Genomic DNA, 69,980 nt, shown 5'->3' with positions numbered 1-69,980 from the left:
TTTTCTTTCCTTGTTCGGTCTTTCCTTTCCTCCTTCCACAGTCGCAGCCGCACCCTCCATTCTCACCACCGTCACCATCTCACCAATCTATTCATCTCACTTCCATCACCATTATTTTCTTGTTCACATCAGGGTTGAGTCCCCTAACAAAAACCAACTCACTGTAGGCAGTTGGTTGCTCAATTCGACCAATTTTTGCTCAGTCCCAACAGAAACCATCTCACCGCCATAATTGAATCTCCTTCTCATGAATCTGTGAGCAGCGCCATACGGAGTTATCTCAGTAGAGCCAGGGGCCTCTACCATATCCCAATTCGCTGCATTCTGGTAATCATTTCTTCTCAATTTTTGCAATTTATTTTGGTTTTTAGAGGCTGTGTTGGTTTCCTTAGAATATTTTTTTGGTTTTTGTAATTTTTGCAATTCATTAGTAGATATTGCATTTGTTGGTCATTTAGGTAATTTCCTTAGAATCTTTTTACGCGACTTTTGTTCTAGAGCTTCATCCAACATATGAAAGTCCACCATGTGCATTTTTTATGTTGAAGATGTACAAATTAAGTTGTTTTAAATCTCTTCAGGTTAAATTTAGGCCCTAATCTTTCTTTCTTTTCTTTTTTTTGTGCTAATTCCCTTTTTCTTGCTTGTGTTGCGTCACATTATGCTGAATATTGCAATGTAGACTTGAATGAGTATTGGGTGAATGAATATTGCAAAAATGGTCATCATGCGTTTAATGAAGTTGCAAATTACTACTAGTTGCTAGTCCTTTTGTTTTGTAACTGAAAAACTGACATGGGAAAAGCAAAAGCTTGATTAACTAGTTTAATCTTAGCTTAGTGGGCTAAATGGAAACTATCAACTTTTGATGGACTGGGTCGAAACTGTGTATTGTTGTTTCCCAGTTTGGCTTTATAAAAAGAGCAAATCAAGAGTCGTTTAAATGCTGGAAGTTGGAAGTGCATATTTTGTTTCTTTCTTATAGCACTTTATTTACATTTGTGGTCCTATTCCTATAGCACTTAACTTAGGATATAACATTTTAATCATAGGTTAGGTTCTGATATTCTAGCAATACTAGTTATACTTTTGGTTCTACGCTAAAATAATGGTCACTTATGGTGTCGGTTGGGAATATAGTTAGCCTGCTACATCCATTTATTGAAACCAGCCAATGTAAAGTAGAATTTTGATACTCAATGACAATAATTATTTGGAGATGCTGATCAGTCAGCTAAGTCCCACCCAAACAAAATTTGTTATCTAACATGAACGATGGCTTATTGGTTATTACCATGTGACTGAATACCTCATTTCTTAATGTCACAGATATGCTAGTCCTCAGATTCACAACTATAAGCATAGGCTATTCCCAAAAATCTTGATGACTAATAATAGGATGAACATTTGGAATCCAAATTCAGCTAAGGATTGGTTGGATCTGACAAGTTGGATGGTTGTTAAACCAAGTTTCTTCTAGTACATGGTTTTAATCATATCATATGCTGGTCTGTCATAAGACATACTCCCTTCCCTGCATTATGCATGACAATATTTGAGTTGCCTTAATGCTTTAGAAAGTTGAGAATATAACTACTGTAAAACAAAATCTAGATAACATTTGGGCAGGCATTACTGCATTTTTTGCCTTATTACACAGTACTAGTTATTGATCTACAGTATAATGTATAAACTCTCGAAACTAGCTTCCAAATAAGAAAACTGTTAAATAATTCATGACATCTCAAAATAGGAAACTTGGCTTGAAGTGGGCATTATTTCTTGGAATCTGTTTTATTACTTTTGTACCATATTCTTAGAAATGTTATTCTAAATTTCTGTTTTGGCTAATCAGAATCTGTATTGGTTATTAAATGAGTTTTGATTAAGGAATGTACAGCTCTTCATTCAACTGATTTCAAGGTTCATCATCAAATCCTGTGATGGAGCAAAATAATGAAGACTTGGAACAATTGAACTACAACAAAGAAAGAGCTGATGAAATGAGTGAAAAAGAGATAGAAATAATAGAAGATAATAACAATGAAGGAGGACAGCAAGTAGATGGAGATGGAAGAGCTAGTCCTTTTGAGAAAAAATAAAGGAAGAAGAAATTTAGCATATGGGATGAAATGAGTAAAGTAATGCTAGATAATGGGACGGTCAAAGTGAAGTGCAACCATTGCAAGGAATTTTTTTACCAAAAATGCAATCGGAGCCACATCTCAGCACAAGAGACACTTGAATTCTTGCCTATAAAGAAAGATGGCCATTGGGGAGCAAAGCAAACAAAAGCAACAAGTGCTGTCATTCACCGAAGGCCCAAGTGATGGTATCACTTCCATTACAAATTTCTCGTATGATCATGCCAAGGTAAGAGAGCTTGCATCATATATGATTCTTGCGCATGAGTACCCTTTTTCTATGATGGAGCATGTGATTTTCAACAAATTCATGAAAGCGGTTTCTCCATTTTATAAAAAGATTAATCGACAGACTGTTAAGGAAGATTGTATCAGTACTTATATAATTAAAAAAAGGAAGATGAAATCATTGTTGAAAGGTGCTAGTAAGATTAGCATTACCACAAATTTGTGAAAATTTGGTCAAAAAATTCAATATATGGTTATGACTGGTCATTTTATTGATTCTGATTGGGTGCTACAAAAACGTGTGTTAAATTTTTGCAATGTTCCTCCTCCCCATACTAGAGTTATTATAGCTGATGCTCTGAGTAAGTGCTTTATTGTTTGGAGAATTGAGAATAAGGTTTCTAGCGTAACTGTTGATAATACTTCATACAATGATGTGTGCATTAGGAGACTTTGCTCTAAGAAAGAGATTAAGTATTGGAGAAAAAAATTTTCATATTAGATATTGTGCATATATACTTAATCTCTTAGTGCAAGATAGTCTTGGTCAACTTGGTGATATGATTGATGTTGTTAGAGAAGGGATAAAGTACTTGAACAATTCTGAATATAGGCTTCTTGAATTTGCCAAAAATAAAAAACAGCTTCAGTTGCCTCTAGAAAGCTAATTTTGGATTGTCCAACAAGGTGGAATAACACCTATTTGATGTTAGTTTCGAGTTTAGAGTTTAAGGATGTCTTTCCAAGATATGCAGACATTGACCCCGAATTTCACTATATTCCTACTAATTTTGAGTGGATGAAAGTGGAAGAAGTGTGCAAATTTCTAGGAATATTTCATGAAATCACTGATATGATTTCCGGGTCCGAGTATCCAACAGCTAACATTTTTCTTGTGGAGCTCTATAGGATTAAAGAGCTTTCAAATGGAAAAGCTCTTAATCCTTTTGAGCATATTCGAGTTATGGCTGGAAGTATATCTGTTAAATTTGATAAGTATTGGGGGGAAAGTAATGTGCTGCTATCTTTGAGTGCAATTTTGGATCCGAGATACAAATGTTTCTTATTAATCATGCTTTTCTGGTGATTTATAATGAGGATACAACTCCTAGATTCGTGGTTGAGATTAGAGACATTCTTTATGAGCTTTACAATGAATATGTTTATTGTCACATTGTTTCCCATTCTGAACAACAACAGAGGCATGTTGTAAAAAGAAGACAAAATGAAGGTTCTAGTTCTTCTAGTAAGAAACAGAAAATGACTGGACCCGCCATTTTAATTGGTAAAGAAAAGTTTCACATGCATGTGAGTGAAATTGATAGGACTCCACAAAAAAAATCAGATTTAGATGTTTATTTAGAGGCGAGTAGGTCTGTTTGTGATGCAAATGCAAATCTAAATGTTTTGGGTTAGTGGAAAGGGGAAAGATTGAGATTTCCTATCTTGTCAAGGATCGCTGCCGATATACTCTCCGTTCCTATTACAACTGTGGCTTCAGAATCTACCTTCAACGCCGGAAGTAGAGTAATTAATGATCGACGAGCTTCTATGTCAGTTGAGACGGTGCAAATGTTGCTTTGCGGCAACGATTGGATCCGCAATCTTCATGGCCTAAAGAATAAGTCTCGCGTAAGTAACTAATTGGATGTTGTTGTTGTTGTTACAGTTTCCTTATATCTGATTTTGAAGAATTTTATAACTTTTATACTTTTGTTTTGTAGGAATCACTTGGTGCGGCCGAATCAATCACATTTGAGGAAGTTGAACTTCCTGAATAATTCACAACCTGATTTGGTGGCTGTTGATGTTGCTTAGTAGCTGTTGATGTAATTTTTCATGTTGTAATCTGATCTGGTTTGGACATTTTGGTTTGGACATGTTGTAATCTGATCTAATTTGGACATTTTGGTTTGGACATGTTGTTATCTGATTTGCTTTGGACATTTTGGTTCGGACATGTTGTAATCTGATCTAATTTGGACATTTTGGTTTGGACATGTTGTTATCTGATCTGCTTTAGACATTTTGATTTGGACATGTTGTAATCTGATCTGGTTTGGACATTGTAATCCGAGTTTGGACATTTTATTCCTCCATTTGATGGTTTTTGCTGCAGTTTTAACTTCTTTTTGACTCCATAATTATTAGGTTTTGGCTTTTTATATTCGAGCTTGTTGCAGTATTAGACTCTGCCTTGTATTGTTATTTGACATGGCTTGTCGAATTGAAGATGATATATCAGGGAATGTGTATCTTCTTTGTTCAGGCTAAATATGAGTGTAACAAAAGCTGATATGCTGTTTCCCGTAAACGAGCTCGAGCTCGAAAAGCTCGGCTCGATTTGGTACTCGAGTTCTAGATCGAGCTCGAGTTTTCTATCCAGTCCATCGAGTCAATCTCGAACGCCTTGTGAAGCTCGAATTATTAATCGAGCTAGCTCGAATTATTAATCGAGCTAGCTCAATTAGAGGTTCGAGTCGAGCTCGATTGTCATATGTTCGAGCTCGACTCGGATCGTTTAACAGCTCTACTTGTACCCACTGCTCCAATGACACGAAACTTCAAATGCGATTGCATTCCCAAAGTATCCATAACCTTAAACACAGTAGTAGCGTACTTCCTCTGGCCCATAAAATTTACTATCATTTCGTCACTTCTTTTCTCCCAAACTAATTGTCATTTTATAAAAGCCAATTCACATTTTTAAATGAATTTTTATCTTTACCCTTTGATATGGCCCATCACTTATTTTTCACAATTATCAATACATTAAATAAAAGATGGTTCGCCAATAATGGTATAAGAGGAAAGTAAAAATTCCCTTTCTTACAAATATCACTATACATAAGTTACACATTCTCCTAAAAACAACAAAATTTATGGGACAGAGGGAGTATTTAAATGAATACAAGGGCATTTAAGTAAACATAGGGAAACACACGCAAGCATACGTCGTACCTCAAGCTCTAACTACACTCCAAACACTCTCATATTTCCAAAACATCCCTACCCTCGTTTTTGAAATTCAAACCTAAGTTTTGACCAAAAGTCATTCATATATAGTATAAGGATTCTTCTCCACCCCACTCTAATTCCATTTATTTTTTGATAAAATACACATAACCCCCTCTTATTCCTTATATTGCTACATGACTCTTCTAAGGTTTCCAAATAGCCACATAATGCTGCTATTGTTTTGTATAAAGTAAAAATGGGTGGAAAAATCTAATAGTTACAACAATTGAATATGATGCGTTTTAAAAATGCATGTGATGGAATTATAATATCTACTTAGCTCTCTTATCATGATTTGAATGAATATCCATTTTATTTTTCCATATTTTTTTGTAGTTATTCACGTAATCTCTCTAAAGTTCTTTATAAGGTGGTCGGGCCATTGCTCAATTTAGTGCTTAAATAAAGACAATGCTGATATTTCAACTTATGAGGCTTTCTTCATCAAATTTTCACTTTAAATAAAAACATAGGGGGTTATATGGATATTTTGTAATGTTAGAGGGTCATGTGATGATCTATGAATCTACGTGGGGGTTATATGCAATTTACCTTTTACTTTTTGTGACATTACAAGAAATCTTGAGTGATATAATCAACAATGTGACCTAGAAATGGCAAGAATGTTTACAACTCAATGACACAAATAAGCCTACGAAAGAAATACTTATGAGGGTTACGTAGTTTTAACAAAAAAAAATGTTGGACTTGGTGTATTAATTAATTAAAATGTCAATAGTAGATAGTGAGAAAATATAGGTCAATTTTATTTTTATTTTTGTTTTCATTTTCATTTTTGTAAAGATTATGTCTAGAGGAAAGGTGTGTAGAATTTAAAAATTCCAATTAAGGAAAATGAATGTTATTTGAAACAAACTATTAAGGTATAAAAAATGTTACTTAGGGTGGAGGGAGTGTTAGTGGGATGTGAAGAATATATGGACAATTTCCTCATCAAAGAATACTACACTTATTTCTTTTTCTTTATTATCATTTTTTAAGGCAATAGCAAATGGGGAAGTGGATTGCTGATTGTTTACTTCAACGTCAAATTTATTCTGAGGGAAAGATGTTTGGTGGAATTCTTGCAATTAGGCATAAACATCAAATCAAATGTCATTAGTTCTATTATATTGGTTGTTAGCTTTTGTAGCCAAACTAAATGTATTGAAGCAATTACAATGCAGCCAAAGAGTGTCTTTATTTATAAAGTACTTGTCTAATTATGTAAGGGGGAAGAAAATAAATAATACTATGCATGATATCATGGACTTGTACTTGAAATAATCTTACTTCTATCTAAAATTTCAAACCTAGTCACACATTTTAGCGGCTACCTAAAATTGGAGTTTCTCTATTTGAAAAAGTGAATTTAAAGCTACTAGTTTGAATAATGAATTTAACATTGCCCCTTGAGATGGTGATTTTTTTTTTTAAATAGTGTAAGTATGAAGTCTTGACCCGAGATCTATCACTTACACTCTCTTCCTTCATGCCACTCAACTCATCCATTTCCTCTGTCCCTGAGATGGTGATTTTAACTCCCATTTAAACTGTTGATAACTTTTTTTATGTAAAGTAATTCACCCAAAAAAGAAAAAGAAAAAGAAAAAGATAGAGAAAAAGAAAGAAAGACAAAGAAAAGAAAAAAAAAAAGTTTTCCATCTTAAAAATTTTTCTTACAACTTTTACAGTAAACTATAGCAAAATTCTAGGTTGACACCCAAAAAACTCATTTACCAAATGGAGCCTTATGCTCGGTGAGCTTTTTTCGGACTGAATGGGTCGAGTTCGGGCTGATCCGACCCTATTGATAGTTTTGTTCAAATTCAGAATCTCTCGCTTACACTCTCTCTCTCCCTACCATCCAATCCATCCTTCACCCCTATCCTTGAGATGGTATTTTAACTCCCTTTTAAATTTGCAAATAACTTTTTTTATGTAAAATAATTCACCAGAATTATTTAAGCCATGTTATATTCCAATTCGGTGTTAAATTTCATCCATCATTTTTACTTAAAAGCTTTTGCGACACACATATTTCCATTCTCAATATTTTAAGTCACTTTGTTTTGTTTTTATGGCTCAGTGAAATGAATGTATGCAAAAGGTGATAAATATCTCCAACCATATTTGGAGAATTCACTTCTTTCTCACAAAGCTATTGAAAAATCCCAAGTTGCACTTTTATTTTTGGGACTTCTTCTTTTGTGTGCCCTTACATATGTAATAGAGTTCACCTACAAATAATGACCCTAAAAATATGATACGTCTAAACCATAGATACAAAATATAGGACTCCTAAAATTTGCCATAGATCAAAACATGGGCCTCCTAACTAAAAACTAGGATACAAACATGGGACTTCTAAAAATTAGGACATACTTCTAAAAATTGAAATTGTCGATGGATACAAATATAAGACTCCTAAAATTAGGATATACATCATAAGTTTGTGTCCATAAGGCCTAAGTGGACAATTATCCTATGCCTCCCTAAATCCTAGTCAATATCTTTTTTTTTCTTTTAATGGAAGGTATTAAATTTGGGGTTAATTACATTGACCTCCCTTCAGGTCAAGCCAAATTACCAATCAAGCCTCAAATTTTGAGTAAATAATAGTCTAACCCTTTGAATGACCAAACGTTTAACAAAAAGCCCCCTAGCATCTATAGACGTTAGATAATCTGTCGATGTCAGCAATGAATTATTTGAGAGCCCAAAAATGCCCTTTCCTAACAAATTAGAAAATAAAAAAAAAGCTTAAATTAGAAATTTTAACAAAATTGAAAATATAGCTGAAATTAAAAAAATACTTGGAACAAATTATAAAGAAAAAAACTCAACTTCTTATATCAAACATAAAAGGAAAGCAAAAACATAATCAAATATCAAGCACGTTGTCTTCTAATCATATTAGAAGATCAAAACCAAAAAGCACTTGTTCTTTTGCTTGAACATATCCAGTAATTTCATTGTATCAAAAGAAACACTAATACTAAAAAGAAAACAGCGGCAAAACTGAACCAAAACGGAGCGACCAATCGAGTCCACTACAATCACCTTCTTCTACCGTTCCTACTTCCCTTTCTGGCTCACCAGCCCACCTGCTCCAACCACAACCACCATCTCCATTTTTTTGCTTCTCGGTCTTCTTCACTGTCAAAAGTAATGTCCAAATTCATGCATCAGTCAAATGCTAGGAGTACGGGTACCTGCACTCATAGATAAATAAAATTAAATCCATACAACTCAAATCCAATTAAAAGTTATAGGCATCCAAAAGGTAAGAAAGGAATCATCTCTTTTGGTGGAGTTCTCTTTATTTGTAAAGATCATGGAGTTATGTGGTAATTTTTGTAATTTCAAATCTCATGGGAGATAGATTTTTCATATAGATTGCAATTTTAAATTCCAAAAACGCCTATAATGCTGCCGAATGAGCCTAAATGAAGAGTAAATCATCTAAGACCAAAATCTACAAACTATATACCAAAGTTATTCACATGAAACTCAGAATACAAAAAACCAAGAAAAAAAACCCCACAAACAACAAGTCTTGAGTGTGAACTTTGCTAAAACCCGTCATCGTACTACTGTAGCCGGCAACAGCGGGCTGCAAGGCTTCTTAACTAGGCTCATTTGGCAGCATCGTGGGCATTTTGGATTCTAGAATTGCAACCTATATAACACAAAATCTAATATCCAAGCTTGAGTGCAAGCTTCGCTAAATCCGTTCTTCATACAATGGTGGCCGGCAACCACGAGCTGCGAATCATAGTGTCAATTTTGCGAGGAAGGAGATGACATAAGAAATGGATAAAAAAAATAACTTGACAAGAAATAGAAAATAAAATAAAAAGAGGTATATCCGTGTATATGCTGCTTTCTTGTAACCAGGTAGTTTAAACTTATGGGCATTTGGTCTTTTCACAGGCTCTATTTTAACTTATTTAATGAAAGTTATGTATAAGGGGATATTTGTTATTTGGTTAAACCTTGAGGTTTGATTGGTAGTTTGGTCAAATCTCGATGGAGGTTAATGTAATTAATCCTTATATTTAAGATCTCCTTCTTCTTACATTACGATCTAGCGCAACCCTCCCCCACTAGACTAATCAATATCTAATCATTGTGTTAAGCAATAAAAGAAATGATCAAAATCTAAACTTATCGTAAGCATGCTAGATTAGTAATTTGGATTTAGCTCCTATCTTCAGCTCATCAGCATGCTGCAATTTCTACTTTCTTCCAAATGACAATGAAGCTTCGCATAAAGTATAAACAATATATTGGCCATTGTTTTTTTCCTGATATTCACAAGCGGCTACAGCTCAATCGGCAAACATTTGTGAACTTTTTATTGGCTGATTTCATAACCAACTTTGTTGGCTTATGGACGGTCAAAATTTGGCAAAGATTTGGCTGCAATTAGCCCAATAATTTGTGATTGATCCTCCTCAGTTTCAAAGATTCGCAACCGAATCTTCACAAAATTAATTGTCACAAAGATGTTTTGAAAATCACAGTGGTGAGTTGTCACGCATTGTAGAGGAATCAGATGTTTATTTTTATTAAAATATTTAAAATCCTATACAAATAAGATGAAATTTTCTATTCTTTAATAAAACCAATTCTCTATCACATTCACATTTCGTAAACATATACGTTTCTGGTATATGTCCTTCTTAAAGCCCGATTAGATTTCTTTAGAGTGAATTGCACAGCCGGTCCCTCAACTGTTACATGGTACACACTTTTGACCCCTAAGGCTATATTTTGTATTGTTTAAGTCCTTAAATAAATTAATATGTAAGCTTCTGACCCTTCTGTCAATTTCTGTCGTTTGACCAAATCGAATGGTGGGACAAAATTGTCCTTCCACAAAAAAATAAACAATGAGAAGATGAGCAAAGAGATTACACCATCATATTTCTTATCATTCTTGCTGAATATCATAAAAATTGGGGCTACAGGATGGGAAAATTCACGAGGAAAAAAAGAAAAAATAGCCAAAAACTCATCATCCTTTGTTTTTCATTTTTTTTGTTAAGGGACTATTTTGGCACTTCATTCCATTAGCTCAAACAACGGGGATTGATACAAGGGCTAAAATCTTACACATTAATTTGTTTAAAAGTTCAACCACTACGTAGTACAATTTAGAGGTCAAAAGTATACAAAAGTAATAGTTTAAGGGCCGGCTGGACATTTCTCTGCACAAAAGGGTAACAAAGGAGAAATTCAGACGGTAACCTCAGGGCTACTCCAATGTTTGAGTCATCAGTAGACTCAGCATCAAAGGGTTTCCGGTAACATCTAAAAATCCCATCTGTATTGTATTCACGATGAAATTTTCAGTTGTTTCCACAACTCTTAAGACGTTTGGTACATAATTAGGAGTCTATTCGTACAATGCTCTAGTTTTCTGTTTCTGGATTCTTGGGAAGATAAACTATGCAAATGATTTCGGGCTATCTCGCATTTTCCAAGTTTTTGTTAATCAAGCAATAAGTCATGTACGTGTTTTATACGTAAATATATTTCTCAAGATATAACATTTCTTTGCAAAATTTTTTATTCTTTAACATAATGTTATCACGATGAAACAAAATTTAGCAATTTCTTGTCATACAAAATATTTTTTGCCTATTAAATGTTAAACAAATATTACATAAAAAAACTCTAAAGATGGAATGGAAGGTTAGCTAAGTAACTGTATGTTTTTATCAAAGTTACAACCGCAAGAAGATGAAATTTTGTAAGACTTCATCAAACCAGGGCATGAAACCAAACTTAGCAAAGTATTTGCTAAAACATGCTCGTTTACAACTATTGTGAAAGAGATTCTGGGCAACAATTTAAAGATCTCTTAGACTAAATTCGTATATTTGCATAGAAAATTAGGTAGGGCTAAAATAATACCTTAACATTCTCCAAGAGTAGTTTCAAGTATATGCAAGCTGAAATTCTGAATCCAAACTTCCTTTTCTTTACCAACACAATCAATTTCTAATTCCAATCCAACCATATTTGCCCACTTCATAATTTAACCTTCTTTCTCGTGCAACTTGAAAAAGTCTTTTTGTAGATTCCTCACTAAATCTTGGTTTAAGCTATTTCATGTGGCATGAATGGCTCAATTAATGATTAATCCAACCAGTTTATTACCCCATTTTCCATTGAAGAGTTGCAGGAATAGTGTGAACTAATTGATGGTTTTAGATTAGTACATTATATTAAAGGGTTTTTTTTTTTAGACCATAAGACTATCGCCTTCCTAAGTTTTGTGCATATATAAGCAAGTTTTCAGCCTCACAGAAATAAAATTTCATCAATGAAAATTAGGCAATGATCCATTCTTTGCCACCGACACATTCCTTAAAAGACTAATTGCTAAATCAAAATTTTGAAAGAAACTTTCCAAGCAATATTTTGATGACTTCTTCTAGTCCAAGACTTTAAGAAGTTGGGATAATAGGAGAAAAGATACATTAATAAAAGCACAAATTTAAAAGGTAAATTGCAAATTAAAAATATGGATACAATAAATGTTTATCAGTTTCAGTACTTGTAAACCTTTTGCCTTAGTATTTTGTAATTATTATTGCCATTCTGCCTTTTTTTTTTTTTTGCCATAATATGGTGAAGAAAAGGTACATTAATATAAGCACAAATTTGAAAGGCAAATTGCAAATTAAAAATTTGGATACAATAAATGTTATTCAGTTTCAGTACTTGTAATCCTTTTGTCTTAGTATTTTGTATTATTCTTGCCATTCTGCTCTTTTTATGCTATACTATGATGAATTTAATTGTCAATTTAACTTTTTATCTTCTTATTGATGATTAACAGTTCTAAAAAGAACATGGATGATATTGTGACTTTTAATCATCATTAAATAAGAAGGACACAATATGAAACTTCAATCATCAATTAATAAGGACATAATGGAAATAAGAAAAACTAAGACCACAATATTACTTACGCTTAAAACACCAAGATTTATGGTTCCTTTATAATGGTAATGGATAGATAACTAAACTCTTTTGGTTCTTATGAGGATCAAACCATCTTCCGTGCAATTTTTTTTCTTTGGCTCTTTGGATGATCCATGGTGTATGATCATTCACATATGATTACGGATTTGAAGAATATTTAATACAATATTAAGCTCTTTGTCCCATCTCATCATCATTTTAATTACCAAGTTCTGCATATATATGAAGCTGGAGTAATCAAATGCTAATCTTCCAGCTATACCATTTCCATTCGAGTGTGAAGTACTAATACCTGAGAAATGGAGAACAAGCACTGCAGTCAATTAATGACTGAGGAAACTTGCTTGGATGGAAGCACAGTTAACTACCAAAACACTTCACTGAAAGCGTCAGGCAATCAAGAAAATCCAGATAATGGTCGAAAAGAAAAGGAAATGGCCGATAAAGTTCCATTCTACAAGCTGTTCTCCTTTGCCGATCCTGCTGACTATGTCCTAATGGTTGTTGGTACAGTCGCAGCAACTGGAGCAGGGATTTGTCTGTTCCTTACGACTGGGACACTGGGAGAGATGTTAAATTCGTTTGGTGAAACACTGGACAGAAAGCAAGTTGTACATGAAGTGTCAAAGGTATATATATTAAGCACTCCAGTTTAGCACTAATTCTCAGTATTATCGCAGTTTTCCTTTTAAGAAATTAGAAAATATCTTCAACTTAACTTCTCTACTTCCATTCAGAAGTTGTCTCAAAGCTAAGCTAACTACATATGTGGTATACGGTAAATGCAAGTGTAAGTGCAGTATATTGTGAAGTCCTGACTATGTAACCAGCAAAATGATCTTCAGGTATCTTCAAAGTATGTGTACTTGGCTCTGGGATTTGGAGTCGCATCGTTCTCTCGTAAGTTAATTTGATTACCTGAACTGTAATTTGCTCAACAGAACCGCGGTCTTTTTACAAGAGGAACTTAACAATGCACCTTCTTGGCAGAGGTAGCTTGCTGGACACTCACAGGACAGAGGCAGGCTGTTCGGATAAGAAGTTTATACCTGCAATCTTTATTAACCCAAGAAATTGCATTTTTTGATAAAGAAACTAGTACAGGAGACATTATTGAGAGGATATCAGTTGATACATTTACTATCCAAGATGCCATTGGTGAAAAGGTGTCAGTGCTCAAATACTGAACAAGAAGTTTTTAGCATCACTGAAGCATAATATGTTACTTCCTTTTTTATGCAAATAACAGGTCGGAAGATTCATACAGTTGTCAGCTTCTGTTGTTGGAGGCTTTGCCTCAGCTTTTAACAAGGGTTGGTTGCTCTCCTTGGTCTTGTTATCTTCAATTCCGCCACTCATCCTTACGTCCTCTGTAACGATCATCCAACCAGCGAAACAAGCATCCCGCGGACAAGCAGCCTATTCAGTAGCAGCAACAGTGGTTGAACAGACTCTTATCTCAATTAGAACGGTAAGAATAATTTAAGAATAGTTCTGCAATGGAATTTGTTTAAGCCTATTGTTTTCCTGACTATTGAACTTGCTTTTGGAATTTAGGTTGCATCTTTTACAGGGGAGAAGCAAGCAATTGCCAAATATGGCAAATCCCTAAATAAAGCTTACAATTCAGGAGTGCAAGAGGGGTTGGCAGCTGGTTTCGGTTTTGGTCTTTTCATGTTCTTTTACTACTGTATTTATGCCTTAGCCGTATGGTTTGGATCCAAAATGATTGCCGAGAAACAATATTCCGGAGGAGATGTCCTGAATGTAACGCTTTCTGTGCTAACTGGATCCTTGTAAGTAATATTTTTCTTTTTGTCTATGCGTGTTTAGATGCCATACCTGAAGAGGTTGCATTTTTTGGAGTTGATGGCATGATGTTGGTTAACGTGATCGTACGAGTCCTTAATTGCTAACAAATTTCTGATCATTTTGATTTTCTGCCAGTTTTGTTGGGCAAGCATCCCCTTGCTTGAGTGCATTTGCATCAGGACAATCTGTAGGTTTTAAAATATTTCAGATAATGAAGAGAAAGCCAGACATCAGTCCTTCCAATTCAGATGGACTGAAATTAGATAATATGACCGGCACTATAGAATTGAAGGATATCTATTTCAGTTATCCAGCAAGGCTACATGAACAGATATTTAGTGGATTTTCTCTCTTCATACGAAGTGGAACAACTACAGCATTGGTTGGACAAAGTGGACAAGAAAAATCAACCGTTCTCAGCCTTATCGAGAGGTTTTATGATCCTCAAGCAGGTGAAGTTCTGATAGATGATATTAATATCAAAGAATTTCAGCTCAAGTGGATCAGAAGCAAAATTGGTCTTGTCAGCCAGGAACCTGTATTGTTTGCCCAGAGCATTAGGGATAATATTGCATATGGAAAGGATAACGCAAGTCTCGAAGAAATACAAGCTGCTGCTGAACATGCCAATGCTGCTAAGTTCATTGACAAATTACCTCAGGTTTAGCTTTGAGACCCTTACCTGGATGGCAAGAACTTATGTTTGTAGAGGTGTACTCTTTCAAAACTGTTACAAAAAAAAAAAAAATCACGGTCGAAGTCTTGGCACGTAATGTAGGCTTTTCTTTAGCTGCATGATGTTAAACCCTGCACCAACAGGTAAAATTAAAGACAATACTAAGAACTTGCAGTAGTAAGACATAAAAAAAATTCTCTCTCACAGACTTCTCCAAAATGAGTTCTTTTGAACTGGCCCAGATACCGACAACAAAAATTCAGCAGTAGAATCCACAGAAGTTTTTTTCAACTTAAACCTTGCATTCTCATAATTTCCTTTTTGTTCAATTGTGCTTTAACAGCTTCTCTTTTGACATTTTTAAGCGTACTTATATGCTCAGGGACTAGACACGATGGTTGGTTCGCATGGAATTCAGATGTCAGGGGGACAAAAGCAGAGAATTGCCATAGCTAGAGCAATTTTGAAAGACCCCAGAATTCTACTATTGGATGAAGCCACAAGTGCTCCTGATGCAGAATCTGAGAGGACTTTGCAAGAAGCTCTGGATGGGGTTATGGTCAACCGAACAACTGTCATTGTGGCACATCGTTTGAGCACTGTGAAGAATGCAGATGAAATTGCTGTTATTGATCAAGGGAAGATCGTTGAAAAAGGTTGGTGCTTCTGTAGTATACTACCTCAATTATTTGCTAATAGGTAAAAATGACGGTTTGGAACAAACTATGGAGAGCTAAAATGTTTCGTAGATAGCTAAGTCTCATGTTTTGATAGTATTAGTTCACTAGTAGACATATTTCGCATCCTCCATCACTTGCTTCTCTAGGACACTCTCTTGCAAACCCTTCATATTGCTTTGGGTTTGGATGGTTAATACCATCACAATGCTAATGTAACTTATAATTATCTGTCTTAAAAGGCTTGTGCACTGAAATTCACTAACTGAAATTAGTGACTAGTCAAGTTTTTCAAATTGAAGGATGTCCCGCAGCTTTCAAAAACTTAACGTAGGTGTTTGGTATCTTTTCTGAGTCTATCAAGAAAGGGTTCTCACATTGCCAGATATTACCTGAAGAATAATCATACTTTAGACCTTTTCTGCAGCTAAAATTACTTGTTTCTCGGTCCATTAGGCCGGTAAAAATGCTTATACCTGATTCAATCCTTTTGAGCTTTCAGGTTCGCATATTGAGCTACTACAAGATCCTGAAGGAGCATATTCCCAGCTCATACGGCAACAACAGCTTAATAAAGGACCAGATGATGGCGTTGTCGATAATCATGATAAATCAGAGATCAAAGTAGATTCTGGAAGACATTTGAACCAGAGAATTTCCTTTCTGGAATCCACAAGTCAGTGCTCATCTGTAGTAGGTAGCAGCAGCCGTCACTCATTCTCCATTTCAATTGATATGCCAGAAACAGCAGTGGGAGAATCAAAAAAATCAGTTTCCTTGCCATTAAAAATGGAACAACAAGTTCCACTTTACCGCTTGGCCTATCTTAACAAACCAGAAATTCCAGAACTATTGCTTGGTTCCATGGCAGCAGTTATTACTGGTTCAATGTTGCCAATTCTTGGGGTAATTCTATCAAGAGGAATCAAGACATTCTATGACCCTGCTCATGAACTTCATAAGAATTCAAGATTCTGGGCATTAATGTTAGTAGTTCTTGGGGTGGCTTCCTTGTTGGCAACACCATTAAAAGCATACTATTTTGCTGTGGCAGGATGTAAGCTAATCAAACGTATTCGATTGAAGTGCTTTGAGAAAATAGTTCATATGGACATAAGTTGGTTTGACCGGGAGGAGAATTCAAGTGGTAGAATTAGCTCCCAGCTTTCAATTGATGCAACATCTGTGGGAAGTCTAGTCGGTGAATCACTTTCCATGCTTGTTCAGAACAGTGCAACAGGTTTTGCAGGCCTACTTATTGGTTTTGCAGCAAGCTGGCGGTTATCTCTGATAGTAATATCCATGTTACCATTGATTGGCTTCAATGGGTATATGTACTCGAAAGCCTTGAGTGGATATAGTGCTAATGCAAAGGTTTGTCCAAAACTTGATTTTTGTAGACAGAATTCTTAAGCAAATTGCTTGGAAAGAGTATTGGTGTTGACTTTTGACTTGGTTAAAGGAAATCTCGTGTTTGCTTTCAAGATTACTAGCATAGACACTAAACAAACTTATTTTTAATTCTGAAGAACCAGAGGATATCTACTATGAATCATATGTTATGACTAGGTATATACTTTGTTTCTGCCATAAATTGATATAGTCCTTCAATTTGGAGAAATTTGATTAACTATCTATAGGAAGAAGCATTAGTTTATCGTTTATGGTTGAGCAGAAACTAGTTATGCTTTCACAAATGAAATAGTCCTACAACTAGTATGTGCTGATAATTTCCAGAGTTAGTAAGCAGTAGGGAAAATGTAAAACAATATGAGATAAGTTTCAAAGCTGGTTGGGTATGTTCAGATAAAGGGAGTCAAGTATTTGATTATGGATTAGAGGATCGTGCAATAGAAGTTGAAATTCCATTCTGTTTGCAGAAGTTATACGAGGAAGCCACTCAAGTAGCCATTGATGCAGTCGGAAGTATTAGGACAGTTGCATCCTTTTCTGCAGAGGATAAGGTGATATCCTTGTATGAGAAGAAATGTAACGGCCCTGCCACAACAGGAATAAAACGAGGATTGTATGGTGCTGTAGGATACGGTTTGTCCATGTTCCTCCTGTATTCTATCTATGCAACCATTTTCTATGCTGGAGCTCAATTTGTTGAGGCTGGCAAGATAACCTTTAGTGACGTTTTCCAGGTAAGATACGCAATGGCATTTTCTTTTATCATTTTTCTAAATAATACAGTGATTTATATCTTTTCTGTTGCAATTGATCATCTTCCAATTCACGTAATTGGTAGGTTTTTTATGGCTTGACCATGGCTGCCATTGCTATATCTCAATCAAGTAAACTTAGTCCAGACTCTAGCAAAGCAAGAAGTGGTGCTGCTTCCATCTTTGCACTGCTTGACCTGAATTCACCTATAGACTCGAGCAAAACCTCAGGAATTACATTAGACAATGTGAAGGGAGAAATACTATTTCAGCATGTCAGCTTCAAATATCCAAATAGACCTGATGTTCAGATTCTTAAAGATCTTTGTTTGGCTATTGAGTCTTGCCAGGTAAATTTTCGTGAGTGGATTTCAGTTGCTGAAGTTTTTAAATGTACTTGGTTGCATCCTTTGCCGTGCATTTTTCTGGCAAAAGAAGCTGGTTTCTCATCACCTCTCTAATCCGAAAGAGAAACATGAAGTGAAATTAACAATCTTCATCTCAATGTTTAGACACTTGCTCTGGTCGGAGATAGTGGAAGTGGAAAATCTAGTGTCATTTCACTACTGCAAAGATTTTATGATCCTGATTCAGGTGAAATCACACTAGATGGAATGGAACTAAGAACACTGAATTTGAAATGGTTAAGGCAGCAGATGGGATTAGTAAGTCAGGAACCTGTTTTATTTAATGGCACAATCCGTGCTAACATTGCATATGGCAAAGAAGGTAGTGCCGCAGAAGCTGAAATCATATCTGCAGCAGAAAAAGCAAATGCTCACAATTTTATCAGCAGTTTACAACAGGTCTGAGCACTACTCTCACTTGTTGAGCTTGTGTTAACATTCAAGCAAATCCATCTATCTCAATTCAGTAAAAAAAAAAAAAAATTGATTAGTTATGTTTTCTGATTATGGATCACTATTATTAGAAAGGTCCAAGACACTTTAAATTCCTTGGACCAATGCAAAAAACAGTTTCCCTTAATTAACTTCACACTCTTTGTTTTCAACGTCTCATAGTCTTGCTGTCCAATACTATACCTTCCTTGTTTAGTTGAAAGAGCTACGTTGATTCACTACAAAAAGGCAAAAAAAAAAAAAAATTTTCAGGGCTACGACACAATAATAGGTGAAAGAGGGAAACAATTATCAGGTGGCCAGAAGCAAAGAGTGGCCATTGCCCGAGCAATTATTAAGTCCCCCAAGATTTTACTTCTCGATGATGCCACTAGTTCTCTTGATGCTGAATCTGAAAATGTAGCTCAAGATGCATTGGTTCAAGCTATGGAGGGTAAAACCACAATATTGGTGACACACAGGCTCTCCACAATTAAGGGCGCAGACTTGATTGCAGTTGTTAAAAATGGTGTGATTCAGGAGAAAGGGAACCATGAAAGCTTGATTAGTATAGCAGATGGCATCTATGCTTCTCTTGTAGAACAATATGCCTGTGCTCCATCTACATGAAGCTACGATATGAGAAGGTTCCACAGTCAGTGTTTTGTGGTTCTTGCCCAATTTTCTATGTTTTAACCCTTAGTTTTGATGCCTTATTGTAACCTGCAATGATTTTCCTTCCTTTTAGGATTTCCTATGTAACAGTGACTGAACTGCCAGCAATTTGTACATATATATATATATCCATGTTCACTGTATTGGTATTCATATTCCAGTCCATCTAATGAATTAGACTGTATTATCATATGGGTTAATTACACTTTGCCCCTGAACTTGAGGGTGTATAACATTTTGCCCTCCTGAAATCAAGATATATACACTTTACCCCCTTAGGATGACAGGGTTTTAATGTATCCAAATAGTTGTGTAACGATATTTACTTATTTTTGGTGTAAAATTTGATTGAAAATGAGTTTACCTTCTTCATAGGATCGAAAGGAGAATTAATCAAAGATTACATATGTTATTTTTATGTACAATTCTTCTATTCGCATTCATGAAAGTACATTAAGGATTTATGAACAAGAAAAAAAAATCTATAATCAAACACATACATCGAAAAAAAGGGGTACATGATTGAGGGGATAGAGAACAAAGGCTTCCAATATTGGTAGTAGAAGGAAAACAAATCAATATTGCCACTTAATTTTTTTGGACTTTAATGTTTAATCGTATATTGATGATAGAGGATAAAAAGAGAGCATGATATGAATTTCAATTTCAATTTTAGGCTTACAATTATTTTAGACGCGTCTAAAAATTATCATTGTTTAGAACACAATATTTAGATGGTTCCCTTGATAACCAAATTCAGCAATCAAATACTAATCAATGTTTTGGATGGACGCCAGATTCTTTAACCGAAGAATAAAAGACTCCATTTGTTAGAGCTATTGGATAAAACCACAATGTTAGAGCTATTGGATAACCCTTTAGTTTGAGTGTTTGGTTGATGGATATGCCTCGCCTCAATATAGCTGTACAACTTGTCAAAGTTCCACGACATATTTGTTGAAGTTTGCTACAAGAGTTTAGACATGTGAGTAGTTATCTTTTGGGATAATTTCATAAACCTCCCCTGAGGTTTCTGACAATTGCAGCCACCTCCCTTGAGATTTAAAAAACTATACTTGCCTCCCTTAGTGTTACGAAAAGACTATATATAATAGCCTTAACAACTCTACAAATTCTAAATGAAAAGTGAGTGTAAAGGAAAAAGAAATCTGCATTTTGCAAATATTTTTTATCCAACAGCTCTAACCTCATATACATTATATTCAATTTCTAGATCATTTAAATAGATCTCTTGCTTAGTTTTATAAATAACCTACTGATAGAGATGCATTTGTTAAAAACAGTTTTTTCACAACTTACTTAGCAAAGGGAAAAGGAAAAAAAAGGGAAGTCCAAACATTAAAAAAATGATGTCTTGAAATATGGCCTAAATTTTGTTAGAAAGAACTACCTTAAATTTTTTTTACTTGGTAAGTAATGCTGATATTTGATTTCTTTTGTCATTTAATTTGTTTTACAAATCAAATAGGGGCAACATAGGATATTCATTAGACTTTTTGTGCTTACATCACCATTTGTTATTAAAACATATTTTTAGGGGAGGTTTCTCTAATTTTGCAAACCTTAAGACAGGTGGCTGCAATCATTACAAACCTTAGGGAGGTTTCTGAAATTATCCCTTATTTTTCTTACAACCCGTTAAAGTTTCACGAAATTTTTGTTGAAATTTGTTAGGAGAGTTTGGATGTGAGTAATTACCAAAAAAAAAATTTGGCGGGCAGCATATATTTTACGTTACCCCTACATGACTTCTTTCATTTGTTTTATGGTCCAAACTTTTGGGTAGATCACAGAGCAGACATATAAATATATAATTTGGTTTCAGCTTCCACTCAACTGAAAAAAAAAAATGTTTATGATTTGGCATAAATTTTGCTGGGAGGGGCGATGGTCTTATTTCAAGAATGCAACACCTAGTAGTTATGCCTTGTTTTGCAGACAAATTTTTTGCCAAGTTTGTCTGCTACAAGTTTTTTAAAAACTTTAGCTACAGTAATCTCAAAAAACTTCTAAAAATTTTTAAACTATACACTTCAAAATATTCAAAAAAAAAAAAACACACTTCAAAAATTTTTTAAAAAACCTCTACAGTAAGCTACAGTAAAGTTTTAGATAAACATCTAAAAAACTTACTTGCCAAACAGGGATTTAAATCGACAAAAAAGAGCTAAGAAATCTTGAAAGGAGGTCGCACTTTAGAACTGTGACCTTCTTTGCCATACTAAAAAGAAAAAAAATGCAAAAATACTATTACTTAATATACTTCTTAAACCACTTAGATATCAGTTAATATATTGTATTATCAAACACTATGGATACTCCTTATTAATAGACATCAAACTTTATATTGTTAAAGTTAGATGCAATGTGCTAAGAGTGGCCACGGTTCCAAAACTGTCAGTTTCAATTCAAAATCGTAAATTTTCCTTTTCTAAAAAAATGTGGAACTAGAACCGGTCCTTATAAGGATGGTTACAGTTACAACTCTAGAACCTCTAGCTCCGATTCCTTCCGTTACTGTTTCAATTCATTTTGGTTACTATTCCAGTTGTTTCTAATTACTATTTAATCACTAATGGTTACAAAATTAAAATGTGTTTAATCACTAATGGTTACAAAATTTAATATAAAACAATATAGCAATGTGTTTAGAATAAGAAGAAATTAAAGAACATGAATTTAGAAGAAAAAACACTTTTATTAGATTATTAGCTGACTGGAAAAAGAAAATGATACAATTTAATGAGAAAATACTTCATATCTATTGAACATTTTAACTAAAACAAAAGACAAATAATTTTCTTATTGGAATTAAAATAGAATAGGAAAAATATCTCAATTTTCTCATTAAATTAGTACATGCATATGTTTGCCCCCAAAAAAAAAAATATTCTTATAATAGACGGTTCCGGTTCCAAAAACTTACTAATTCTAATTTTGATTCTAATTTTTATGAATCTGAACCATACTTTTAGTCACGATTTCGGTGCCCTAGAGCTGGTTTCGATTCTGGTTCAACAAATTGCCAAATCCAATTTCAATTTAATTCCGATTCAAATCTAAACCATGACCATGTCTACCACGCACGCGCAAGTACTCCCAGACCAGTTAATTCTTCCAATACCATTTTTTTCCGGGCTTTCTAATAAATTTTTGGGCAAAAGTACTACCGGGAATAGGGACGTTACTAGAGATTGCGGATTGTAGAGGACCAAATTTCAGAGTGGAGATACTTAGAATAAAGCTTCTAGGCACTTATTCTTTGACTAGGAGGGGATCACCGCGCGATGCGCGGTGGTAATTTCATGTTGCCCAGAAAATGCCCAGATTTTCAAATGGAAATATCATAAAGCGTATGAATTGTATCTGAGTAATTTAGCTATAAAGGAAAAATCGAGGCGAGTAAAATTGAAAGGATTGGTATGGTTTTGCTTCGTGTAGAGATGGGACGAAGTGTCAGTGGAAGTAAATGCAATATTTAAAAACAGTAAGTGTTCAGGAAAGGTTATTCATTATGCTATTTTCCTGTGGAAGATTGATTATTGTTGCTGTTTTTAAATTTACAATAAACATTGACTTTGATGTTTAATTGTGTCCTAATCGGAGTTTATTGTTACTTCTCAGTGAATGGAAATATCTCCTAAATGAAGCGTATTGTTTGGAGAATGAATTAAGCAGCCGATGAATAGAAAGGTGGAATTGTTAGTGTACATGAGTTCATGTTAGAATAAATTAAATTAATTACTGATTATGTGAAGAAAATTAGCGGCAATAATAACTGTTAGGTATTTGTAATGCACTTATTGGATGTATGATTGCATACGACTATCCGTTAAAGTTAGCAAGATTGCATAGTGCGTTCCAGCGGGAAAAAAATTCGGTCATGTCTGGTGTAAAGGTTCAACAGAGAAGCGAATCTATTTTTTATAGAGAAAGACATACTACAGAAGCTAGGCAGAAGCAGGACAATTAGAATAAATGCTGAAGATGGAAGACCATGGAAAGACTTTCTCGACTCCATTATCATCAAATATTAAAACTGTGAAGGTAGTTGCTGATTCTGGAACGAAGACAAGGACTTCATTGTGCTGCAACTGATGCTGGAGAACGAAGTGCCTCCAATTTTTTTTTAGCTTTCTCCCTTTTACACCGATCTCTGTAAGTTTCTCTCCTGTTCTAATAAGAAGCGTTGGAGTTCTCTGTTCATTAACGAAGTGATCGACGAATCGCGGGATTTTCTAATAGAAATGAATGAAAGTTAGATTGGAGAATATAATATATAGATTTGGTTTAAAGAAATGCAGTAAGAAGAAGAGAAAGGAAATAGTGCAAGTATAGGTCACTGACAGGTGCCGAACCTGTGCAATAATAATTACTAAAAAGTCCTAATTACCACCTCAATTAAATAATTATAGAACAAATCCAAGTACTGGAGCAGGGACCCTAGGTGTGCAATGGGTTACTTGATTCACCCTGTTCCCGAAGAGTTTGCTTGATCCGATATACCGGATTTGTCTATAAAAATACTGATTTTAAGTACAATGGCAAGTAGGGTCGATTCCACAGGGAGCAGGTAGGAAATTATTTCTTTCCAAATTAGTAGAACGAGATTGGGGGATTTTCAATGAGAGGCAAATAAAAATAAAATAAAATAAAACAAATAAAATTCAAAACTAACTCACAAAGCACAATTCACTAAAAATAGCAATTAATAAAAGTTCTACCCAAAGGATCAACTGCTCAGGCACGGTCCAAATAAATGTTCATCGATGCAAAGATATTTCATCCATTCATCACTAGGTTGGTTATAGTTATCAATAAGCTCTGACAACCAGTTCTTCCTTACCTTTTCGGCAGTCAAGGTACGACCATTGACTGTTTCCCTAACCAGATAACAACCCTAGGTACGACAGTAGGAATTTAATTACCCAATTGCATTAAAACTAGAAGAACCCAACCCTAACCAATAAACACGCTAAGAGGGTTTATTTAAATTAGATCTTGCGTTTCCCCAACATAAAACCAATTATGGTGGTTGCCACGAGGTGTCAATTAAATGAACAATTACGGATTCTATTTAATTAACGTGGCAGTAGGCTATTAAATTAAATCAAATACCCGGCCGTTGATATTCAATTAATAAAATACCCATGAACAATTAATTCAGGAAACGCACGAATAATAACAAATTGGAAGAAATAATGAAAGCTTGGTTAGATCTCACAGATATTATGGACCGCGCCGTCGCGTCAACCTTTGGGTAGAGGAGAAAATTAGCCGCTCCTCATCATGTCAATTCCACGTGGTTTAATTGACTTCATTCAATTATTTGCCAAGGAATTGGGAAAGGGAAATTAACTGCAATAACAACCGAAAAGGCCCTGCCTTCGTCCCTACTTCGGAGTCTCAATTACGAAGCCAAAGTGTTTTTGATTCAATGTCAATCTAGCTATCTAATTTGCTGCCGAAGTAAAAGCCAAAAAGAAACGACGGAAAGCGTCTGACAAAAAGTAGAAAAAGTAAAATTCACAACTTAGGTCTTGATCCTTGTGAATCCTCCTTTATAGCCGCCGCCCACAATAAGTCAAAAGAAGAAACGTCTGGAGCAATTCCTTTTGCAAAAGCTATCTCCTTTGGAGTTTTTATCCTACGCTTCGGGTTCACGTGGACCACGGTCCGGCTTTCGGTTTCGTCCACCTTCTAAGGCGTGGCCACGCCCTGAAATGAGAAGTCTTCTGGAAATTCACCTCAAGATATCATTTTTAATGCTAGCCACCTATATTTCACACAAATATCAAATATGAGTTAAATTCCAATTCTTAGTACCGTGAATAGCCAAAATTAGGACAAAATAGCAGTGCAAAATACGCCAAATAACCGTTCTATCAGTCACCAATGTGTCTGGGGTTGCTGTATTAAAGGTTTGATAGAAGGAAACCGAATCAGTGAGGTTTTGGGTTAAATTCGGGTTCATCGATGAGGCAACCAACTGTTGAACTCTCATAGATTCTGCACTATTAGAAGGTATTTAGCAGATAATAAACGAGAGAGAATTTTGCTACAAGTAACTGCATGATATAAAGTGAGGTATAAACTGACCTTGTGCATGATTGACACAGGGCTGCAATAAATTTGGCAATGGAACTGTCCAACATAGGTAAACTTGTTTTTGCAGCTCGGAAAAATGGATTACATCGAAGATGAGATCGCCGCTATGGCGTAGAAGCAACATATCATGCCTGTTAGAGATATTTTCATGGCAATATTGATCCCAACCTTCTTCAAATGAACGATCACCGACCGCAACAGACCATTTATAAGTTCCATGTCTGAGAATGATTGTATTGCTCTGGTGCTGATTGAGTAATAGTTTCAATTCAGCAGGTAGAATCTGTGTTTTAGGAGATTAGGAAAGGAAATGGTAAATGAACATGTATAATTGTACTAACCATCGTTAACACGTATTTTTTTATGGAATGAAAGGAAAAAATAGACCTCTCCTCTGTGATTGCATTTTAGCAAAAAACAACAGGTCATTGAGCCGGTGATTGTTAATCCATAGGTAGATGGTCCTCCTGCCATTGATCTGGTGAGGGAAGCTGATAAAAATAAAGTGTGAAAGATGTAATGATATGCAAGCAAAGTAAAGTGGCAAACGTTAGGGATAACTCGGTGAAAGTAGGAAAGTTAGCCTACTGCAGCGTTTTACGTGGGATGCATGTTCTGTTAAAGTAGCAGCTATATATAAAGAAACGATGGCCGATAGTTTTTTTGGTAATAACATTTTTTATATTTAGGCTGGTTCTCATTTTTTACAGGTAAGTGGTTTAATGATTTGAGATATCTGCCTCCTATAAATTTATTGAACCTGAACAAAGGAAAAAGTTGGCTTGCTTACATTTATTGCAGAGTGAACAACTACACATTTTAAGGATAATAAGTCTTCGAGCCTGAGCTGGTCAATAGAGTAAGTGCAGGTCATAACAGTAGGTGTGTTATTTAATAAGATGGTTATGTGTAGGGGAAGACTTGAATAGGTTCTGAGAAACGAATTGTGAAAAAGTGATGTATAACAATTACTACATCTACCAAGATGTCAGTTAATGAACTGAATGCAGTCGAAGGCGAATTGAAAAGCTACTGAAACAAGTACATAACAGTTGGAAGGCATCAATTTAGATACATAGTGGTTGCTGATTCCAGTTTATCAGTAAACGTAGAAGGTGCTAGACCAAAAGGAGTTTAAAGGGTATTTCATGGACAAAAAACACATCTTCGATTAATACATCAATCAGCCTTCTAAGGATGCATAACAACCCTTGCAAAAATATACGATAGCATGTTAGGCAATATCCAAGAGTCAGGTGAATGCAAAACTGAACAGGCACAAGCTAGTTGAGTTTCTGCTTTTTGCTAGAGCTGCACTCTGCATTTTCATCCACATTTGGTTCAATGTTCTGGGGTTCATCAAATCTCTCAGAAAGGCGAACACAAATCTTTGACCGATCACCGTTACCTCCTGTGATAACAAATTGTTTATCATGCCATGCTGTTCATTTGCCGTAAAAGATAAGCATAGGACAGAAACCAGGTATTTGATATTTACCTGGAGTCCCGAGCTGTACAGTCTCAGTTTCCTTGCAAGGGAAAGGAGAGTCATCTTCTGTTTGACTTGTTAACTGGACAGAAGCGGCAGGATCATCAATTTCAGAGAAGAATATAATTGTGTAACGTTGCCTTGCATCTGCCAGCTGTGCTTGGACAGGTTTGATGTGTAGCAGAAACGTTTTTTATTTAAGTTCCTTGTGGACAAACTCGAGTGGAAGTTCAACATTCTGTTAAGGAAAGAAAAAAACAAGAGTAAAAATTATATACCATATTTAGTATTAGGATCTAGCACATAAGAACCTGATCAAAATGCTGCATTGCTTCTAGGCCATTAAATGTTAATAGTTTCTCTGCTAATTCGCCAAATACTGAAGCTGGGACCACACCAGTGCTATCAGTCAAATCGACATCAAAGCGGCATCTGAAAATGGGTACACAATATGCAGGAAGCTATTTAGTGACAGCCACAGTATTAGATAACAACGAACAGAAATGAACGTAGGGAAGGCATACTATTCAGCACCTAGGCACTGCAGGATGTTTCTCTTTGCATGAGTTACAGGTAAACACCATTTCATAGTCAGCTGCTGTAGCTCGGCAGCAGTTTTTGCAACTCATGTACCAATATTTCTGGAAGATGTGCTCAAAAGATATTTGTGCCTTTACCCACACAATCTAAATGACCAGCAAGCATGAATATAAAAATATGATCATAAATGAGAAAATGTATGAAAGGAGGCTAACACTATCCAGTTACAAACCTTTTGTGATGAAGTTATGTTACAAATCCAAGTTGTTTTCTGGTCTGACTTTAACGACAGCTGTGGATTATATTTAATATAGTCTTTTTTTTCAACAATCTCTTTAATCAGTTTAGTGTTCCTCAATGCCCTGGGTGAAAGGACACACACAAATTATTAGAACTGGTAGACAAGACAACATTTAGATTGAAGCTGTGTATAGAATGATGACTGAAAATACACTGTACCAGTTCTTGAGTTCTCTTGCTTCTTGTATAGGGGGATCAACCAGAATGGCTGAATCAAACCAAGTACCAAGTGCGACTCCTTTACACCGTGAAAAAATGGAGAAAGACTTACAGGTGTTGTAGACGAGAATAAAAGGCAAAGCGCTAAAAATGGAAAAAATAGAAGGGGGAACAAACCATTATAGTTATTCACTTTGACCCTGCGAGCAATGATCACAGGATAGGTGTGGAGTTTAGATAGCATTTCCACTCCTTCATTAGCTAGAAAGCTATCCCATAGAGATAATAGGACCGTCTGTGATCTGCATTTGCGGTAAGAGGTAACAGTTACAGATCGGAAAAAATGACTGTAGAGGAAAAGGAGAGGCAGCTTGAAATTTAATATAAATAGAAGATTAAAGTTCTCACTCTTCATTAAGCAGGACAAATTTCTGAACATCTGATTGCCTTGAGTTTTTGGTAATCGTTCTCCTCTCGAGTGCACTAACCACGACTCCCAGCACGTCTATGAATAACACAGAGAAGGGGATTATAAAAAGTTTGGTTCACAATGTAAAGACAGTAAGTGTAAAGCGTTGAAAGGCTCACCGACTGATTTAGTTTTGTCATCCATGTACTGAACTAAATCAGTAAACTTTGAATAGCAGAATTTGACAGCCATGACTGCATCATCATCAGGAATTTCATCAATGACAGTCCTGCTACTGATGACCCATTGAACGGTAAGTTCAGGTGTCTGGAACTTCAGTGGTATAGGCCTGACCTCAGCATTGGAGATTTTATACTTTTTATAAACCTACAAAATCTGACTCATTCTAGAAATGTCATCATTGAAGACGATTCCTTCGACCCTCGATCCCTATTTAAAGAGGTGAAATTAACACAGGATATAGAAAGCAAAAAAGTAGCGTATTTAAATAATCACATCTAAAACAGAGCACCAGGTTTGACTAACTTCTGAATCGCAGAAAACAAACTTCTGTTTTCTTGTAGGTGTTCCCAGTGAGTTTGTGACCTGTTGCTTTTCCTGAACGGTGATAATGCAGCTCCAATTCTTCATGTGAGGCATAACATCTCGCATCGGCAGCAAGTTAGCCATCCTATAAACACATAAGTTGTTGCATAAATGAACAACAATTTAAAGATCCAACAACATTGTAATCTAAGAAAAAAGGATCTGCATAGCACCTCTAGTTAGCATAATTCAAGCAGAAAATAGGCTACTGGTTTGTTAATCTAAAAATTTCAGGAAAGACTACGTTCCGAGTTTTGCAGTCTACTTTTGTGCCATCAAATGTCCCAGGAACAAGAAGAATTTTAACTTTAGCTGCAGTCCTAGCTCTGGACAGAGCAACATACAACTGTCCATGGGAAAAAACTGGTTCTCGTAGATAGATGCCGACGTAGTCAAGAGTTTGACCCTGTGATTTGTTGATGGTGAGAGCAAAGCAAAGTCGGACAGGAAACTGTGTTCGGACGAATGGAATCCCATTTTTGTCATTGTCGGGTGACTGAAGAGGTATCCTTGGAATAAAAACTCTTTTTCCTCGGTGATGACCAAAAACAATCTCAGCAGAAATTGTGTGTTGCCTGAGATCTCTACATATTAACCTTGTTCCATTGCATAGACCCTCAGCTGGGTTTAAATTCCTTAGAAGCATTAGCGGGCAGTTTTCCTTCAATAGCAACTTATGAGGAGGGAGACCTTTAGGATTTTGAGAATTGAGGAAGTCCTCATAATCACTTTGGTGCCGCTGATCAACAGTTTTGTCCGAGCTAATATAAGTTTGAAGGCTTCCAGGAAACCTCCTAATCATTATTTCATTCAGCTCATCGACCGAGCTATTTTTAGGAGCAAGAATGCACCTATTTATCAGGCTATAGGGATCCTGTGTATACAGGTTCAAATCTGGAAACACGCTTTCTATTAACCTGTGTATAAGAAGATTCGTTTATAATGGAAGTCAAATGAATAACTATAAAAAACGAGCAGAATTTGAGGGCACGTAACCAGCTAACCTGTTCAAAGAGTCCTCTTTATCTAGATAAGGAATAACTATATTTGGCGATAAAGTTATTTCGCCCTGGTCATCAACAGGTTCCCTCCCCTCTCCCACACTCAAAAGAAACCGTGAAAAGCCTGGATCAAACATAGCTCGCATGTTTTCCGTGAGCCTGATTTTGTGTAGTTTAGACCACAGGGGAGAAACAGGGAAGGTTGATTCTATGAGTACTTCTTTAGTTGCTTGCTCAATGACAGGTAGAGTCTGCCGAAAATCGCCTCCAAAAACTACCACCTTTCCGCCAAAAGGCAAATCTGAATCCATTAAATCCTTCAGCAATTCATCAAATGCGTCAATTGTTTCCCGCTTAGCCATTGAAGCTTCATCCCACAAAATAAGAGCAGATTCAGAAAGGAGTTTCGCAGCGGAGCTCTGCTTACTAAGCTGGCAACTCTTAGTTTTTGAGAAATCAAGCGGTATCTTGAATCTTGAGTGAGCTGTCCTCCCACCAGGAAGGATTGACGCTGCAATTCCAGATGTTGCCACTGCAAGTGCAACATGGTTCTGCGAGCGCAAGGTGGCGAGAAGCGCCCGGTACAGGAATGTTTTACCTGTGCCACCGGGGCCATCGACGAAAAAAGCTTGTCCTTCCAAGGAAAAACATGCGTTTAGGATCGTATCATAGGCATGTTTTTGCTCGAAATTCAACTTTTGAGACAATAACAGATCTTCAGGTGCCACAGCTAAGTTTTTTTCACTCTCAATCTCCTTTGTTAATCTTCCAGCGTAACTACATGCAAAGTTATCGGAGACAAAGTGGAAATCAGCAATGCTTTTGCCCATTTGTTCAAGCGAGTTATTTATATCTTGCAGGACTTCTCTTCTAATTTCAGGGGGAGAAAGACCATGGGACGGCTGATGGTGGTTATAGTCGGCAGAAAGTTGAGGTTCAAATGTTTCCCAGAGCGACCTAAGATCTGCCGGGGAACAATAAACAAGAAGAGTGGCAAATAATAACCTCAGGGAGGAAGGCATCTGAAATGCTACTGCTTCCTGAAGCGTGTCCTCTATGTATGCATCAGAGTGTAAAAGACCGAGAGCCAAAGCAGCCTCTCTAAATGAGTCAAATCTCTGTTCATTAACAGTCAAAAGGTCTTCAAAAGAGGTCGGGCCAGGAATGTGAGTTAAAAGTAACCTCAAATAATACCTTTCTCCTTCTTTTGGACTAACAGTCACCATCCTACCAATCACTTTTCGACGCTTTCGTTCAGTCCACTCTTTATATTTAGCAGACCAAACAAAATGTTCAGGGAAATCTCTATAGAAGCACTTCAGATTTCCTGCTTTTTGATTAGTTATGTTCATGCGGAAAAACTGAGTTAACATTGTTTTAGAAAAATCAACTTTGCTTAGCAGCTGCAACAAGTCAGAATTCTTGTCAAAGGAAACAAATTGCTGGTCTGGAAGGTGAACTTGAAGGGTGTAAACTGCTGGAGTCATTTCATTGAGCTTAAATTCATAAATGCGCCAAAAAGCTTCCGGAGGTGAAACCCATCTACCTTTCTGGAAGTCTTTTATTTCATCAATATCATTGGCTGATTCACATGAAATGATTTTAAAGCTCACCAGATCATGGCCTTTGAAAACATACTTATACAAGTATTTCACGAGTTTCAGAGTTGAACAAATTTCCACGTTGATGTGGCAATCAAATAAGGCAAGTAGGTATGGGTTGTAAGGCACAACCCATCTATTATCAAGAGTAAATCTGCGGACTCTGACTTTCTTGCCATCATCTCTTCGTCTATAATATGGGTAAGTATCCTCACCATGAGTGGTTTGAGCACAAAAGTTCTTTGGATAGCGATTTTTGCAGGATCCATCTCTCATGCAAGGACAAGATTTTTCCATGGCTCCGCAAGGACCATGGATCATATGTTTGACAACAAGAGAATATAAGTGAGGATATCGATCTTTATCGGGCAACTCAGCACAAACCACCTTGTCGTATAACTCCGGATTAAGTAGTTTATGACCAGGTTTTAAGATCAATAATAGATGGGCATGAGGAAAGCCTCGCTTTTGAAACTCAATCACATAAACGCACGCTGCAACATCACCAAAGATTTGTTTATTCAGAATTTCTGCTTTAAGAAGTTCAAACTTGGCTCTAAAAACTCTAGCTAAAAGGTCTGGCCGATCCTGAGGTTTTTCATGGTATTTCAAGTTTTCTTGAATTTCCTTCCATGCTGGATTACATGTCATAGTAAGGAAGATATCCGGTTTCCCGTACTTTTGCACCAGAGCCATTACATCAAGGTAGCGACGGCGCATGTCTCTGGGGCCACCTATAAAGGAAGCTGGCAAGAAGACCCTACGACCAACCTTAGAAGCAGCAGTTTGGCCAATAGAAACACTGTCAAGAACTCCTTGTAAAGCTTCAGAGCGTATTTTGTTTTGGCGATGTTTATGGAAGTCAAGTCTAGATGTTTCTATCTTGACATAACCATCAACCGAAAACTGCTGTAGCAATCTAAGAGTGTGCAACAACATTGATTCATCACTGTCCCGTATCTGAAATCTATAACAGTAGTACTCCCTAACCGAAACAGTATCATCCTCTGATTTGCCTTGGTCAGCAGCTATAAAGAATGAAAATGTTTCGGACATTATTAGATGATATAATGCAAGGGATAGACCTAGTCGCTTATAACAAGGGAGGAATGTACTTGCCTCTCTGTTCCAAATCAATTAACTCCGACGAGGAGTTAACTGAAGCTGGATCGATGTTAAGATCAGCCTCACAGGCGTCACCTCTCGTTTTCCTTTTGCGAAGTCTCTTAATTCCATGGTGCCAGCCACACTCACCACGAGGGAAAAGGAGAGGGTACTGCAAAGGGTCATAACATCCATAGTAATGCTGAATCCTATGGCTACCAGCTGAGTGAGAATAAACCCGAATATGAGCGCGCCTATCGGATGACTGATCGTCACTCTCAGTCCATATAGCTGCAACTTGCGAGGTGGTGGGAAGATTATAGACTCGTTGGTCAAGTGAAGGATAACAATTAAGGACAATGTTCAGGTTGTCAATGTTTGGAACATCCCTAAGGCTTTTAAAAAATCGGGCATAAGGATTTTCAGAAAGAATTTGCATAAGCAATTTCAAAGTGTTTTCTCGCAGCTTATCAGAGTTACCAAGCCTCTTTGCTAATTCCTCATCGGTGTCAAAGAAGTATAACTGAATGCCAGAAGGTTTCTCGCCCAAGTGAATAAGGCCATCAAGGAAATGGTAGACTTGGCCCTGGACACGGAAGGTATAAACACCTTTCGTGTTCTTTGTTAAATCAGCGTCATACTTTGCAGCAAATGATGTAAAGCCAAGGTTGTTGTTATAAGTACGAACATTGTTCCTGAAGTGGGCACTCTCTTCATCATTGTCAATGAACAAGCGTTTCAAAGCATAAGGCATCGGAGGAGCGACAATGGAGATTTCTCCTCCCGAGCAGCAAAAGGTAGGAGGTTCCAAATGGAACCTTTTCGCTCCGCAATGCTCACAATCAGGAGCATCAGGCAGAACCAAAGATACATCAGGAATATTGGCAAGGCGAGATAGATTTGAACCCAAAGTCGGTCGCTTCATCGCTGCAGTTTATATTTTGGATACAAGCGAATTGATTAGGCCTAACCGGGCTTGTAGATAAAGCAGGATCTAGGTTAGTGAATGGCTAAGTTGAATCAGAAACTAATGCCAACCTGATGCTTGGTTGGTAACAGTTTCAGGAGCGCTGCGTTTTTTTCTAGGGGGCCGACTTAAAGATGGAGTAGTAGAAGGATTAACTTTTCTGCTCCTCATCTCCAAACCACCAAATGTTGGTTCGAACCTGGCCGCACTCATTGTGTTTACAGGAAACACGGCTGCGGATTACAGAAGTGAATAAAGCGGATGACAGATCCGAATAAGATGTCTAAAATAGTCCAAAGGGCCTTAGGGGGAAAGGGTGAAGCAAGGGTGAAGCATGGGTGAAGGTTCTGAGAAACCAGGCTATAAAGATGCACAGGCATTGTTTATAGCTTGGTTGAAGCAGGTCAGGAATTATACAAAGAAAATGAATATGCCAAGGTAGTGCAGTACCTGTGTAGGGAGGTGGTAAAGCAGAATCTGAAAGCCAAGGGGACAAAGAATTGCTTCCACAAGTTAATTCTTTTTGGGGTGATGGTTCAGAGATTATAAGAGGCGAAGTCAAAGGAAATGAGTTAAGTATAACTTCAGGATGTTCATTGTTCAGGGAGTGTTCATTTCCAGGTGAAAGGGATAGCATGGACTTATGCTTTTCTTTAGCTGATCCAGTAGTGTGCTGGAAATCAGTAGAACGAACGGGGATCTTCTCCGGCTCTGCACCAGAGGACGATCCCTGATATTTTGCTGCAACAAGGCCACTACGGGATGGAAGTTCTGCAGTAACGAACAAAGGCAGGTGTAATTTTAAGAGGTACAAGGGAAACAGCGGCAACCTAAAGACACGGATAAGGGTAAATGATGGCAAAGAGTGGGAGGTAAACGGGTGAAGATATTGGACACCAAGCAGCCCCGGTATACCTTGAGGAGGAGATGTAATCTGCACAGGATTTTCTCTGGGAAACGAGGAAGAAGAACAACTATTAAAGGAACCAGGTAGCTGTTCAGACATGAATTCTAATCCCTCTACCATCGCAAATGGATTTTCAGCAGGAAACACAACATCTGTGCTTCCCAACGGCTGAGAATGCACAGAAGTTGGATCTTCAGAATGGCACGCCATTCGATGAGTACCTGGGAAAGATACACCAGTCTCGACATAGGCTAATGGAACCTTGCGAACACGCGCAGGTAAAGTATTTCCAGCTTTCTTTGCTGCTTTAGCTTCTCTTCGAGAACGCAGAAGCGCCGCTTTCTTTAGAGGCGGCATCTCCGCATATCTTTTGCGGCGCATAGCATTTCTATCCATCTAATGACCACATACTTTAGCAGGCGAAAGAAAGACTACCGCACATCTCTAATGCGTAACCATAGGACTGGCGAAATAAGGGCAAAGGAGGCAAAAGCGCATAGCATTTCTATCGATCTGATGACTACATTTTTTAGCAGGGGAAAGAAAGACCAATGTGCGTCTCTAACGAACAACCATAGGGCCGACGAAATAAGGGCAAAGGAGGTAAAAGGCCAAGGAAAACTTGCAGAGCAAATAAATGGCATAACAGAGGTGCGAGGCAAAGGGACCTTATAAAAAGGAAAAAGAGCACAGGGAAGAAAAGCTAAAGCACAGGTCTTACATAGAAGCAGGAAATTGAACACGTAAGCATAAAGCAGGTAAGCAGCCAAGCAAACCGCGTAACATTTTTAAACACTGTAACATTTTAAAGCCACTACAGGGCAGCTAAAATCAGCACGAAGGAGGAAAAGGTTCAGGCAAGCCTTGTAATATTTTAGAATGGCGTAACAATAGCATGGACCAAAGTAGAGCAACACAAAACAGGAAATTCAGCGGATAAGCACAGAGCAGGCAAACAACCCAGCAAGCCTCGTAACTTTTTTAAAAGCTGTAACATTTTGAAGCCACCACAGGGCAGCTTAAAACAGTACAAAGGAGGAAAAGGTTCAAGCAAGGCTTGTAATATTTTAGAATGACATAACAATAGCATGGACCAAAGTAGAGCAGCAGAAAAAGCTAAGGTAACAGGCAAAGTAAAAAAGGCAAGCACATGCAGAAGGGAGAACAAGAGATGCCAGCAGAACCTCAGTTACGTGGAGCAAGCCTCTACCAGCCAGCAGGAGAGCAGCAGAAAAAAGGGCACGTAACCAGCTACTGTATTAAACAGAGTAACAAGAGGGGGAAAATTAAGATGATACAACGATAAAAGAGCTAATGAGGGATAGCACGCAGCAGAGAACAAAAGGGGAAAATCTATCTGGAAATCAAGGGGAAAGGGGGGTAAAAAGCATAAAACATAAGGCACGGAAAGGTTACCTGTACGAGCTAAGGAACGCAGAGTAGAAGCTAAAACAAAAAAGCAAATAGGGTTGTGAGCAACATTGGCAGGAGGGAAATGGAAGACGGAGTTAAAAAGATGCATACAGGAAATCAAAGCCGAATAAAGCAACAGAAGAAGCAAAATGGGGCGTAAAGCAAAGGAAACAGTCAAGGCAACAACAAGAGCTCAATAGGGCATAAAATTTAGGGGGAAAAATCAAATAAACATGACAATCCCAGGCAACAAACTCACCTGGAGCTAAAATGTAACAGTAACAGGGCTAGCAAATTTGAAAGAAGAACGCAGGAAGGCAGCAACTCCGACAGAGGGAATAAGGAAAAGGAAAGAAACGAGCTCACAACAAAGGAGATAGAAGCAAACGGATGGAAAGAAAGGAAAGACCAGCAGAAGCAAGGCACAGTTACCGTGGATCATGATAGTGACGGCTGGAGGAGGCGGCTTCAGAAACATAGGAACTTCTGCATACATCGGAAAAACAAAGTATTTCAATCAAAGGAAAGAGCAAAAAGGTCGTTTTTGGCAGGTCTCTAAAGCAGAGCTGAAATTTCTTCTCAACAAAGGACAAAGGCAAGCAATAGGTTCAGCAACAAACAACGGTGCAGCTGTTTTTTAAAAAGAAGGGTAAAATTGTAAAACCATGCAAACCTACATTGAGCCCATCACCCAATACCTGTTATATCAATCAAACCAGCACCAACCGCCATAAGCTTGCTCAGCAGGTCAGCTGGTCTTCATTTTGGCCTTTCGGACAAAAACCAGGAATTGCGCTTCTCTTCCCAGCGGACAAAACAGAGCTGAAATTTCTTCTCAACAAAGGACAAAGGCAAGCAATAAGCTCAGCAACAAACAACGGTGCAGCTGTTTTTTAAAAAGAAGGGTAAAATTGTAAAACCATGCATACCCACATTGAGCCTAGCACCAACCGCCATAAGCTTGCTCAGCAGGTCAGCTGGTCTCCATTTTCGCCTCTCGGACAAAAAGCTGGAATTGCGTTTCTCTTCCCAGCGGACAAAAGCAAGAATCCGAACGCGATAGATGACGACCCCCAAGCGAATGAAATGCAGCCACATCAGCACAACCACCACCAGCCATTCGCGCTTTTACTATATAGGTTGAAGACATCGATTTAGACTAGTTACGGTTTTTATTCTTTTTTTTTTTTTGACAAAGAAAGGACTTTTTTTTTTCATGAAATTTGCTACATTATATCTGCTCCCATCTTTGCATATCCAACATTCAAACTTAGAATTGCACAAACATGCTCTGTCCTGGCACCTTAATCACACGGTTTTTTCTCATTAACACTCTCAACTTCTCAACTTCATCCCAGTCCCCCCTTTCTGCATATATATATATATATATATATATATATATATATTTGACAACAACACATAGTTAATAAGCTCCTTAACGACTCTTTCTGCAAGTTCCATATCACCATGAGTTCGGCTAGAACTAAGCAATGCACCCCATAATCGGGCATTTGGCTTCATTGGCATTGTCTCTATTAGATTTTTTTTTTTTTCAATATAGGAAGTATTCCAACTTTGTCAGACTAATTTCCCTGCGCCCGTGCACCCCGCCCTCCAAGGATACATGAGACGGTAGGAGAGCCAGAATCGACCACACAGACCTGGGCCTAATGAGGTTATCCCATAGCCAGCCGATCTACGCCTGAGAGGCGCATTGTCTCTATTAGATCAAAAGCCTCTTTTAAGCAACCATTACGTCCAAGAAGATCGACTGCATCCAAAATGCTCATGCTTTGGATTTTATGCCATGCTTTCGAAACATCAAGCTAAACAAGAACATGCTAAAACTCCCACAAAAGTTGAATCGTTCGGGCTCTCACCTTCATCTGTCATCTCATCAAACAATTCAACCCCAAGTTCCCCCCTTGCCATTGAAAGCCACGCCTGAAATCATTGCATTCCAAGAAACCACATTCTTTCTGGCCATCTTCCTAAATCATTGCAATAGATGTCAACTAGTGCGTTACCCACTGTTACAAAATCTTGAAAGAGATCATTTGACTCGACAAAAGAAGAGTGAACCCACCTACCAACCTCAACTTCCCTCACGCGGCCACAAACCGGCAACATAGTAACCACAGTCGCCTCATCCGGCTCAAACCCACCGTCCCGCGTTTCATGAAAAAGCTCCAAAGCATCCTTATCCTTCCCAATCTGCGCCAAACACGAAATTACCGTATTCCAAGAGACAATACTCCTCTCATCCATTTGCCTGAACAGCTGAAATCCCATTTTAACATTTCCTATCTTACAATACCCACGAATCATCAAGTTCCAAACAACCACATCTGAATGAGACATTTCATGAAACACCTAGGCTTGGTTTTTATTCATTTGAACAACACTAGCCTTTTAAATTTAATTTCTTTGGTCTATTTGCTGTTGAAAGTATTGTTGGATGTTGAGTTCACGTTATTACCGCACTATGAACAATGATGATTGAAGTTTTAAACATACTGAGAGACTTTGTTTTGCGCTGTTCTGGCCTTGCATTGTACAGTATTTTAGGAGTATATGCTTCATCAATACCGCCCGTTGCATTCCTACAACTATGAATAGCTAAGTAGAACCCCAGAACATATAATAAAACAGTTTGATTCATTAGATATATTGGGATATAACTATGAACGCATTTGATGGAATGAAAAGGCTCCCCTTATAGCTTCAGTCTCATGAAAAGAATATGGTAATGTTGTCCTTTATATTGATGTAGCACTTGCATAGTGTTCCATTAGAGAAGCATAGATGCCATCCTTCATACTAATCAAGCTTTCATGGTTTCCTCTCTCTTGAATCACTCCATTTTTAACGACTGCAATCAAGTCTGCGCCCCTAATTGTGGAAAGCCTATGCGCCACAACTATTGTGGTTTTCCCAACCATAGCTTGAACCAATGCATCTTGAACTACTTTCTCAGATTCAGCATCAAGAGCACTAGTGGCCTCATCAAGAAGTAAGATCTTGGGGGACTTTATAATTGCTCGGGCAATTGCCACTCTTTGCTTCTGTCCACCTGATAATTGTATCCCTCTTTCACCGACGAGTGTGTCGTAGCCCTGGAATTTTTTTTTTTGGGTTGATCAACAAAGCAGTTCCAGTTAAACAAGGAATGCATATAGTATTGGAGAGCAAAACCATGAGATGGCAAAAGGAAGGAATGAAAAAGCTAAGCAAGATAAGCTTTTTCTTTTGGAAGGTCTAAGGATTGGAAAGTATCTTGACATATATATAGTAAACAACTTAGAGAAGAACTAGTGTTCAGACCTGTTGCAAACCGCTGATAAATTGGTGAGCATTTGCTTTTTCTGCTGCAGATAAAATTTCAGCCTCGGTGGCACTGCCTTCTTTGCCATATGCAATGTTATCACGAATCGTGCCAGTGAATAAAACAGGCTCCTGACTCACTAATCCCATCTGCTGCCTTAACCATTTCAAATTCAGACTTCTCAGTTCCACTCCGTCTAGTGTGATTTCACCAGAATCAGGATCATAAAATCTTTGCAGCAACGAAATGACGGTAGATTTTCCACTTCCACTTTCTCCGACCAGAGCAAGTGTCTAAACAATGGATAGCAAATTGGCAAGTACCCTTGTGAATCAAGTACTCAGTAAAGGATTCAGTAAAGTAAGCTAGCTAACTTCAGAAATTGGAACCCATTCATGACTCATGAGAGTTTACCTTGCAGGACTCGATAGCCAAACAAAGATCTTTAAAAATCTGAACATCAGGTCTACTTGGATATCTGAAGCTGACATTCTGAAATGCTATATCTCCCTTAACATTGTCCAATATAATTCCCGAGGTTTTGCTCGAGTCTATAGGCGAATTCAGGTCAAGAAGTGCAATGATAGAAGCAGCTCCACTTCTTGCTTTGCTAGCGTCTGGACTAAGGGCGCTTGATTGAGATATGCCAATTGCTGCCATGCTCAAGCCATAAAAGACCTGCCAATCAGGTTTGGAGGAAGATCAAATGAGATAAGAAAGATGTAAATCACTTTAATCTTGAACAATTAGAAAAAATAACAATGGAAAATGAGATATCATAGCTCACCTGAAAAACATCACCAAAAGTTATCTTGCCAGCTTTGATAAGTCGAGCTCCAGCATAGAAAGTGGTTGCATAAACTGCATACAGGAAGAACATGGACAAACCATATCCTGCACCACTATATAATCCTTGTTTTATTCCTTTTGTCACCGGGCCTTTACATTTCTTCTCATACAGTAGAATCACGTTATCCTCTGCAGAAAAGGATGCAACTGTCCTAATGCTTCCAACTGCATCACTGGCTACTTGAGTGGCTTCCTCGTACAACTTCTGTAAACAGAATGGAATTCCAACTTGTGTTGTACATTCTAGAAATTCCATGAACAAAAAGTTGAATATGCATATTACAAGGAGTCGATTACGAAAACTTTTGGTCATTAGTTTCTCTAATATATCAAGAAGATGCAAAAGACAGCAGATCATTGAATTCACATCAAATAACCAAAGGAAAAACATTATGCAAGAACATTTTCCCTTATGCTGGCTAAGTTTTCAAATCATCAGAACATACACAAGCTCCTAAATGCAATCTACATCAATTGCAGGAATTATTTACTTTACAAAATTTTTATTTCTGAAAGTATACTTTTTGTTCCAATGCAAAAAAGATCAACTAGTGGTCAAGCCTGCAGATACATACTTGAACCTCTCCAAACTGAACTATCTCATCTTGTGGCAATAACAAAGTATGTACTTAGTCAGAACTATCTCATTTTATGGCACTAACAAAGTGTGTCTTCCGAATTAAGGACAATTCTATTTAGTGTCTACCACTCATCATGATAGTAAATATGATTTCTGATTTCCATGCATTTAACTTGAGAATTCTGTCAACAGTGATCAAGTATTGGACAAACCTTTGCATCCGCATTGAATCCGCTTAAAAATTTTAAATTCATGTATCCATTAATGGTAATGAGTGGTAACATGAATATTACTATGAGGGATAACCTCCAGCTTGCTCCAAAACCAATAATCAATCCAGCAAAAGCGGTGGCACTATTCTGAACAAGCATGGAAAGCGATTCGCCAACTAGACTTCTCACTGATGCTGCATCAATCGAAAGCCGGGAACTAATTCTACCACTTGAGTTGTCCTGCCTATCAAACCAACTTATATCCATATGAACTATTTTTTCAAAGCATTTCAACCGAATGCTTCTAATCAGCTTACATCCTGCCACAGCAAAACAATACGCTCTTAATGGTGTTGCCAATAAATAAGACAACCCAAGAACTACTACCAATAATGCCCACAATCTTGATTTCTTCTGAAGCTCATGAGCAGGCTCATAGAAGGTCTTGATTGCTTTTGAGAGAATTACCCCAAAAATTGGTAAAAGTGCTCCAGTAACAACAGCTGCTAAGGAACCAAGCAATAATTGTGGAATTTCGGGTTTGTTAAGATAGGCCAAGCGGTAAAGTGGACTTCGTTGGTCTTTCTTTGATGGCATGGAAGCTGATTCTTGGGATTCTTCCGATCCTGTTTTTAGCATCCTGACAACGGTAGGCAGACCAGTTGATACAGATAATGAGTGACGGCTACTGTTACCTGTTTCGAATGAGCATCGGCTTATGGATTTTGAGGAAATTCTTTGGCTAAAATGTCTTCCAGAATCTGCTTTAATCCCTGGTCGATCATGATGATTATCCAAAATATAGTCATCTGATCCTTTACTAGGCTGTTGTAACCGTACAAGCTGGGAATATGCTCCTTCAGGATCTTGTAGTAGCTCACTATGTGGACCTGAAAGTTTGATAAATTAAATTAGCAATTATCTTGTGAGTTTCTAAACAAGCAAGTCATCAATGGTGCGTACGATATACAATCAAAATCTAAGACTTATCTATCCACAAAAGATTTTAGCTTTCACAGTTTGTTCCAAACCATCACTTCTACCTATTGGTATTTCACAGTTTGTTCCAGAAAGCACTAACCTTTTTCAACAATATTTCCTTGATCAATGACAGCAATTTTGTCTGCATTTTTCACTGTGCTCAGACGATGTGCTACAATAACTGTCGTCCGGTTGACCATAATTCCATCCAGAGCTTTCTGCACAATCCGTTCAGATTCTGCATCAAGAGCACTTGTAGCTTCATCCAGAAGTAGAATGCTAGGGTCTTTCAGAATTGCTCTTGCTATGGCAATTCTCTGCTTTTGTCCCCCTGACATTTGAATTCCATGCATACCGACAATCGTATCTAGCCCCTGACCATATGAAAAGCAGTTACACTGAGATTGAACAGCATGAAAATTATGAGAGGATAAGGTGTAAGATGAAAAAGAGGAAAAACAATAGATTCTTTCTCTGAAATTTCTCTTTTCTGCATCTAGCCTAGTTCAAAATTAATGCATCTTGTACAAATCTCGGATAACAACTTTGAGAAAGATCCTTTCATGTCTGACTCTGCTGATTCTTGGCAATGTCCTTAACATGCTGCATCTAAAAGTCTGCATGACGTGTCAAGCTTGCGAAGATTTGTTTGTAAAGAAATTTCTAAAGAAAACACCTTTACAAACATAAGTACATGTTATCCAAGAACATTATTCAGAAGAGTCTCAAAGCTAAACCTGAGGTAAGTTGTCGATGAATTTAGTAGCATTGGCGTGTTGGGCTGCAATTTGTATTTCACCAAGGCTCGTGTTCTCCTTGCCGTATGCAATATTATCCCTAATGCTCGAGGCAAACAATATAGGCTCCTGGCTGACGAGACCAATTTTGCTTCTGATCCACTTAAGTTGAAACTCTTTGATGTTGATACCATCTATCAAGACTTGACCTGCTTGTGGATCATAGAATCTCTCGATAAGGCTGAGAACCGTTGATTTTCCGCTTCCACTTCGTCCAACCAATGCTGTAGTTGTTCCACTTGGTATGAAGAGAGAAAATCCATTAAATATCTGTTCATGTACCCTTGTTGGATAGCTGAAATAGACATCCTTCAGTTCTATATTGCCAGCCACATTATCCAATTTTAGTCCACCCAAATTGGAAGGGCTTATAACTGGCTTTCTATTCATTACCTGAAACATTTTAAATCCTGCAGCTTGTCCACATGCAAATGCACTCAAGCAAGGGGATGCTTGTCCAATGGAACTGGAAGAACATCAAAATGACCAGAAATTTTTTAGCATTTCAAGGACTTGGTAATAAAAAATTAAGAATAAAATCCATAAAAGCATTGCACTTTTATCATGCATAGACACAAAGAATAATGATACTCACAAGGATCCAGTTAATAGGGCAATTGTTACATTGAGGACATCTCCTCCGGTATAGTGCTTCTCTAAGATCATTTTGGCTCCAAACCATAATGCTAAACCATAACTGCAGTAGTAAACAAACGCAAGGGTACCACGTCCCAAACCAGCTGCCAAGCCCTCTCGCACTCCTGATTTGTAAGCTTTATCCAGGGATTTGTCATATTCGGCAATAGCTTGCTTCTCCCCAGTAAAAGATGCAACCTAAATTCCAAAAAATGTCACTAGTCAAGAACTATAGAATATGAAAAAGCTTCCATTCTATCACTGTTCTTACTGTTCTAATTGAGCCTAGAGTCTGTTCAACCACTGTTGCTGCAACTGAATAGGCTGCTTGTCCCCGAGATGCCCGCTTTGCCAGTATCATAGTCATTGTAGAAGCAGTCAGGACAAGTAGCGGAATTGAAGACGACAAGACCAAGGAGAGTAGCCACCCCTTAATAAAAGCTACAACAAAAGCTCCTAAAATGGAAGCTGACAACTGTATGAATCTTCCAACCTGTTGAATCAAACAGAGATATATCATATTATGCTTCTACGATGCTGAGAACTTCTTGTTCTGTGTCTAAGCAGCCATACCTTTTCACTAATGGCATCTTGAATAGTAATAGTATCAACTGATATCCTCTCAATAATTTCTCCAGTACTGGTTTCTTTGTCAAAAAATGCAACATCTTGCATTAATAAAGCTCGCAGGTATAAACTTCTTATTCTAGCGGCCTGCCTCTCTCCTGTGACTGTCCAACAAGCTATCTCTGCCAAGAAGGGTCATTGTTGATTTTCTCTGATAAAGAATCATGCTACTATAGGGCAAACTACTATTCAAGAAATCAAATTAACTTACGAGAAAACGATGCAACTCCAGATCCCAGAGCCAAGTATACATACTTTAAAGATACCTGAAGTTGATATTGCTAGTTATATAAATGTTTTATCAAGAAACTATAGTTACATTTGCATTGAATAGAGATGAAATATGTGCTTCTTTGAGATAATTAATTTTGAATGGAAATAGAGAAGCTGAGTTGAAAATTGTAGTTTCTACACAAACAGGATAAGACTCTGGCCTGGCAGACTATAAACTGAACACAATACCATTGCTTATTTTCTAATTCCATAATGAAACAGCAACATACTTACAACTTGTTTATAAAACTAGAGTGCTTCATACCTTAGAAACTTCATGTACGACTTGTTTTCTATCCAGTGTCTTGCCAAAGGAGTTGATTATCTCACCCAATAGCACTGTCATAAGGGGCATGGAAATCCCACTTCCAACTGCTGTGATTGTACCAACCACCATTAAGACATAGTCAACAGGATCAGCGAAGGAGAAAAGCTTGTAGTATGGAACTTTATGGGCCACTTTCTTATTCCTTCTAGATTTAGAATCTGAATCTTGCTCATAGCCTGCTGCTTTTGGTGAAGTCTTTCGATCGTTAATTGTGTTTCCATCTAAACAACTCTCCTCAGCCATTTCTTGACCAGATTTTATTACTTCACACTCAATGGAAATGGTATGGTAGGATGCATGCCTCGCATTATATTTAGGGAGTCATATATAGGCAGAGTTTTATGGTTAATTTCTTGATGATGACATGAACTGAACTGTTTGGAATTCTCTTCGATTTTCTTTGAATCCTTAATTATATTTAAGTGAGAATACATATGCATGATCATCATGAGTTTAAGAAATTGCACGGAAGATAGTTGATTTTCATGCCAATAAATGATATCTACCCCAGTTATTAAACAAAAACTTGGATAGCGATTGTAGAACTTCTATTTTACTGCTACTTGAGAAATATGGTCGGCTTTTAAGAATGACAATGCCAGAAAGACGCATGAATCTGGCAGAGAGTTTAGTTTATTAACACTTTGCAACTCAAGGTCGTATAAAGAAATGAAGAATTCAACCTTAAAATCTGGGATTCTTACATTTTCCAACAAAGATTAAACATTTCATGTTGACATTGTAACATGACTGACAGCTATTTTGCAATTTTCAATACATTTATACAACGTACTAATGTTGTGAGTATTTGGTGGTGAATCGTGATGGACATTATATATCAAATCAAGTACATAGTCCAAAATACTAAGCTTCATTTTCATTTTAAAGAAACAACAAAATGCAGCAAATAATTTGAAGAGCTACTGATAGGAACTTAATCCAAACCACTGTATAAGCTTGAATATGTCTCTTAACATGCTTGTGATAATATTATGTATTAAAATCTCGCTCTTCTTAAGGTTCCGTCAAAGTTACAATTTAGCCCCTTAAAGTTCAGTTAACGTTGCAATTTACCTTGAACTTTGAGAAAAACGAAGAAAAATATGTGTTGTATTGCAGTTAACGATTGTGAAAAACAGGTAAACTTTATAGCAAAACTTTACAGTACATATTTCTCTTTGTTTTTCATAAAGTTCAGCATCTACCCATTTTAAAGCGATTACGTGCATGCCAATTCTAGGCAGAAAAAGAATGTTAGTATTCAAATTTATTTTATCCAAAAGTCTAGAAAAATAATTATTCTATAGTAAAAATTACATCTTGTAATTTGAATAGCCAAGGAATCTTGGGGTCTTTCCTTATAAACCATGTAGAAGGGCATTTTCATCAACTCAACTATTTTAATAGTTAACTTGGCGAGTTCGACTGAAATGAAGGGTAAAGTGAGAAGAAACAAATGTTAGGAGGCAAACTGCAATTTTACCATACCATAAGGGGAGTTTTTGTAATTTTACTGTCATAAGCGCGTTAAGAGACGTGTTATCCTAATTGTATTGTCATATGCATTTTAAGAGACATAAGCACTGATTAGGAACTTAATCCAAAGAACTAAGCTTGAATATGTCTCTTAATCCAAAGCACTAAGCAAACTGCAACTTTTTTGGCTTTTTAACCTAATGACTAATGAGTAGGCACTGATTAGTATTGAGAAAAGCTTAGATAATTGTGCGTTTTAGTCCATTTGCAAGAAAAGTCATCTGAAAGAATTGCTTAATTAATTTGTTGCTTTTAAGTTTTGCCAAAGTTATTTTGGAAGTATCGTGAGGGTAGTCTTCGAAGACCAACTTTTTTCCGGCTTAAATAAATCAAAAAAAAAGTGAAAAAAATGAAGTTAAAATAGAAATAAGAGCGTTTTAAATAACTATACCTTCTAATTGAAACAGAAATGTAGAATCAGCTTTTTAAGAAACAATGTATTACCTACCTTTTTTTTTTAATGAAAAGTTATATAGATTACTATAGTTATGCAATTGAAGATTTTACAGAAAGGTCCGCAAATATAGTTTTGATGGTATAATCTAAATAAACTGATTTTTTTTTTTGGTTAGTGTAAGTCGGAGGTTTCAAGCCCGAGACCTCTTCTATTGATAGTCACCCAATTTACTTTTCGAACAAAATGTGCAACTTTTCTTTAGGCTTGGAAAAATGACCTATTCCATTTCTCACATTTCGCAAAAATATTATTTTCATTGTTTACTTTTAAAATGAAGCAAAATTCATCTATGATATTTTAAAATTAAAACTATTACATTCCTAAACCCACCTTTCAATTTGAATCAAATCATCTAGTAATCCAGTAACAAATTTCGAGGATAAAATTGATAGATCAGTTGGTCAACTCCATAATATTCACATGACATTTATTGAATCAAAAAAGGAAAAAAAAATAAAAAATTATAATAGAAAAGGCCATTTTTTATCTTGGAATAGTAGGATTTTTTTTGGGTAAAATTTTTCGTGCACTGTTACAGTATACACTTGCGATCTAGATGTATACCATACATACAAAATTTAGTGTTTAAATTTAAACTAAAATGATGTGATAGGTATCTAGACCTATCAGTATATACAATGATAATATAAGAAAAATTAATTCTTCTTTTTAATATTATAATTTTTTCTTTTTTCTTTTTTGGATTCATTAAATTTCACGTGAATATCAAGTTTAGTTAATCAAGTGATCTATCAATTATACCTCTGAAATTTGTAATTGAGTTATTAGATGATTAGATTTAGGTCAAAAGTTGACTTCAGGTATGTAATAGTTTCAATTTTTAAAAAGGTCAAGAACGAATTCACTTCGTTTTAACAGTAAGGAATGAAAAGAATATTTTTGTAAAATGTAAGGATGAAACTGGTCGTTTCCCTTTAGTCTTTTCATACGCGAAATTTTTTCATGATTTTGGTTCAAATGTTCGGAAAATTTCTAAGAACGGTACCGTCAGATAACTAATTGATAAGGAAGACACAATATTTTGAGCTTTTTATGGTAAATGATATTTGTGCTTTAAATTTTATAACAAATGTACCATCTTTTAAATAAAAAGATAAAAATAATTTGATTAAATAATTTGCAGATGAACATGATGGAAGGAGACTTACGTTACCGACAAAGTTCTCAAATTTTTTTTCTTTAGCCAGTGGAACGAGTTGATCATCTACAGGTCGTCCTCTTTGTTGCTGGTTGAGTCGCTTGCCATTATAGATTGTGTTTTTTTCGTTTAATTTTCAAGTCCAAAAGTTTTTTAAAATCTGTGAAACTCTGCAACAATTTTTTTTTCCTAATCACCTAGATTGCGCTGTGATTTTCCATGTTTAACCTTTGTAAACACTGGTCGATAACTTACTGGATTAAGTTTTTATCTACTATCGGTGTAGCGGATCTTTACATTAACATATGTAAATATATGTCAGATATACAAAAAATAAATTTCAAATTTAAAGTCGAATTGCTTAGCATACATCTATACCTGCTCGTATATACACTGATGGTGCATAAAAAAAATTACTCTAACTTATTCAGACAATTAAGTTTAGCACTCTTTGGTATTTGAAGCTTTCTTGAAAAATTTTCATGAACATCTAAGGTGTAATTCTGCTTACTGGCTTTATTTTCTTTCTTTTGTGAATTGTAAAGGGTGAGGTTGCTTTTGCTTTCTTTTCTTTATTTGCACACTACATCATGAAATATTCTACTATCACGTATATAAAAATGAAAAATAAATACACATTTCTTTTGAGAAATAAATCAGGTAAGAATAAGTTTGCTCAGTCATCTTCCATCAAACTTTTTCGTATACATTTTTGTAAGCTTTTTCAATGTATTAGTCAACTTTTGTAATACAGCGTCATTCAGTGGATAGTTGCTTTATTAAAACAAGTAGCTAATGCTTTGTTGATTAAAAGCCAATTGTTCACTTCTTTTTTCAATCAGAAGCTATTTTAACTTCTTTTCCTAACTTCTTTTTATTTTTGAATTCATTTAAGCTGGAAAAAAAGTTCATGTTCTAAGACAGCCCTCAGGATACTCCAAAATAACTTGGCAAAACTTTGAACCAACAAACATTTTTTTTTTTTTTACTAGCGGCACATCTAGCCTAGCCTAGCCTATTCCTACTCCTAAGAAAGGGGAACTTACTTTTTTAAGGGAAGCGACTCTAGGGAGTGGACCAAGTGAGTCGGGGGAACCTGACGGGGACTTAACCACCATCTGACCAGACGGGTGCACCACTCACCCGCATGGATTTAGAACACTCCTCATATTGAGGCACATTGATGGGAGGCAAGGTTTGAACCCTTGACCTCCTACCCCACTATATACAGTGGTGGCCAACTCCTCTATTGGGAGTGAACCAACAAACATTTAGACAACCCTTTTCAAATGACTTTTCTTTGAGCACCTAAAGAGATAACATAACCATACCATTCAGGGCTAAGTGGACTGTCATCCTAGGCTTTTCTCAATGCAAATAAGTGCCAAATTATTGCATTATAAAGCAAAAAAAAAATAAAAGAAAATGTTGATCAGTGCCTAACGTTGTAAAGCAAAAGGAAAAATATTGGTAAGAGCATAAAATTATGTCCTAAGCAAGTTAAACTTGATTATTATGAAGGATGGGTGTCCAAGCTTCTCTTGTAGAACAACATCCTAGTGCATGCTCCATCAACAAGATGGATGGCATTACCATATTCTTTCCATGAGATTGAACCTGTAAGGAGAGCTTTTTCATTCCACCTTTTTGTATTTTGAGTTGTGGTACTAGCCCAACTTTCTATGTTTATACTCTGAGATTTGATGCCTTTTGATGACCTGAATTATTTGTCTTCATTTCATGTTTTCCTATGTCTCAACAGCTTGCCCTCAATTCACGTACTCATGTACAATGCATCAATAGATACATCCTAGTGTATGTAATGAATCAAAATTCTTGACTACATTCCAGTCTTCTAATTAGCTATCTTGCAGTTTCAGGATCTACCTCTATCACATTTCTTGCTCGCTTTTTGTTTTTTTTTTTTTAAGCCTTCCACCCCTTCTTACATGCTTCCCAACTGCTAGATATAAAATTTGAATCCTGAATCTGACAGCGAAGAAAACTCTAATATACGTCTCTTGCTTGCATACCCTGATCTAACATGTGCTATTGCTAAAGCATGTATTCAACAGATACAAACTACAAAGCATGGAATAGAGCAACTAAGAGTCTCAGTAAACTTAAAACTTTAACCATCCCTATTCATCATAATAGATTTCTTGAATATCAGAGAACAAAAATTAAGGGAAAAAACAACAAATTAGGGTTAAAATCTATACATAATACAACATGAAATTTCATGTCAAACCAAGCTAAGCTTTAATTGTAAGTGCTTGAATTCGATACTAAGACAAGTCAAGCCAAATTTTTTGTAAATATACATCAAAAATTTTAGGGAAAAATCCATTTTTCATCCTCAAACTTTGTGACTAAGACACATTTGGTCCCCAAACTTTTTGACCAGACACATTGAGTATATGTATTAACTATTTTTTGCCACATTTAGTCAAAAAACGGGAAAATTTTCAATTTGGACGGTGAAACCCACGTGGCCGTTAACTTATGCATCGGGAATCAATGCAAGTCAGACTAAAGTCCACACATTCTCTCTCTAATGCAAGTCGACACAAAATGTTGACTAAAAGTACACTCAAAGTCTAAGGGTGGAGCTCCTAAATGATGAGTTCTGAGGTCTGCAGTTTTTTTTTTTTTTTACAATGAGCTCTTCACAGGGTAATTCTTACATCTTTTTGTTTATTGATCTCATGTAGCTCTCTTTTTGGTAGTTCTTGTGATCACTATATTTATTGTTTCTAAAGGTTCATGTTCATGGACTGATATCCCTCAAAAATTACGTTTCAGGTTGATTATGAGACAAAGTTTTGGAATGAACAAGTAAAAAAAAAAAAAGAAAACAAAAACTCATTCTTTTCCTACACCATTAAGTAGAAAAAGCACTGAGGAGATAACACAATCTTCATATCACACAATCTCATATATGAAGATGCACAACAACCATTTCACGCAATTAATAATAGGAAAAGCATGAAATAAAGAATATATACTAAACATATGGGATTGCAGATTTTATTACAACTTCAGTCAAAGTTCTGCCCCATGAAAGCATGCTATTTCTATGTTTACAAAGCATGCCCCATGAAACATATGATAGTGCAGATTTTAGGAAAGGCATGCCCCATGAAAGCATCCTATTTCTACATTTACAAATTCAGTCAAAGTTCTGCCCCATGAAAGGAACGAACCACAGTTATCACCCCCAGATTCGGTAACTCATTCCAAGCTTAGTACCAATTTTCCTTCTCTTGCATGTCCCCTATTTTTCCCAGCAACAGAGATCATAAGTAGCATGGCCAACATCAAGATAATACAAATCATAATTTTTTCCCTTCTTCGGCCTTTTTCAATTGTTTCCTCCATCTTATTTATCCTTCTCCGCAAACCTGGTATTATGCTCCTTCCTCTTGCACAGATTGGTTCATCAAGCCATTCAAAATATTTGCACCTATCTGGCCTCTGCAAATACAACATATTGTTACAGTAAGGGCATTTCTACACTTTCAACAGAGCAAAGAAACACACGCACACAGGATAAGGGCATTTCTAGACTTTACATACAAAAAATTAGACTACGCTTACCGGCCATCTTGGACAACCGTAGAATCTTCTTCCAGGATTATCATCCCGCCAAGAAGTTGCCAATTTGGGTTTTAATCCACACCCACACACATGGGTACTGCGATTTGACGAAATTGACGATTCTGAGCTTCGTGACCTCATTTTGCTGACAAGTACGAATTGAAGATGAAAAGGAGTTGCTTGATATGGTGGATCACTCCATTCTACTGGATTAGAAAAGCTTCGTTGAATCACTCCCCTACCTCTGCTAATCTCACGCAGCTTTTCACTCCACAAGCTCGGTGGGAAAAAGATAAACTTGGAGAGGAAAAGGAGCTCCACCCTTAGACTTTGAGTGTACTTTTAGTCAACATTTTGTGTCGACTTGCATTAGAGAGAGAATGTGTGGACTTTAGTCTGACTTGCATTGATTCCCGATGCATAAGTTAACGGCCACGTGGGTTTCACCGTCCAAATTGAAAATTTTTCCGTTTTTTGACTAAATGTGGCAAAAAATAGTTAATACATGTACTTAATGTGTCTGGTCAAAAAGTTTGGGGACCAAATGTGTCTTAGTCACAAAGTTTGAGGATGAAAAATGGATTTTTCCCAAAATTTTAAACCAAGCTCGATCAATTTTCTTTTAAAAAATTATCAAACAGAAGCCAAGTTGATTATTCGTTGAGGCTTGTTTTCAGCCCTACGTTGGGGCTTGTCTTCTAATAAGAGCCCAAGACCATTCTTAGAGCTCGCGGAAAAAATGATTCGGCCCAATCCCTGCACCATATATCTGTTCGCTTCTCTCCCAATTTGATTGCGCTCTTCCATTTGAAATTCCCTCCACAGATACACACACATTTCACACAGTGACGGTGAGAGAGAGAGAGAGACAGATGAAGAACAGCAGCAGAGAGCTTTGCTCATGTACCAGGCCCCGAGTATTGGAATTTCTCATCCATTGCGCTCAGGTAACTCATCCAAAACCCTAGCTTTTACGATTAATCAGTTTTTATTAGATTTTTCTGAACCTTTTTGCCTGATCTGTTTTTTCAAATTAAGGAACTGGATGTTTCTCCAATGGTGAAATACTCTGCCCTTACTCTGTTCGCCGAGCGCTTTTACCCATCTCTCTCCAGGTTAAAGTTGATATCTTTAGTCAAATATGGTTATTGTTTACAATATCTTGTTTTATGTGTAATATTTTGTGAATTTTCGGTTGGAATCCAAGGAATCGAAATGTATGACATGTAATTTATTTTATGAGCATTTATTACTACAGTGATGAAAGTAAGTTTTATATTATTGTTGAATTTCGGTTAAATTTGAATCGCATAATATTAACTATTATCCGAATTTGCGTTTTATGCATGTGTTTAATGTCACCTTGAATACTTTCCAGTGACACAATGCTTAAGAAAACTCATGAGTCACTAACAAAGTGCTTGATTTGTTCAATCAAGAATTTCCGGAATGACAAAAGGAAAGCTTAAATTTGAAAATTTAATCTCTGCCCTGAAAAGTGTAGTCTACAGCATGTAGATTGACCTGAGCTGGCAAATTTGGTTGTTTGTTCAGTCTGCATATGGATGACAATAATCTCTTTAGGACTTGTGCATGTTACACTTTCATGCTTATAATCATGACAGAAGTGTTTTCGGGATTTTTGTTTGACTGGGGTTTGGTAAATATTTTTTATTTATCAAATCAAGATTCCAAGACGACAGGATCAAAGAAAACTGGCTTCTACATCCCATGACAGAAAGTAACCTACAGTTGTTTGCACTTACTTCATTATGGATCTCAAGCAAAGTAAGTGTGGCTTCTTGTCTATTTTAGATAACACTTCTTTGCTTGTTTCTAAGATAAATAATTGGCAGATGCATGATTCCCCTCCGCTGTCTGTCAAATGTTTGAAGAGTTTAGGAGACAAGTTTATTAAAGATCAGCATTTCACTGCAAGAGATCTCCTGGAAGCAGTAAGCCAGTTATTCACAATTAAATTTCAGGGTTTCTTTAACTTACGGCTACCATTGACATGATAGTTGATGAAGAACTCTGCAGGAGATGGTGTTAATGCAGGTTAACATCTTAATATTGTAAGTTATGATGGTGAGACCAATTAGCCTCAGAATATTATAATGCTTGTTTTGAAAGGTATTGGAGTTCAAGATTGGCACATTGAACATTGCTTTTACACATCTGGAAGAACTTCTCATTCAATTGAAGTGAGTTTCTCTGTTTGCAATGAGTTTTAAAGCTTTAATGGCCACAACCATGCATGCTTCTATCTTTACCTCCTTTTGATAATTTGTGTAGAGGAGTTGCTCAAATTGGAGAATATGTAAAGCTTGGAGATTGCTTAGATATTATGGATATACTTTACGAGAAGGAGGAGACAATGGTTCTTTACAATTCTCCCTGTTCTCTTGCTGCATCTGTATTGGCATGTGCACCCTTTCTTAACACTATTATGGCCTAAGTATTGACAACTCAAAAGCTCAGGTTAATGTTACTATTACTATTCGGTAAAAGCTTTACGTCTTGGCAGGTTGTTGCTTATGTGATCATGGTTCCCAAACAAAGGTGGGAGTTTCCTATACTTCCTTGGGGTAAGATATTTTATATTCTGTTCTGATGTTTCTTGTTTTTCCACTTTTTGTTTCTCTTTTTTTCAGTTGTACTAAATATTTATATTCTGATATGTACATTTCCTTTAAATTTATCTCCATGTTCATTATAAACTGAGAATGATCAGAACCATTTTTTGAATGATTTCTATTAGAGCCTACTCTGCACTTTGCTGAGGATGATAGACTTGCAAACTAATGCCAAGTTTATATGTTAATAACAAAAAAAAATAAACAAAAAAAAGAAGACAGTGTCTACTGTGTCTTTGCCATGACTATTAGCCCATAGAGGTTTATATAGAAGTCGTTTTGATGAGCTTGTGTGTTCCTTAAAACTGGATCTTAAGTTGATTTATATGTAGCTTTTAACATCTTAATTAAGCTAAAATTTCTGCATACATTATGCCTGTCCAAGTTCAATAGTAAGTTAACAACCACCTGATATGGAAACCTTATGCAGTTTTTTTTTAGGGAGGGGGGGGGGGACCAAAAATAGAAAAAATAAATCTTATGTTAACATGTTAATTAGTAAGAGTAGAAATGAATCTCATTTAAGTGTACTTATAGGCATCAAATTTAAGTCCTAAGCCTTGGTTCTGTGGCTGGAAAACACGACAGTTTGTAGTAAGAATGATAAGTACCTATTGCAAGAGAAAAAGTTTGCAAAATCACTGCTTAATTCAAAAGCTGGACAAGTTTGAATCATTCTGTGATCAACTTAAGCAAGCGGGTCAAGTAGCATCTGTTTATGCCAGAGTCACCATGGGAGCTCTTTGTTCATACTAGTAGTTTGTTCTGTAATAAATGTTTTTAATTGTATTCAATGGCTATGTTGGCATGACATTGTACAACTACTTGCTTGGTCAAGTCTCTCCTTCTCAACTGCCCACTATGTTATGATTAGCTATTGGAAAGGAGGAGACACTAGAGGGATGAGAGTAAAGATTTTTTGTATAGCATCTCTTGAGAGAGATTTAGGTGATTAAGTGAACTTCTTTGCAAAATTTCTTTAAACTGAAGAAGAATTATGATGTTTAATGGTGTTATAAAATTCCATGCTAAATGTTAATAAGTTGGAGAGGGGAGTAGTTCCATAAGAGGCATTGTGGGACAACTCTTTTTGGTAAATGCAAAATATTTGTCCTCCAATAGGAAGTATGCAATTGAGAGCTGCAGCTTCGTTAGATTATTGTTGCTGTGATGGTTAGGAAAGAATTAACAAACACAGGCACCTGCAGAAGTTCAGCAAATATTAGTATCTTTATCATGTATGCTTATGTGCTGAGCAAAAAATGATTAAGAAAGAATGATGCAGATTCTAAAATTTATTGCAATTTATAATTTATCTTTCAAGGGGTGATCAGGTTTAGATCTGCTATTAATGATCCCATGTGGCAATAGTTACCAAATAATGGTGATGTGATGTCAGGTAACAGATAAAGAAGGTAATATTAGATCAATGGTTGGTTGTCAACGCGGTTGCATCCAAGTCAGGGAAAGAACGGAAAGGAAAACAATAATAGTGTCAATTGGAAAAAGGAGTGAGACCAAGGTATATTATGGCATTCTTACAGGACACCAGTATTGTTTCAGACCTAGAAGGTAGGCTACCAGCATAGTAAGACAATAAAGATATTCTTCAGCGCTGGGCAAGTTTGATCTATTTTTTGAGTTTGAAAGAAAGTTTTGTAACCAATTAAGCAGCAATTTTTTATTCATAAATTTTAACTTAAACTTGCTCCCATTCCCGTGTAATCATATGTAAGGGTTTCAAATTCTAGACTTGCAATTTGCAATGTGTAATCTTCACCAAAGTGCCCATCGGAAACATAGCTGGCTTTTCTGATTCTATGCATCAGAGTATGGAGAAGGTAGTAAGCCTGATATACGTTCAGAATGCCCTGGCCTTAGTTAGGACTGGGAAGGACCTTCTTTCTATGAGTGCTTTCAACGTAGTTGATCATATCAACCGACATTAATTTAGTGCTGCACTAGCTAAAGACCAAGCAAATATCTGTACCAATCAAGTCAAATATAGACAAACTAATTGCACATCTGATTTTCATTTAGCAGATCTGTAGTGCTTCGTATGTTTAGTCGAATGCAACATCAATGCTTGTTATGAAACAGGTAGAAAAAAATCGTGAATTTTTCTGTAATAGCCTATGCTATAGAGTTCAATCATCAGTGTTCTGAGCCATGCTGTTGTGTTTTTGAAGAAATAACAATGGAGTCAAACATCTCTTGCCACACGTGTGAATGTAGGTCTGTCTGTTGAGAGGATGTCTTTCGTATCTGTTATCTTCAATACCATCCTCATTCGTTTATTGTTTTTTCTCCATTGGAGTTGTTTGTCATACTTCACAATTTGTGTCGTTATATTAGTCACTTTCAAAAAGGATGTGCCGAACGAGTGCGGACTCATGGCGCATAAATGATTTATGGTCTGTGATGATCATGAGATGATAGAGTAGGTAAAGGTGCCCATCTCGACCCAACCTTTCCTACATTAATTAGTCTCCTTTTCCCTTAGAAATTGAAGTTTCTGTGCTTTTATTCTTTATCAACTACTAAAGCACTCGGGTCTTTTTCTATTTTTTTCTGGGGCAGGCTTTATTTTGTTAATAGGTCATCTTTGAATTGGATTATCAATATGTTCACAACATCCAACTTGCTCTCCCTTTTATCATTTTCCATCATTCTCCAAATGCCTTGTTTTCTTCTGCCAAATGAATTAAAACCCTCCTTTGGCAGTTTAGAAATTTGTGAGTCATCAGTCAATAGGGTCATTATATCTGGAATTCAATCTTGAATTCTGGTAAATTGGAATATTTTGGGTGTTTATTTCTCCAAAATTTTAGTGATTTTTTAGTTCAGTTAGCGTTGATGATCAAATTTTATTGGTAGAGTTCTTGGCTTTGAAACAGATGAAAGAATGTTGCATCCTTTAAGCTCTCTTTTGCTGTTCTATCCCTATCAACAATATGTTAGGAATGACGTTTGAAATTTTGTCCATGCATAAGTACAGAGAATTAAGTTTCTATGTGTAAGTAAGAATGAGAACTGTAAATTACTTTTCCGTTTATATAAAACTAGTAATTATCATTTTGAGTTAGTACTTAGTAGCAAATACCACTTAAATTCTTGTAACAACCAAAGATTGAGTGAATAATATGTATGAGAACCCAAATCTTGGGTTTTCTGTTGTGGTACATAATTCAAATCAAGGTACAGCATATGAGCATATGATATAAGTTTGGTACCATAAAGTATGAAAGGCTAAACTCAACAGCTCATCCCTAAGAAGAATACTTAGAAAACTTGTCCAAGAGAATACAATGACGCATGGTTTTTGTTGGCTTTCTGGACTTTGCCCCACTGTGAAGAATGTATTCGACTGTAATCCTGAATGAGATTATTTTGGTCTTTACTTGGCATAATTAATCCAACTCTTCCTTATCCAAATTTGGTTGCAGTGAAGTTTGTGACTTTGTGCGAAGAAGAGGACATCTTAAATTCTGTTAGAAACATTCTGAGGCAAATACTTGAACCTCAAGCAATGTGAGTTGTACCAACTGCCAACCACTGTAACATAGCTGCTTCGTACTGCAAAAGAGGGGAAAACTTTTCCCCTCCTTGGATGCTGCAGTTAATAGGTATTATCGGTGTCCTTTACAAAAAGGATTGATTTCATGCCACACATTTATTCTTTTACGTTGAAAAGCTAGAGAAATTAAGGCCCAGCATTTATAGTTTGTCTTGAAAGTACCAGACTTAATGATCTTTGAGGTCCACAAGGAGGACCATGGCATAGCCTAAGCTTATCTCATTGATAAGATGACGAAGTTGCTGCTTTGGCTCCTGCACTGGACCATTTCTGTACAAATCTCTTTTGTAGTTTTTCCTCTATTGCTAAGGGTATCAAGGTAAATCATTCATCTCATGCAGTGTGGCCAAGTCAATCCGGTGCCTTGAGAACCTTTCTTTCTTTCTTTTTTAATAGTATAAATAAATGATGGGTTTCGAAATCCGAAATTTACCACTTACATTTCCTCCCCTAATAACCACTTAACCCATCCTTCACCTTCTTTTTTTTTTTCTTTTTTTAATAAGAGATCAACAGTAGTTTATAACCTGTCGGTTACAAGTGAAACATCTTATAGGTGAACTCGTGATTTGTCTGGTGCGTTGAGGACTTTCTAAATCAATAATCTGTGGAACTGGTGAAAGGATTTATGCTACTCAAGTTTCTTTCTTAACATTCTTTAGGAAGCTATCTGGTGTAAATTTGCTGAGCTTTCATCCTGATTGGAGGATCTGCAAGTTTACATGTTTAAATGTGTAGGAACAATTGGGACGGATAATATCTTTATGGATTGTAAGTTGCTGGTCAAATCCTCAAGGACAGAGAAGCCATACACATAGTTTTTTTTTTTTCCTCTTTTTTGAGGATAAGGCAACAAAAACAGTTATTAACTTAGTTTAACTGAATTGATGAATTTAAAATCAATTAAGCAAAGTCCACATATGTCCTCCTTTAGTAGCCTGATATAATTTGGCGACTTTAGAAAAAGAAATTTTCAGAATTAAGTGCCAGTCGTAGCTAATGAGAGAGATGCATGGAAAAAGGTTGATGCCTGATGCTTTCCAACTAGTTAAAGCAAGAGCTGTGGTAGAGGATCCAGAGGTTTAATGAACCAAATTCTAGAGAACAAGTAGGAATAAACATCGTACCCACTAAAAAAATAAAGGAATAAACTTGTAATATTTATACATGCCTGCTTTTCACAGGAAAAATCTAAGGCAAGGAGAAAGAAAAGGAGGAAAAAAGCATTTAATATTTGCATAACCAGGTTGGCTGATGATTAAGTGCCATGATGGCCGTGAAAAGGCCATTCTTGAAAGATCATGATTAAGAGCCAAGCAATTCTACCAAACGTACGCCTTTTTTAATGCCATTATTGTTACTTGGAATTCCATAGTACTACCGACAATTAAATGTCTGGAGAATTGTCAAAAGCAAATTGAGTTTTCCCTTTCCTTCTTTTGTGGGAGTGGCCGTGTGCCAGCTAAAGGCAAGATTCTGGCCATTGAGATAAAGTGAAGAGCATAACTATGAAAAATCTTTTGGAGGGGTGCACGGTCTTTTTGTATACACACATGAAAAGTTTTAGGGGTTTGAAATAAATCACTTCAATCTTAGAGAACATCTACTCCACCATTACAAACTCAGCAGTGTTGCATTCTGGTGTATCCGTGACAAGAAGAGAAATCAACTGTTGTATGCCATCTACATGGCTAAGGACATCCTTTTTTTGATTTACTTTACAAAGCGAGGTTGAACTCAAACTCAGTCTCCTCGTAATATTAATCTTGAATTGTCAAGTACTAAGATTTCTTTTTACCTAAGTCCAAAGGACTTTTGATATTCTTTAAAAAAGTACTAAGATTTGATATTCTTTAAATTCAAGTTCGTATTTGAATATATCTCACAATTTCGAGTTCGAGTGCAATGCTATTCATTTTTTTACAAAAAAGCTGCGCGTTTAAATCTTGCTATCAATGTAAGAATTGTGTTGATGAATAATCTATGAAAATTTAAAGTAAGCGACATATGATTCTGAAAACATGCCCTAACCCGTAACAATAACAGGAGTCAAACACATCAAAACTTTTATCTACAAAAAAAAAAAAAAAAATTTATATATACTGTCATTGTATCCACTGTCATGGCTAAATGGATGACTCATAAGTAAATATTGAATTTCAAATTTAAATTTTGCACATATGTCATATATTTCATTGCAATAGTATATACACAAATAGTATATATACGGACAGTATATATAGGATTAATCTCAAAAAAAATGCATGTATCAGATTGTGAACGATTAAGCAAGAAATAAACCAGTTTTGCTTGTAGAGTCATTTCATCCAATAGGATTCGCTTGGCGGTTTCGATGATTCGCCAAATGTTCTTTCACTGGGTCAGACTGTCCACTGGGATGTGATGGATACTGTACAGGACTAAAGAGGTAAAAGGTTTTCCCTTTCTCTTCAAGTTTTTCTGTCCTTGAGAATGTGAAGTTAAAGCAGCTTCGAAAACTATCCCGTATGTGATAGAAAATGAAGGTACATGACATTCAGGCGTAAGTTTAACTTTTTTCAGTACATTTTTGGGAGTATTTGGATAGTTTTTTATTGGAAAATTTTTTTGTACTTACAACATAAATACTTTTTTTTACCATTTTGTCTTTTTAGCTACTTTTCTATTTCATATACATTATATTATAAAATGTATTCCAATGCTCTAGTATTCCAAAAAATATTCTCAAATAATATTCTAGCCGAATTGTTAACTCGAATAGAGTGAAAACATAAAATAAAAAAAATTGTAACAAAACCCATTGTTGCCTGTGTATGAGAAGAAAAGGGAGTACATGGGTAGCTTTTTCATTTGTTTTTCTAATTAAAAGTTTGAAGTACAAGCTTAAAATAAAAATCAACTTGGGTAATTGTCTCCGAATTTTTTCTTTTTCTCTTTTTGTGTGGTAAAAAGAATTACACTTGAGGGCTTGATAATCTATCATAATGAGACAGATTTCTGTAAAAGTATCATATGATTGAGAAAACTGTGATAATCTTAGTCTTGTCTTAATCAATTGAACATGATGTTAGAATTAACTTGTGGTTTCTGGAGCTACACCTAATCATCTTGCTAACAAACCTACTCTTTCTCCTAACAAATCATTATTTGATGTTAGTTAAGTTCATCATATACTTTAAGAAACTGTGCGCCTCTTTCCTTTGCTTTTGTGCTATATTACATTTCATTGTGTCGGCCAATAATTGTTTGTTAATCAACGCCACCACACCTACTTAGTGCATTGCTCTTTTATCTGATGGGAAAGCTCTAAATAATAAAAACTTTCTTGGGCCTGAAAAGAAAGCATCTCAAGGTTTCTCCATTGATGAATAATTGTACCATTTTATTTTAATTGTACCATATTTTTGTCCTTCTCTGGCCTGGATGTGAAGCAAGCAAGACTAGAGAAGAATTTTCTCCTGCAACATTTATTTATTTGTGGGGTAAAAAATAAAAAAGCCTCCTGTGATAAATTTAATATACAGAAAAGTCCCCCGTAGTTTCAAAATGTACAACACAATACTCCGTACTTTGAACTAAATTGTAAAGGTGACGAAATCCGTTAAAGTTAACGGAAATGGATGAAATGACCAGAATGCTCTGATAGAATTAAGCAAAAGACAGATCAAAAAAATCATTTGTTTTATTCTCTAAATAGAGAGAATTGAGGGTTAAGGGATAGAATAGGTATATTTGTTAAAAATTAGGTATAAATTTTTTTTTTAAGTTCCAATAAGTGATTTCCGTTAAGTTTAACGGATTTCATCATCTTTACAATTTAGTTTAAAGTACAGAATGCCGTATTGTATATTTTAAAACTATAAGAGGCTTTCCTATACATTAGATTTACCATAGGGAACTTTTTTGTAGTTTAGCCTTATTTGTGTAATGGAGGTCATAAATTCAAGATTTTCAACGTATAAGTTATTATATCTTACCATCCAACTCAAGCACTTTCCCAATTGCAACATTTATTGATCAATAATTAGTTGTTAGAAGTGATAAATTGGAAAGTTTACTCCGAGTAAGGTGATTGATTATGTATTGAAACTTTGCTTGAGAAGTGCTATTCTAGTTTGTAATGAGAATTACTTCGTCATTTTGTATCGACTATATATGTCAAAATGGAAATAATTTAGCATAAATTAAAAAAAAAAAGAAAAAAAAAACTCAGACAACAATAGTACAACAGTCAATAAAAATCCTTTTTATCCAAAGGGACAAGCTTATACCTTGGTGACAATTTCAAACTGAAAAGATTAGGCAACAAATTAACCGAAATACTGTTCTCCAGACAAGCTAAATAGAATATATATGCCTTAATTGGAATTTATAAAAACTAGGGAAACTCGTGCAGCAAAAGGACTGCTTATTTTTTTCATGATAATGACAATCAATAGTGTACTCAAAGGTACAATATGCATACACAAAGATATGCCTGCAGAGGCATTTACAATAATGTAAAAAAAGTTTATTAAAAAAAAAAGTGTAAGATACTTCCCCATATCCATCTTTTCTCCCATACTGTCTCTTAGCAAAAAGGAGATGTGGAAAAAGTTTTTACCATTGCCAAAAATTGAAAGGTAAAAAGAACAAAAGTACAAAAGAAAGCATAGCTGGCCCTGTATGGCATATGAGAAATTTCATTGCAATACTGTCAATGATTGACTTGATTGATGTGGAGGATTGGAAACTATACATTATTATAGCATGGATCCATCAATCTACAGTTTCTTGAGGTAACACCACTGGCTGTCTATACAAGGACTCTTGTCTTTGTCATTCTAGTCAGAATTTCAGAGCCCACATCATATATTGACAACCGTTTATATATTTCTCAAATTATTTTCCCCTCAAGTTTGTATTCTGCTCTCCCTTCTAAATATTGTCTACAATCACATAAGGGTAATTATTCAGAAAATTTTCAAACCAACAATCAATTTGTGCTTGAAACTGTAAAAAAAAAATTAAAACAAATTTGGTACACGGTCGCAATGGGGATGTCAAGGAGTATTTAGCCGAATCCAAGAATGTAATTGTGCTTGTGAATGGAACTTTTTGATTCTTTAAATTATTGGTGTAATTGATTTTATAAAGTGAATAAATTACTTCTAAGATAAATTACTAGTTTTTAGAATAATTATTTAGAATAATTGTTATAGAAATATAAAAAGTTAGATTGGGAAATGTGTTTAGAAATATAAAAAGTTAGATTGGAAAATGTATTTATGATACAAGCGAAAAAATTTTTTGGAAAAATTATCTATCCTTTGTTTGGACTTTGGATAGAGTATTATTCCAAATAATTATTTAGAATAATTATTGTAACACTTTTTATGATGTAATGTATATGAGATAAAAAGGTGGTTGGGAATATAAAAATATAGATTGAGAAATGTGTTCATGATGCAAGCGAAATTTAAAAAAAAAAAATTTATCTATCCAAACATAACACATTGATCCCTTTTTTCATGCCATGCATAACATGCATCGTTGAATTATACTTATTTTTGTATACCATATTTTATTGTTTTTGTTATTAATAATTGCCTTCACATCGTTCATGATTTTAATGACTATTTTAATCTAGGAGTATAATGATTTAATTAATAAGAATCTTGCCACCCAATCCACCAAACTAGACCATGATTAGATAATTAACTTTATCATTTGCATAATGGACAAACCAGTGTGTCTGTAAAATTAAACATCAATTATCTAGGGGGCAGGATAATTGAATGTTCGGCTGCTGCAATCTGAAAGCAATGATCACCTTGTAATTGGAACAATCTAAATCTTATCCAATGCCTACAAGTCACAATTTCAAGAGTTTAGAGAGAGAGAGAGAGAGTGGCTAATTTTTATTAAACACTCATATTTCATCCAAAAGGAGAACTAGCCAAAATTTTGTGAAAATAGTATGAATCCAATAAAACTTTTTTTTAATTTGCTGATTTTTTTGTCAAAGACCCTAGTAACATGGATTAGATTTGCAGTAAATGATGCAGTGGACAAAAAAGTTTTAGAACATTATTGATGTAACAAATCTAACTTTAGAATTCAGATATCAAGAATGAACAGCACCATTTACTTTATCTTGTTTAGATTGTAAGTTTTTGCAGAAAAATTTTTTCGACACAATTTTTAATTATTTTTTTACTTCACATACATTACATCGTTAAAAAAATTTTTGACGCATCTTTGAAATTCCATCGATGCTCAATTGACAAATAAAAGTTAACAACGGTCGTTGGACTAAGGAAACTTCCTCTTTATCAAAGAAAATGCTTGTGTTTGACTCTCGTTATTTCTTCAATACTCCCATTTTCCCTTTCCAAAGAAATTGACAAAACGAGTTATTAAATACCCAGGGACACTGGAAAACTTAATTATTAAACAATAAGGAAAAGAAATAAAAGTTTTGGTGAGAAATGGAAGAAAGGAAATGTTATTTTTCTTTTCATGGTGAGAGAAATTTTAGTAGTAGAAAATATGTAACTTACTAGTTGAGTTTTTTGATCTTTAGCTACTGTTCAAGCCCTTTAATTCCATAAAATTTCATTATTTTGTACTTCCAAGAATGACATCAACAAAATGGAAAAAGACACAAAATTCCAACTCGGACTAATGTGGCCATAAAGTCTCCAACCTCACTCCATTGACTCTAGCAAAGCACTAAGACAACATTGGGTCCATTCATTCATGCTTTCATATTCATGAAATTTTTAATGGCATCTAATTAATTTCATCAACCCAATTAAAGTTCAGAATTCAGAAGCTTTATTCTGTACCAAGTACCAAACAAACAAAAATGTTACAATTGTATAATTGTCTACCAAACTTTAGATAGGTACATATCTTGGTTTAAATAAATTGTAGGTATATGTGTACATATTTTGTTCATATGCAACATCTTTAGCCCTTATCTCATCTAGTCATATTCCATAAGGAAAAAAAAAAGATGTAGTATTATTAAACCACCTACCAGCTTCCTTCATGGCTCAATTACAAGTTACCTAGAATAGATGGGACCAAGAATTGTAATTAAAATATGAGGTGGGGCATAAACAAGCCTAGAAACTTGATTATATATTAAGAGGGGGGGTGGGGGGGGGGGGTAGTGTTTATTACTTTTCTTTAAGCCCTTATGCTTGCTTTAGATTCTTCAGTTGCTCATATTATTTTATTACTACAGAAGTAGAATCTCTCTGTGCCCTTCTGTTTCATAATGATGGAGGTCTCGTACTAGCAAATTCTCAAAACAAAAACAAAAAAACCCAAAAAAAAGGGTCTATGGATAGGTAATATGTGTAAGATTCTTAAATCTTGGAATAGATTTTATTAGTCTGCAATTATTATTTTCGTACATTAAAAAGTTAATTAAGATCATTCACTGTTACTTTGCAAGCTTCACAACAAAGGATCGTATTACATTTTGCTGCCATAATCGTATAAATAATAATTTGAACCTAATTGTGTATGAAGCTTGTCTAGATTGAAGTTTTCTAAAGAAAATTTGTAAGCTTTTCATGACCACATTTCTTAATTACGTTTTTATTTCATATATATCGAGTCGTTACAATATAATTTTCTACAAAAAAATTCAGAAAACAGCAATCCAAACAGGTAAAATAAATGTATTTTCTACTTACTTTTTTGCTTTTAAATATTTGGACAAAAGCATGCATTGCAATTGTTGGATTGCCTGCAGTTTGTCGCCTTATATACACAGTGAATTATATGGTTTAGACACTTAATGTAGGGTTTATTAGTCAAGACCAATTATAAACTCAGCAATAATTTATCCTTTATATTTACCTGAATTAAGTAATTGAAGTTATTTTTTAATTCTTCTCCAGTAATAGAGGGATAAGATTTAAGAAGGAGTATTAAAATTCAGCACTTCTAATACTTAGAACCTCAATCTAAATAAGCAGTTTAAATTTGTGAACTCACTTTTTAATTCTTTCTTCAAAGCGTTTCAGGAGGCTATCCATTTCTTGTTAATGGAATTGGCAATATTAGTATTAAGCTTGGTTTATGTATGTACTAGGCCTAAAAGTATTAACTTGATGGTGATTATGACACATTAGAGAATTTTGGTCATCAGTGTTTTTTTTGGGATAAATTTGTAATCAATTCCTCCAAAAGTTATGTAGTAAATATAAAACTATAAGGCTTTGTTTGGATTGGGCTTTATTTCTCAAAATTTATTTGCTTACATCATCATTACAATTTCCAATACACCTTTTTACCTTCCCAATTACCTTTTTATCTCACATACATCACATCATAAAAAGTGTTACAGTAAAAATATCTCTAATAATACACAATCCAAACAGACGTTTTTTGCCGAATTTATCTGTTACAAGTTTTTTTAAAACTTTAGCTACAATAACCTCAAAAAACTTCTCAAAATTTTTAAACTATACATTTCAAAATATTCAAAAACTTACACATTTCAACATTTTTTTTTAAAAATTTTTACAGTAAGTTACAGTAAAATTTTAGACAAATTCCCAAAAAACTTACGGGGCAATAAGCTTTTTATTTTAATATTAAGCCCGGATTCATGACTCAATTTAAATTGATACAGCATGATTATGACTAAACGTTTCTAGAACGAAGCAGACCGTGACTAGTCGGCCCTGAATTTCTTGGGAAAGCAAGCAAGTCAATCTCACGGAATTGGTCATGACTTCACTCACTCATGAAAACTTTGTAAAAGAATTAGAGCAAAAAAATTATTCTTTTTTGATTGGTGCATCACCACGTGCGAATTAGCTTTACTATTGAAAATTAATATATAACTAAATTGACATATAAATTCGAAGCATTGTAAATAATATAAATTATACTTCTTTTCTTTTATAAAAATAGAGATAAAGGAATTCATCTTAGACAATAAAGCGCAATTTAGGTGATAAAATGCTTCATTAGTAACGCGTAGATTACAAGTTTGAATCGTTAAGAAAATACGTGAAGAAGCACTGATGATCCCATTTTTGTTTTTTAAAAAAGAGGGACTTTAACTTAATGCCAAAACCCATAGAAATGCAACTCAATTTGCAGAGTTGGGCCTTTTTGGATTACTATTTTCTAAAATTTTTGTAAAAAAATGTACTATAACAATCTAATGTATACGAAATAAAAAGATGATAGAAAAATGTATTAATAGAAAATGTAAATTTTTTTTTGAAAAAAAAATAGCAATCCAAACTATTGAACTTGCAAAGTGTCTCAATTGCGTCCAATTCTTGTGCATCACTTGCAGCATAATCTACTTACAAATATTTCCACATTAGATACCAAATTTATGAGTGTCCATTGACCTAACAAGGATAGATGCTAAGCTCACATTCATCGTTAAAAATTCAAGAATGTTCTGTTCTTTATTTTTATTTATTTTTTGTTTTTAGTAGGTGCCCAATAATCATCAATGGACACTTGTCAAAACAAGCTTCAAGTATTTTCCTTTAAAAAAAATGGAGACCATCAATTGTAAAATTGTGTCTAAATTAGAGTATATTAGATGTATTAATTTTCTTGATCAAGAAATATATATGAAACAATTGTAGTAATGAATACTGATGTAAACGTCTTACCAGCTGCTTACCTGTTGTCTTGCTGGCAATTTTCCTTATCCTTAGTCACAGAAATATCTCCGCAGCACGCTTTTTTTAGTCAGTGATCTTCACATCTTCATTTGATTGGGAAGTAGACACCACGGTCTCTTGGATAAAAGACGGAACATATGTTCCGGATTCTCCGTCGTTGATTATGTGGCCGGTCCCGGTGACGTCTTTTTCACATGCTCTTGTCAATGGCTCAGTCAAAACAAAAAGAACAGAAAATAAATGAAAAGGAAAAATAAAAGTACCGAGTTGACCACATTGCCACCACAGAAAAAATAAGAAAGCAAGAAATATCTTGATATCAACATTATTGTTATAGTGATATATATTTTTGGAATATATAAATATTTAATATACTTGTATAAACATATAATGCAAAAATTTATATGTAAGAGTTTGCGGAGGTTGTATTTATTCTAGAAATTTGAAAGTAAAAAGGCTTATATATTTCCAATTTTCAGAATGCCCAACTAAATTTTATTATTTTTTCTATTTGGAATTCACAATATAATGATTGAAACTTGTAAGCAAAAGCATAATTTTGTGTACTGCATAGGATTTTTGTTAAATACTAATATGGTATCAATTTAAGGACTATTTATTGAAATATTGTTTTGTTTCTACTAATAGATTAGATTAACTGACGGGTACTGCTGTTTGATAATTCAATTCAACATTTAAATTTAATGGATTCAAACCTTAATATATTCAAACGTATTTGATAATAAAAAATAAAATATTTTAATTAATTAAGCGCCTCTCAATTGCTTGTGAAAGGGGGAGGAAGCAATGAATCAAAATCCAAAATTTCTAATTTTTGAGATCTCAACATCAGCCACGACTCTACATGATGCTTGAGAGTCATTGTTTAGTAATTGCTAAGATGGGTACTTGGGAGTCATCTGTTTAATGTCTATACTAGACATTAACTGACAAGCCTATAGTATAGACACTTTTTGTAAATAGCATAGACACTTTGTAAATGGGAGTATAAACTAAACACTTTGTCCAATTTATCTATAGACACTTTTTTTCCTTAATGTCTATAGTATAGACACTTTTTGTACTTGGGAGTAATTAAACAGATATTTCACATAACTGATAGGTCACTAGCAATTTTTATTTTTTACTAATTTGGTTTGTACAAATTGCTTATTTACTTCCTTCCCCTAATTGAAAAAACGAAGAAAGGTATACTCCCATTTTAGTTTATATGATAAACTACTTTTTATTACTTTTTAATAAATTCTTGAAAAGTTCACTTATATATTTGATTTGCCCATGATTAATCATGGTTGAAATTCACTACATTGGTTACGAATTTATTTTATTTTTTTAAGTTGAAGAAAGACTCTAGCCTTATAAGAAAGAAGATGGGTGCTTTCTTTTTTTTATCGAACACGATAAATTTTATTGTACACCTATTCCTACTTTATATTAGGAGGAGAAAGGAACCCAAAGGAGTCAAAAGGGAAATCTGCGGAGACTGAACCATCACTTGTCCAAATAGGTGCCTATGCACCACTAACAAAATGTGTGTTTGGACAAAAGATTATTTATCCAAATATATTTGTTTACATTACCGTTACAATTTCCTATACACCTTTTTATCTTCCCAATTACCTTTTATCTTACATACATCACATCACAAAAAGTGTTTCAGTAAAAATATCTCAAATAGTAGTTTATCATATAAACTAAAATGGGAGTACACCTTTCTTCGTTTTTTCAATTAGGGGAAGGAAGTAAATAAGCAATTTGTACAAATCAAATTAGTAAAAAATAAAAATTGCTTTATGGCAAGAGTTTATTACTTGTCCGTCTTTAGTAGATAAATAGTTGTATATAACTAATTTTAATTGGTATGAACTCTATAAAAAATGAATAAAAACCCCTCTTTTTTTTTCAAACAATGAGAACTCGTGTTGTAAAATATTTTCCTTTTCCAATAAGAGAAATGTTACCTTGTAATTGTTAAGAAGCTGAACATGAACCTGTATGAGATTGATCATACAAGAATTATTGTCCCTTGGCCTAAAAAAATAAAACAAGAAACTTTTTTTTTTGTCCAAGATTTTTTGAAATGTTATGTGTCCAAATTGAATTCACTGTCTCCAAAGGTTGATTGACCATTTATTGTTTGGTACCATCAGCTTCAAACTCTAAGGAGCAAGCTTGGAAGACAAACGAGTACAGTGTTGGAATTACATGGCATCGAAATAATAGGAGTGTTCAAATAAATTACAACAATTAAGTCAATCAATATGAATCAAGTAAACCAGTTTAACATTCAGAAAAATTAAACCAAATTGAACCAAAACTGAAAATTTCAATTTCTAAATCAAGCCTAGAGGCATATTGTGATTCCTCGGCTTTTTTTTCTTAACAAATTAAATAAAGCGTTAGACATTTTCTACTCGTAGGTTGCTCTTATCATCTCATATAATTACACTCAAGCTAAACGTCTTTAGGGTGTAAATGAGTCTAATCAAACCAAACGTCATAATATTCAAATTTGTTTGATAATTTTAGCAAACTTGACATTTAGTTCATTTGTTTGCCGAACCAAGCTCGAACTGGTTTTTTATTGAGCTGGATTCGAGACAAACTCAAGGAACTTGAAATTTTTATATGTAAAATTTAATTTTATACTAATTGAACCAAGTTCGAATCGAGTTTGAAAGTCGATCGAACGTAAAATGCTGTTCAAATTTGATTTGACTAATTGGTGAACTAAGGTCAAACGAGCTTTTACAAAACTAAGTTCTATTCGAGTATTAAGTAAATTGATTTATCTTTCAACTCTAAACGTTTTCGACTGTTCTCAACCTTTATGGAAGGATTGTTTTTGAATAATGAAACACATGTTGTG

The 69,980-nt window shown here is 35.5% G+C and overlaps 5 protein-coding genes, 3 long non-coding RNA genes and 1 pseudogene across 12 annotated transcripts in view; 3 read left to right on the top strand and 6 right to left on the bottom strand.

Annotated features, from left to right (window-relative positions):
* The window catches only part of LOC140017088 (zinc finger BED domain-containing protein RICESLEEPER 2-like), a 4,642-nt gene extending 152 nt beyond the window's left edge, over positions 1-4,490 (top strand). The window contains exons 1-4 of one of the 3 annotated variants that reach the window (XR_011823406.1): positions 1-327; positions 1,901-2,373; positions 3,827-4,004; positions 4,097-4,490. The exon at positions 1-327 is cut by the window's left edge and continues 152 nt beyond it. Coding sequence is in view for 2 of the 3 variants with exons in the window: in XM_072071456.1 (XP_071927557.1) it covers positions 2,266-2,373; positions 3,789-4,004; positions 4,097-4,153 (381 nt within the window). In the remaining variant the exon portion in view is untranslated. Of the gene's footprint in view, positions 328-1,890; positions 2,374-3,788; positions 4,005-4,096 lie in introns of all 3 variants that reach the window. The other 2 variants (XM_072071456.1, XM_072071457.1) reach the window with 2 other exon arrangements.
* A 3,726-nt stretch (positions 4,491-8,216) lies between these two features.
* LOC140016904 (uncharacterized) lies at positions 8,217-9,222 on the bottom strand. Its single transcript, XR_011823190.1, has 2 exons — positions 8,938-9,222; positions 8,217-8,549 (listed from the first exon to the last, which is right to left on the bottom strand). It is a non-coding gene; the product is annotated as an uncharacterized lncRNA (long non-coding RNA).
* Positions 9,223-12,823: 3,601 nt separating this feature from the next.
* Positions 12,824-19,222, top strand: LOC113717369 (ABC transporter B family member 21-like). The gene is made up of 12 exons (XM_072071053.1): positions 12,824-13,021; positions 13,238-13,292; positions 13,383-13,558; positions 13,642-13,863; positions 13,950-14,188; positions 14,340-14,865; positions 15,263-15,536; positions 16,060-16,931; positions 17,450-17,704; positions 17,809-18,072; positions 18,235-18,528; positions 18,835-19,222. Exons 1-12 carry the CDS (start codon positions 12,827-12,829, stop codon positions 19,189-19,191), a joined length of 3,729 nt encoding a protein of 1,242 aa, XP_071927154.1. The 5' UTR covers positions 12,824-12,826; the 3' UTR covers positions 19,192-19,222.
* Positions 19,223-26,484: 7,262 nt separating this feature from the next.
* LOC113716080 (uncharacterized) lies at positions 26,485-28,143 on the bottom strand. The gene is made up of 6 exons (XR_011822800.1): positions 28,031-28,143; positions 27,854-27,932; positions 27,389-27,756; positions 27,166-27,286; positions 26,864-27,092; positions 26,485-26,776 (listed from the first exon to the last, which is right to left on the bottom strand). It is a non-coding gene; the product is annotated as an uncharacterized lncRNA (long non-coding RNA).
* A 930-nt stretch (positions 28,144-29,073) lies between these two features.
* Positions 29,074-34,805, bottom strand: LOC140016561 (uncharacterized). The gene is made up of 5 exons (XM_072070109.1): positions 33,992-34,805; positions 33,613-33,774; positions 32,590-33,501; positions 29,873-32,498; positions 29,074-29,785 (listed from the first exon to the last, which is right to left on the bottom strand). Exons 1-5 carry the CDS (start codon positions 34,803-34,805, stop codon positions 29,074-29,076), a joined length of 5,226 nt encoding a protein of 1,741 aa, XP_071926210.1.
* Positions 34,806-36,601: 1,796 nt separating this feature from the next.
* Positions 36,602-38,523, bottom strand: LOC113716079 (pentatricopeptide repeat-containing protein At1g09190-like; annotated as a pseudogene).
* On the bottom strand, positions 38,503-44,685 carry LOC113717338 (ABC transporter B family member 11-like). The gene is made up of 12 exons (XM_027242141.2): positions 44,407-44,685; positions 44,080-44,134; positions 43,815-43,990; positions 43,513-43,734; positions 43,201-43,439; positions 42,546-43,071; positions 41,909-42,182; positions 40,828-41,717; positions 39,974-40,240; positions 39,601-39,864; positions 39,186-39,479; positions 38,503-38,977 (listed from the first exon to the last, which is right to left on the bottom strand). The coding sequence occupies exons 1-12, from the start codon at positions 44,536-44,538 to the stop codon at positions 38,621-38,623; spliced, it is 3,696 nt and encodes a 1,231-aa protein (XP_027097942.2). The 5' UTR covers positions 44,539-44,685; the 3' UTR covers positions 38,503-38,620.
* Positions 44,686-50,876: 6,191 nt separating this feature from the next.
* Positions 50,877-51,587, bottom strand: LOC140017075 (uncharacterized). The gene is made up of 2 exons (XR_011823397.1): positions 51,222-51,587; positions 50,877-51,098 (listed from the first exon to the last, which is right to left on the bottom strand). It is a non-coding gene; the product is annotated as an uncharacterized lncRNA (long non-coding RNA).
* A 321-nt stretch (positions 51,588-51,908) lies between these two features.
* Positions 51,909-57,770, top strand: LOC113715342 (cyclin-J18-like). Of its 3 annotated transcripts, none has more exons than XM_027239528.2 (8): positions 51,909-52,168; positions 52,260-52,336; positions 52,910-53,009; positions 53,078-53,176; positions 53,355-53,425; positions 53,517-53,601; positions 53,749-53,809; positions 57,304-57,770. In XM_027239528.2, exons 1-8 carry the CDS (start codon positions 52,094-52,096, stop codon positions 57,390-57,392), a joined length of 657 nt encoding a protein of 218 aa, XP_027095329.1. In that variant the 5' UTR covers positions 51,909-52,093; the 3' UTR covers positions 57,393-57,770. The 3 variants fall into 3 exon arrangements, 2 of the variants coding, with proteins under 2 accessions (XP_027095329.1, XP_071927384.1); XM_072071283.1 differs by lacking the exon at positions 57,304-57,770 and adding an exon at positions 55,257-55,525; XR_011823251.1 differs by lacking the exon at positions 57,304-57,770 and adding an exon at positions 55,257-55,525 and having other exon boundaries at positions 53,517-53,809.
* The last annotated feature ends 12,210 nt before the right edge of the window (positions 57,771-69,980 follow it).

This window comes from Coffea arabica, chromosome 11c, assembly GCF_036785885.1.
Source record: "Coffea arabica cultivar ET-39 chromosome 11c, Coffea Arabica ET-39 HiFi, whole genome shotgun sequence".
Taxonomy (NCBI): Eukaryota; Viridiplantae; Streptophyta; class Magnoliopsida; order Gentianales; family Rubiaceae; genus Coffea; species Coffea arabica.
Note: the sequence above shows the minus strand (reverse complement) of the source record. Positions and strands in the feature narration are given on the sequence as shown.

Excerpts from the sequence above, each read along its gene's own strand:
- LOC113717369 (XM_072071053.1), top strand. The coding sequence starts at position 12,827 with ATGGCCGATAAAGTTCCATTCTACAAGCTGTTCTCCTTTGCCGATCCT. Across the intron at positions 13,559-13,641 it reads AAGATGCCATTGGTGAAAAG|GTCGGAAGATTCATACAGTT; the intron begins GTGTCAGTGCTC and ends TGCAAATAACAG. Across the intron at positions 15,537-16,059 it reads AGGGAAGATCGTTGAAAAAG|GTTCGCATATTGAGCTACTA; the intron begins GTTGGTGCTTCT and ends TTGAGCTTTCAG.
- LOC140016561 (XM_072070109.1), bottom strand. The coding sequence starts at position 34,805 with ATGCCGCCTCTAAAGAAAGCGGCGCTTCTGCGTTCTCGAAGAGAAGCT. Across the intron at positions 33,775-33,991 it reads TTTACCACCTCCCTACACAG|CCGTGTTTCCTGTAAACACA; the intron begins GTACTGCACTAC and ends TGTAATCCGCAG. Across the intron at positions 32,499-32,589 it reads AATTGATTTGGAACAGAGAG|CTGCTGACCAAGGCAAATCA; the intron begins GCAAGTACATTC and ends CATTCTTTATAG.
- LOC113717338 (XM_027242141.2), bottom strand. The coding sequence starts at position 44,538 with ATGGTGGTTGGTACAATCACAGCAGTTGGAAGTGGGATTTCCATGCCC. Across the intron at positions 43,991-44,079 it reads TGGAGTTGCATCGTTTTCTC|AGATAGCTTGTTGGACAGTC; the intron begins GTAAGTTAATTT and ends CCTTCTTGGCAG. Across the intron at positions 42,183-42,545 it reads TCATCGACAACTTACCTCAG|GGGCTAGATACGATTGTCGG; the intron begins GTTTAGCTTTGA and ends TCATATGGTCAG.
- LOC113715342 (XM_027239528.2), top strand. The coding sequence starts at position 52,094 with ATGAAGAACAGCAGCAGAGAGCTTTGCTCATGTACCAGGCCCCGAGTA. Across the intron at positions 53,426-53,516 it reads GAACTTCTCATTCAATTGAA|AGGAGTTGCTCAAATTGGAG; the intron begins GTGAGTTTCTCT and ends TAATTTGTGTAG. Across the intron at positions 53,602-53,748 it reads ACGAGAAGGAGGAGACAATG|GTTGTTGCTTATGTGATCAT; the intron begins GTTCTTTACAAT and ends ACGTCTTGGCAG.